The 70,262-nt window shown below is 49.5% G+C and overlaps 1 protein-coding gene, 2 long non-coding RNA genes and 1 pseudogene across 3 annotated transcripts; 1 reads left to right on the forward strand and 3 right to left on the reverse strand.

The window, feature by feature from the left end:
* Nucleotides 1-3,624: 3,624 nt before the first annotated feature.
* Nucleotides 3,625-11,038, reverse strand: LOC140636053 (large ribosomal subunit protein mL39 pseudogene; annotated as a pseudogene).
* Nucleotides 11,039-21,623: 10,585 nt separating this feature from the next.
* Nucleotides 21,624-23,604, reverse strand: LOC140635477 (uncharacterized). The gene is made up of 3 exons (XR_012032796.1): nucleotides 22,992-23,604; nucleotides 22,676-22,826; nucleotides 21,624-21,879 (listed from the first exon to the last, which is right to left on the reverse strand). It is a non-coding gene; the product is annotated as an uncharacterized lncRNA (long non-coding RNA).
* Nucleotides 23,605-24,336: 732 nt separating this feature from the next.
* Nucleotides 24,337-32,668, forward strand: H3-3A (H3.3 histone A). Its single transcript, XM_072830190.1, has 4 exons — nucleotides 24,337-24,490; nucleotides 25,920-26,070; nucleotides 27,536-27,689; nucleotides 32,001-32,668. Exons 2-4 carry the CDS (start codon nucleotides 25,943-25,945, stop codon nucleotides 32,127-32,129), a joined length of 411 nt encoding a protein of 136 aa, XP_072686291.1. The 5' UTR covers nucleotides 24,337-24,490; nucleotides 25,920-25,942; the 3' UTR covers nucleotides 32,130-32,668.
* A 32,783-nt stretch (nucleotides 32,669-65,451) lies between these two features.
* Nucleotides 65,452-70,247, reverse strand: LOC140634703 (uncharacterized). The gene is made up of 3 exons (XR_012032093.1): nucleotides 69,715-70,247; nucleotides 69,354-69,452; nucleotides 65,452-68,927 (listed from the first exon to the last, which is right to left on the reverse strand). It is a non-coding gene; the product is annotated as an uncharacterized lncRNA (long non-coding RNA).
* Between the last annotated feature and the right edge of the window lie 15 nt (nucleotides 70,248-70,262).

Genomic DNA, 70,262 nt, shown 5'->3' on the forward strand with positions numbered 1-70,262 from the left:
CAAGAATTTTTGTGCTCCCTGTGACAAACAGGCTCTAAGGGGGTCCCCATACTCCCCATGTCCCAGGACCTACCCCCTTATATCACCCACTTGCCCTAAGTATGGGTGGGACCTGTGACTGCTGTTAGAATCTAGAATGTGGCAGAGAGGATTAGGTTGTATTATCAAAGTTCCCATTCTTGCTGGCTTTTCCCCCCTTGCTGGCATTGCAGAAACAAGCTGCCATATATTGCAAGAGGGTCTGTGGACAGACCCAGACGGCAAGGAAGCAGGTGGCAAGCAGCTTGTTGGAGACGAGTGTGGCCTCTGCCCTATTGTCAGCAGAGAGCAGGGCTCCCAGTCCTAACAGCAGTAGGGAACCGAGTCCTGCCTACAGCTGAACCCGAAAACAGATCCACTGCCAGTCAAGCCTCCAGGCAGGGCCGAGCCCCATAGACCCACAAGTGCGAGTCCTTACCTTACCTACCCAGATCCTGACCCACAGGGTGTAAGATAATGAGCAAGTGTTCCTCTAAGGCTCAGAGTCTGTGGTCATCTGTTGCACATCATAGAAACCAAACGTGCTCCCTCATCCCCTGTGCCTCCCACCTGAGCCAGGCGTCTCAAACCCCTTGTCTTCTGGCCTTCACTCCACGTCCACTGAGGAGTCATTGTTCTCATTAAGATGAAGACGTTGGGCAGCCCGGGTGGCTCAGTGGTGTAGCGCCGCCTTTAGTCCAGGGCCTGATCCTGGAGTCCAGGGATCGAGTCCCATGTCAGGCTCCTTGTGTGGCGCCTGCTTCTCTCTCTGCCTGTGTCTCTGCCTCTCTCTCTCTCTCTCTCTCTGTCTGTCTCTCATGAATAAATAAGTAAAATCTTAAAAAAAAAAAGATGTTTTTTTGCTCTGGTCAGATTGCTCTGACCTCTGAAACTAATAATACACCACATGCTAATGAATTGAATTTACATAAAATAAAATGTAAAAAAAAATAAATGTATCGCACTTTTTTTGGTCTTATTACAAGAATGAGCCAAGTGCATTCTACAACATTTCTATAATAGAAGCCAAAAAAAGCTGATGAAATTCACTCAACTTTTTCTTAGGTAAGTTCAAACTTTGAACTTTCTTCCACGGGGTTTTCTCTGTTTGTGAGTCCTATAATTTATTCTTTTTCACCCCTGCTCTAGACGAACTTTCACCCAGAGATAAGTTTATAGTTGGAAAAGACTGCATTTAAATGGATTGTTTTTGAACTTTCCCAAAGAGGAGCACTCTCAAAATACCCATAGAATTGAAAAGAGACATTATTCCCCCAAGAGAAAAGCTCCCGAGGGACAGGAAAGCCAGCATTCAACCTTTGCTCTAAGGGAGTCTTGATCCACTCAGGAGGAAAGAAGTGCCAAGTGTTTGAGGCCGTTGATCCCGAACATCTTTTCAGTAAACAAAGGGCTTTGGAGCTTAGAATTTAGGTGCTGAATTTAGCAAAGGAGGACCAGCAGAGGTGGAGCTTTTGTGTCCTCCCTCACTGTCCTATTCTCTCCCCTTGCTCAGCCTGCCTCCCGCGCGCCCCCCCACCCCCCCAGCAGCAAGGAAGTGACTCTCCTGGGGGCTCCCGCAGGCTCCGGGGCTCTAAGTCCCCAGGTGGCAGCCCTAAGGCATTTCCTCTTCTGTCTCTTCCCCTCCAGCTGTGTCTCTTTCTGCTGCTCACAAAGCAGTTTCAATTCTACCAGGATGTGGCCTCTGTGAGGCCACCCGCCAGTGAGTGAAGCTCCTCACCCTCCTATTCCACCGGCATTCCTTTCTGGGGGTGACGAGGTGTTTCAAGTTCACTCACATTCCTTTAATGAACCTGCTTTAAGGGACTGCAGCCTGCTGCGCAGTGTGATGGGTGAGCAAGCGTGTCCCCAAGAAGCATCCCTGCCCGCCAGGACCTTAGCCCTGCCCGTGGAGCCCAGTGCGTGCACAGGGACATTTTGTGTCCTTGTGGCTCCTGGCGGTTTCTCTGCACACAGCGCTGCAGGCACCAAAGAGGGAGCTTGGAAGCTGGGGGGTTAGGGGGACACAAGGTGGGAGGTTAACTAACATGGACCTTGAGGAGATACCACTGCCCACCCACGAGGATGGTCATGATGGCAAAGACGGGCAGTAACAAATGTTGGGGAGGATGGGGAGAAATGAGAACCCTCATGCACTGCTGGCAGGACTGTAAAATCGTGCAGCCCATTGGAAAACGCTTGGCAGTTCCTCCCAACGTCCAAGTTACATATGATTCAGCAATCCCATCCCTAAGTGTATATACCTGAAAGAATTGAGAACATGGCTACAGGACAACTTACACATATACGAATGTTCCTTAGCAGCATTATTCGCAGTGGCCAAAAAATGGAAACAACCCAAAAAGGCACCAACTGAAGAATGGAAACACAAAATGTCAAGCATCTCCATACAGTGAAATATTATTTGGCCATAAAAAAGTAACACAGTCCTGGGGCGCCTGGTGGTTCAGCTGGTAAAGCATCTGTCTTCAGCTCAGGTCACGATTTCAGGGTCCTGGGATCGAGTTCTGCATCAGGCTCCCTGCTCACAGGGGAGTCTGCTTCTCCCTCTGCCTCTCCCCACCCCCTACTCGTGCACTCTCTTTCTCTCTCTCTGCATCTCTCTCTCTCAAATAAATAAATAAAATCTTTAAACAACAATCACAATTCAGTCCTGACACGTGATAATGCTGACGAACCTTGAAAAACATCATCCTAAGTAAAAGAAACCAGACACCAAAGACTACATATTTTATGATTCCATTTATGTGAAATATCTAGAACAGGCAAACAGAGAGTGAAAGTAAATCTGTGAGCGTGGGGGCATGGATGGGAGAATGCAGAGTGGCTACTGACAAGCACAGGGCTTCTTTTTGGGGTGATGAAAATGTTCTCTAGGATACTTGGTTGCCCCACTCTGTGAGTATACTAAAACCAGTGAGCTGTACACATTAAAAGGACAAATCCATGGGGATGTGAATTATAGCTCAATCAAACGTTTTTACAAAGAAAAAATGCAAATAAATCTTCCACCCATCTCCACCTTTGGTAACATCTAAGGAAACTGTAGCCTGTAATGTTTTTAAAACATTACACAGAAAACTTATTTTAGAGGTGCCTGGGCACCTCAGCTGGTTGAGAGCATCCAACTCTCAATTTCCACTCAGGTCACGATCTCAGGGTCGTGGGATCGAGCCCCATATGGGGCTTCACTCTCAGCACAGAGTCCACTTGAGATTCTCTCTCCCTCTCTCCCTGCCCCCACCCAAACCTTTTACTTTATTATTCATATTTAAAGCATAGGAAGTTATAGGTAGATGAACTTTCCTCTGAAGTGTGAACTCCAAATACCATCTTCAGAGATCTTCCCAATAACTTATCCCCCATAGCAAAATGTACACTCACCTGAACAGGGAAAGAGAGACACCCTGGGGTCTCTACAGCACTCAGCCGGTAGCTGGAAGATCTCAAACTCTGACCTTTCAAACCAGGACCATACCTGCTGTTGGAAGAAGGGGGCCCTCCTCACACCATGAGGTCACCAGGTCTCGCAGGCCGATTCTCCTCTCGGTGTTCTGAGGTGCTTTGCTTCTGTGAAATCTGCTATCTCTATAAGGCTCCTTTTGCATCTACTTCCAGAAGCAAAAGGCAGCTTTCAAATGGAAGATCTTTATGAGTTAATGCACAAGCATCTTTTGTGAAGGAGTGTACGTTCTCTTTTGTTGGTCTCTTATCCAAAACTACATCATAGCAAAGGCTCCAGGGAGGGCGGGAACTTCTGGAGCTCTAACCAGACTGGCCATGCACTCACCCTCGAACGCCTCTATGGCCACACAGCCTGTTCTCCACCAGAGAGTGCCCATAGGCTGCAGTCACTTCTCCTAGGTCTTGATCTCTGAAAGTGAGCAATTTCATCTCACAAGACTCCATCAAGGCCTTATACGTCCAGAAGAGCCCATCGGGATGGGCTTCCTATAGAGTCACTCACTTAAATTTGTGGCACACTGTCAGGAGCTGAAAGGTGTTCATTCATCACGTGGATAATACCAGCGTCAGTTTTCCCCCACGTGTTTGCATTCAGCCTTCTAACTTAAGGGAGTCAATGATGACTGCCTGTTTTCTTCATCAGAGAGACCCATCTGGGGCAGCCCGGTTGGCTCAGCAGTTAGCGCCGCCTTCAGCCCAGGGCCTGATCCTAAAGACCTGGGATCGAGTCCCGGGTTGAATTCCCTGCGTGGGGCCTGCTTCTCCCTCTGCCTGTGTCCCTGTCTCTGTCTCTCTCTCTCTCTCCTGAATAAATAAAAATTAAAAAAAAAAAAAGAGAGACCTGTCTGCAGGACAGCTTGGTTGGTGACAACTGGGAAGCTGGTGATGATATTGCCACGAATCTCCAGCCAGCCCCTCTAGCAGGTCAGGTCCACCAAACTGCAGCCCCTGGACCCCTTGACTGCAGCCTCCTTGGTGACCAGATTTTACCAGGTTTTTTTTTTAAGATTTTATTTATTTATTCATGAAAGACAGAAAGAGAGAGGTGGAGACATAGGTAGAGGTTGAGAAGCAGGCTCCCTGTGGGGAACCCAATGCAGGACTCCATCCCTGGTCCCTGGGATCACGACCTGAGCCAAAGGCAGATGCTCAACCTCTGAGCCACCCAGGCGCCCATATTTCACCAGTTTTACACTCACGTGTGTGTGTGTGTGTATGTTTAGTTCTTTGTGGTTGTATCACACATCACAGGTGTGACCACCACAGTGGAAAATACTTTCATCTCACACCTGGCTTGTGCTCCACCTTTATGGCCAGTTACCCCCTCCTCCCCTCCACTTGATCCCTGGCAACCTCTAATCTGTTTTCCATCTCTATAATTTTGTCACTTCAAGAATGCTGTATAAATGGAGTTACACACTGTGTAACCTTTGAGACTGACTTTCTGCACTCAGCAGAATTCTTCGGCGAGCCACCCAGGTGGCCGTGTTTATCAGCAGTTCCTTCTGTCTTAATGCTGAGCAGTATCCCGTGGCATGGATGGACCACAGTTTATTTAACCTGTCAGCTGTGTGGACATTGGGGTTGTATCCAGTTTGGGACAACCACGAATAAAGCCGTTATGAGCATTCATGTACAGGTTTTGCTGTGGGTGTAAGTTTTCATTTCTCTGGGATGGATGCCCAGGAGTTGACTATGGGGTCCCATGGTGAGCCCCTATGTCATTAGTGAGAGACCCAGCCATCATCTTTCCTATAGGGGCCGTCCCATTGCATAGGAGTGCTCCCCAACTCGCCAGCAACACCCCAGTAGTCCAGCTCCTCTGTATCCTCTCTGGCACGTACTGTTGTCACAAGTGTTTATTTTAGCCATTCTCATTATACACATATATTTTTAAAGTTAGACAAACATGCACCAAACTTTTGGCAGTGGTTATTTCTGGTGTGAGTGCGTGTGTGGAAAGTGACTAACATTATGGAGAGCTTTTACTTTCTATGTTATGTATTTTTGTAGTGTTCAAATTTTGCATTACTCAATGCGTGTTTGGAATCTAAAAGTCAACAAGGATTTTTTAAAGAGTTAACAGACAGTGAGGAAGTGAAGACAAGTATTATAAACCAGTCTGTGGAAACGTTTGCCCGTGAGAGGAGGGGAGGTGTGGGCAGGAGTGGGGAAATTAGCGTGGAGGGAACGTTCTCTGTGATGGAGCTGAGAAAAGAAACCAAGTTAGAGGGAGAAGCTGATAACTGGGGAGAGAGGGAATGTCTCTGTGAAGCCAAGACCCCTCCTCCTCTGCCCTACTCCGTGTCCTGGGAGACTCCACGCCCTCCGGTTTCCAGAATTCTCTGCACAGCTAAGAGGCAGGAGGAGAGAGAGGCAAGGATCTCTCAGGCGCCCCTCACAGTGCCCTGAGACCACAGTGTCCTCCCCTGCCCCCTGATGCCCAGGTGCCCGCACCCCTGCCATGGCCTTTCCATCACAGCTCCCTGGTTAAGCCCTAGCAGTGCTCAACAAGCCGGTTTTGAGCACACCCCTCCCCTCTGCCAGGACCCTGGCTGGTCCATCAAGGGGACAAGTCCCCAAAGCAGCAGCAGGGACCCAGAGCAAGAAAGGGCGGGGGGACGCCCAGTTCTCTGAACCCCAGGAAAGCCAGGGAGGGTGATGATCCAGTGGAGATGTCTGTGGGGAGGAGGAGTTCGTGCCTCCAGTTGCCTGGCTGGTCTTGGTGAACTAGGAGGCAGAGGACAAGACTGAGCTTCCTGAGGGCATCATCTTGTCCTCTTCTTAAGAAAAAAAAAAAGATTTTATTTATTTATTCATGAGAGAGAGGGAGAGACACAGGCAGAGGGAGAAGCAGGCTCCACACAGGGAGCCTGACACGAGCCTCGATCCTGGGTCTCCAGGATCACCCCTGGGCTGAAGGCAGCGCTGAACCGCTGAGCCACCAGAGCTGCCCTATATTGTCCTCTTCTGAGGAATAAAGCCCTCGCTCTGGCTCTTCGATTTGGGCTGCCCAGGCTCCCAGCTCCAGCCCCTCAGCGGTGGACAAGGTACCCTTCCACCTATGCAAGCTCATTATACTGTTAGATTGCCTGAAAAATCACTTCGCATTTTCCTTCTTGTGTTGCCCTGTCAACCTAAAAATGGAAATTTGGAGTGATTTTTGTTGAGGCTTTTCGTGCTCAATCAGAACTTCCTCTGGCCATGGAGGAACTGAACAAAGGATAAAGACGATGGCCCGAGCTTCCCCTTTCTGTCTGGTCCTCAACCCTACTGCAGGCTTTTCCCAAGTTTTCCCCCTTTCTTCCCATCTCTGTCTCAAGATTATTTCTTTTTTTTTTTTTTAAGATTTGATTTATTTATTTATTTATTTATTTATTTATTTATTTATTTATGAGAGACACAGAAAGAGAGAGGCAGAGACACGAGCAGAGGGAGAAGCAGGCTCCCTGTGGGCAGCCCGATGTGGGACTTGATCCTGGATCCCAGGATCACTCCCTGAGCCGAAGGCAGACGCTCAACCGCTGAGCCACCCAGGCATCCCTCAAGATTATTTCATTCTTCTGAATCCTCACCTGGTTCCTCTCATGTCCTGGAGGGAGAGAGAGACAAAGAGAGAGAGAAAGAGAGAGAGAGAGAGAGAGAATCTCAAGCAGACTCCACACTAAGGGCAGAGCCCCACTCAGGGCTCCATCTCATGACCTGAAGATCACAACCTGAGCCAAAACCAAAAGTCAGATGCTGAACCAACTTGCCACCCAGGCACTCCTGGGTCTCCTCCTCCGCTAAAATTTTATTTATTTTTAATTTTTATTTTTTTAAAGATTTTATTTATTTATTCATGAGAGACACACAGAGAGAGGCAGAGACACAGGCAGAGAGAAGCAGGCTCCCTGAGGGGATCCCGATGCAGGACTCGATCCCAGGACCCCAGAATCACGACCTGAGCCAAAGGCAAATGCTCAACCACTGAGCTACACAGGCACCCCTCCTCCCCTAACATTTTATTTTATTTTTTTAAGATTTTATTTATTTATCCATGAGAGAGAGAGAGAGAGAGAGAGAGAGAGAGGCAGAGACACAGGCAGAGGGAGATGCAGGCTCCATTCAGGGACCACAACGTGGGACTCTATTCCAGGTCTCCAGGATCAGGCCCTGGGCTGAAGGCGGCACTAAACCACTGAGCTACCCGGGCTGCCCCTCCCCTAACATTTTAATGAAAAAGTTAACCATACAGAAAAGTTGTAAGAACAGGATAACAACAGTTCTATACATTACACCCAGATTAATAATGCACCTTTCCTGGCACCTAGGGGCTCAGTTAGCTGAGCATCAGCCTTCGGCTCAGGTCATGATCTCAGGATCCTGGGATCGAGCCCCAGATGGGGCTCCCTGCTCCATGGGGAGTCTGCTTCTCCCTCTCCCTCTGCTGCTCACCCTGCTTGTGCTCTCTCTCAAAAATGAATAAATAGGAACACCTGGGTGGCTCAGCCTTTGAGCGTCTACCTTCAGCTCAGGGCGTGATCCCAGGGTCCTGGGATCGAGTCCTCTATCGAGCTTCTTACAGGGAGCCTGCTTCTCCTTCTGCCTATGTCTCTGCCTCTCTGTGTGTCTCTCATGAATAAATAAATAAAATCTAAAAAAAAAAAAAAAGAATAAATAAGATCTTAAAAAAAATAATGCATGTTTGCTATATCTGCATTCATCCCTCCTCCCCTCCCCCTCCCCCGACACAGGGATAAGAATAATCTTCCAACAGTTTTATTGCACATGGTGAAGTCAGCAGTAATTCCGTATCATCTACCACCTCGTCTGCATTGTTTTCCTGATCGTCTGCCCTAGCTCTTCAACCTTCTGTTCCTAGATATTCCCACTTTCAAGCTATGCTCTGATGCTCAGCCCAACTGCCCTCTTCTTCCCAGTGATAATTCTCTTGGCAGAAACCAAGAAACAAAAAAAATTAAAAATTAAAAATTAAAAAAAAGAAACCAAGAAACATTAAATGAACCCCAGGGAAAGACCAAAGGACTCTGGGACGAGATGCCCTATCCATTCTCTCTCTCTGTCTCTTCCTAGAAAATAAATAAATATTTAAAAATAATAATAATAAAAGAGGCACCTGGGTGGCTCAGTCAGTTAAGGTCTGACTCTTGGTTTTGGCTCAGGTCATGATCTCAGGGTCGTAAGATCGAGCCCTGCATGGGGCTCTGCACTCAGCACGGAGTCTACTTAAAGACTCTCTCTTCCTCTGCCCCTCCTACTCATTCTCTCTCTCTGTCTCTCCCTTTCCTCCTCTAAAATAAATAAATAGATAAATATTTTTAAGATGCCCTATCTATATTTTCCAACGTTGTGCCCTGGGAAAGGGAGTCAGTCTGCATTCAGCACCCTTTGCTGGCTCTGCAGACTCTCTGGTTTGCAAGCTTGCATCATCAAAGGTTCCCAAATGACTTGACTCTGGCCAGAGGAAGTTTCCGTGAAGCCAAGTCTCAAGGACTTACTGTGCCCATCTTCGCTGGCTCAGGAATGGCAGTTGGGTCTAGGTCAACGTGGGTTATTCTAGGGCAGGATCAGTCTGGGCCAGAGATGGAGGACAATGATGGTGCCTCAGTCCCAGGCCTCAGGCGGGTGTTGGATGGGCCTTGGCGGCCTGGAAGCCAAGAGACTGACTTCTCACTAATCTGTCCACCTTCTCCAGGAACTAACTGCAGATAAGAGAAAGTATCTCCTACATGATGGGTGTATTAATTTGCTGCCATAACCCAAGTACCACGACCTGGCTGGCTTAAACCATAGACATGTATGGTCTCACAGCTCTGGGAGCCAAAAGTCTGAAACTGAGGTGTAGGCAGTTTGGTTCCTTCTGAGGGCTGGAAGGGGAGCATCTATGGCAGGTGTCACTCCCAGGCTCCTAGACAGTGGTTTTCTCCCTATGCCTCCTCCGGTCAAGCTCCCTACATGCATGTCTGTCTCCAAAAGGCTCCCTGTGATGAAACCCAGTCCTACGGGTTTAGGGGTCCCCCTACTCCAGTACAACCTCCTCTTAACTAATGACATCTGCAGTGACCCCGTTTTCCAGGAGCGCAGCGGGGGTTAGGATTTCAACACAGGAGTTACGAAGGATTTGACTCTGGTCTCTGATCAGAGAAACCTGAGTGTGTGCAGGAAGGGAGACACTCAGGAAATTATTTCACTTTCTCCCACAATGACTCTGAAAGGAAAGGAATTCGAGCACTGTCGCCATTTTACAAGTAAGAAAGGTGAAATGTCTCAGCAAACATATGTCACACAATGTCATAGACTGGGCTGTTTTTGCAGAGGGCTGATCTCCACAATTTTTCCTAATTTCATTCTCAAAGGATAGTCTTTTTTTTTTTTTTAACTAAGACTCTGTGGGTCCCTTCATGTGGCCCCATGTACCAACTACAACCCCAATCTGTATTAATAACTCAAACTTCAATACTCAGAGAACTGGAATAGGGTGATGGAGTTACGGGTGGATTTGTCTTCATCTGGTCTCTGTCTTCCAAATATTTTGAAATGTGGGGATATTTTACAATTTAAAGTTTCTTTTTTTTTATTTTTTTTATTTATGATAGTCACAGAGAGAGGGAGAGGCAGAGACACAGGCAGAGAGAGAAGCAGGCTCCATGCACCGGGAGCCCGATGCGGGATTCGATCCCGGGTCTCCAGGATCGTGCCCCGGGCCAAAGGCAGGCGCCAAACCGCTGCGCCACCCAGGGATCCCTAAAGTTTCATTTTAAATTTCTTTTTTTTTAAGGATTTTATTTATTTATTCATGAGAGACACACACAGAGAGAGAGAGAGAGAAGCAGAGAAACAGGCAGAGGGAGAGGGAGAAGCAGGCTCCATGCAGGGAGTCCAATGTGGGACTCGATCCCTGGTCTCCAGGATCAGGCCCTAGGCTGAAGGCAGCCCTAAACCGCTGAGTCACCTGGGCTGCCCTCATTTTAAATTTCTTTGGTGTAAGTTAGAAAGGCTGAGTTCTGGAGATTGGCCTCTGGAAGGGCTAAGAGCTTCCTTGCCCCTAATGGCCTCAGGCAGCCTGCTTCTCCCTCTGCTTATGTCTCTGCCCTTTTCTCTGTGTCTCTCATGAATAAATAAATAAAATCTTTAAAAAAAAAAAAAGAAAGAAGAAAGAAAGAAAGAAAGAAAGAAAGAAAGAAAGAAAGAAAGAAAGAAGAAAGAAAGAAAGAAAGAAGAAAGAAAGAAAGAAAGAAAGAAAGAAAGAAAGAAAGAAAGAAAGAAAGAAAGAAAGGGAGGGAGGGAGGGAGGGAGGGAGGGAGGGAGGAAGGAAGGAAGGAAGGAAGGAAGGAAGGAAGGAAGGAAGGAAGGAAGGAAGGAAGAAAATGAAGGGAAAAAGGAAAGCCTAGAAGGAGAGCAACAGGATTACTGCCCAGAGGAGAACCTGGGAGCCTTCTCACCTCCTAGGCCAAGAATTCTTGCTCTGTACTCTCCAGAAATCCTTGCAAAGACAGAACGTAAAGGCTAGACCCCACCCTCACCTCACCCCCATGCCTGCTGGGCACACCCTTGGTGGGCGAAGCAGTGACCTGCCCCATCACAGGTCTCTGGCATGGAAAGAAACTGTCAGCAGTGTCTGGCCAGTCCTGAGAATTTTGCTTTCAGGTCCGACACCTGGGGATTTGCTCAGGCTGACTATTGTTATGCATCACATTTCAGGCATCATAGAAATTTGCTCAATAAACTCCTAGGGAACCTCCTAGGCAGGCAGCTGTGAAAACTCTGGATTGGCAGAAACACCCAAAGAGGACTGAACGCAAAATTGTCTAGTAGGTGACGTTCATCCTCAATGTGTCCTCCCTCTCCTTTCTGCATGTCCCTCCAAGTTTCCATCTTGCAGTACACCTGGTGGCTTCCCAAGGCCTCCCTGGAGCACACCCCTGAGCCCTTCTGTTGGCCCTTCCCTTCCTTCAATCTGAGTCCTGCTCCCCAGGAACAGGTGGCTCATCTCACAGGGTCCCCAGGTCCTCAACACACAGACTCCCCTTCCCCAGCAATTTCTGTGACTCCAGCTTAACCTATAAGCTGGAGGGTTGGACAGGGAAATGGATGTTTTTCTGTGCAATTTTAATTTCAGTATGCGATAAATTACTCCGATTTTAACTAATCCTTTAATAAATGAATGAAGGACTGGGTGAATCTTCAGGGCATCAACAATACCTTTTTAATAAAACTTAATTTGGAGTTTATGTAATAGCAAGGTGTCGGCGGGGATGAGTAATGCAAACCAGAACACAAGAATGAGAAAGAGCATCTGGTTTATTCTCCAGGCACCATCCTGGAGCGTGCTGCTAGATACCAGGCCTAGGAGGAAGGTTCTTCTCCCAAGACAGGCAAAGGGACAGAACGCAGTTATCTGAATTCCACCCAAAAGCTTCCAAATTGTGGCTAAGAGGTTGTAATGCTTTTGACAGTGTCCACGTCAGTCAGGACCGGTGGACTTGCCTTTGTATAGAACGACGACACTGTCGTCAGAGAAGTTTCCTGGGTGGGACAATAGCTCAAAAGACTCATTGTTTTAGCCGCAGGCAGGCATCGATTTTATTTGGTCCCCTGACAGCTTGCACTGCCCTGGGACTGTGGCACCATGGGTGGCCTAGAGTCACTGACAATATAGTATCTGGAGGACTTCCCTCTAGTAAAGCTATTCTCCAGATTCACTCTTGGCTGGCGGCCCTCATGGCCAGTGTGCATGTATGTATGTGTCCCACATCTGGGGAAGTAATTCCAGCTTCAAACCCTGTGTCCCATGGCCAAACCGTAAGTCAGGCCACATGTCCTGGTGTGTTCTGAAAATTCTCATCACAATATCATACGGTTCTAATTGTACTTGCAAGATTTTTTTTTTAATTAAGAATCTTTCCACTATGGGGGCACCTGGGTGGTTCAGTGGTTGAGCATCTGCCTTCAGCTCAAGTCATGATCCTGGGATCCTGGGATCGAGTCTCACATCAGGCTCCCTGCAGGAAGCCTGCTTCTCCCTCTGCCTTTGTCTCTGCCTCTCTGTGTCTCTCATGAATAAATAAATAAAATCTTTAGAAAAATAAAATAATATTTTCACTATGAAAATAATATAAATGTATTGTTAACTGTCTGCAAAACTAGGAAGAAAAACATCCCATCCATACTACTGCCATCCTCAAGTATAGGTACATACAAGTGTATAATTTTCCCAGCACATTACCAAAATAAGTACCCCATTTGATATCCTACTTTCTCCAACCAAATTACTTATTTTATTTATTTGTTTGTTTGTTTGTTTAGAGAGCACACCAGGTGGGAATGCAGAGGGAGGGAGAGAGAGAATCTTAAGCAGGTTTCATGCCCAGTACTGAGCCCGGTACAGGGCTCAATCCTACCATTCTGAGGTCATGACCTGAGCCATAATCAAGAGTCAGAGGCTCAACAGACTGAGCCACCCAGGTGCCCCTAAACATTTTCAAAGAAAGCATTTTAGGGGATCCCTGGGTGGCTCAGCGGTTTAGAGCCTGCCGTTGGCCCAGGGTGTGATCCTGGAGTCCTGGATCGAGTCCTGCATCGGGCTCCCTGCATGGAGCCTACTTCTCCCTCTGCCTGTGTCTCTGCCTCTCTCTCTCTCTCTCTCTCATGAATAAATAAATAAAATCTTTAATAAAAAAAAGAAAGAAAAAAAACAAAGAAAGCATTTTAGTGGAAGAATGATATTTCTTTTGAGAGTTTACTTAAAATATATTAATCACATTTCTATTTGTTTATAATTTTCACTGGTATTAATCCACAATAAATACCATTGTACACACATTTTCTATACTTTAAACTTGTCTTTAGTTCTATAAGCTGATTTATAAGCTCAGAGCATGAATATGCTTATGACTGTCGATGCGTATCACAAAGTGCTTTCCAAGAGTTGTCCTAACAAGCATGAGGCAACGTCTGCAGTGTCTGTCTGTTTCACGCCGTCCCGCACCAACAAACCAACAGGCGGAGATGAAGTTCCAAGAGGATCCTCATGGCACTTTCTCTGAACCCCATTTCAGAAGGGGAAGTACAGCTACAAAATGGACAATAAACAGATGACGTGCTGAAGAGAGTAAACTGACTAGGGGTGTCTTTTAAGCCAGGTAAGCAGGAAAAAAAAAAGGCACTTGAACAGTGCCCCAAACCACAACTCCCAGGGATGCATCTGAGGCCGGCTAGCAAACAAAGGGCGGCCAGCAAAGGAGCGGGCATGCAGCCATCGTGACCAGGGTAGCTTTTCCAGAAGAAGCTTTTGGCAGATTTGAGTCTGAGGCCAAACTCCAAACAGTTCCAGGCACGCTGCCTTGTAGGCAAGGTCTGCTTTCTCCGTGAATCCCTTGGAAAGCGCTTCTGGCCCGTATTAGTCTTCTCAACTGTGCACATAGGTGCATTTCATGGGGATGACTCTCATTTTCTAATATGACCATAAACACTGGCCAGACACAACCCAGTCAGCTGCTCGTTGACCAAGAGAAGGAGATAGTACTGCTCCCAGGGCACCTGCAGAGCCAGGTTCCTCACACGGGTTTTGTCCATTAATAAGCTCAAATCCAGAGTGCTGGCCCGACAGCCTCCCCTAGCAGCTCGAAAAACCAGGTTGCAGGAGCACAGGGTGACAGAGCTCAGGGCTCCTCAGCTTGGGCTCCCCAGGTTCAGCCCACCGCTACACCCCTCTGCGGGCTCTGGAAGAGAAGTTCCTCCACACCCCGAGGAAGGAAAAATCTTAGGTGTTTGCTGAGTTCCACGAAGAGGCTAACTGCTGACACATGGCAAATTGTTGATGCCCTCCTTACTGGAAGATTCTTGCATTTAGATGCTAATCTTGGAGAATTACTGTGGCTTTTTTTTTTTTAAGATTTTATTTATTTATTCATGAGAGACACAGAGAGAGAGAGAGAGGCAGAGACACAGGCAGAGGGAGAAGCAGGCTCCATGCAGAGAGCCCAAAATGGGACTCGATCCCAGGTCCCCAGGATCACGCCCTGGGCTGAAGGCGGCACTAAACCACTGAGTCACCCCAGCTGCCTACTGTGGCTTTTAATAGGAAGTATTAGAACTTACCTTCTGGATTTAGCAACTTACGGTGAGAGTCTTAGTATATTTATATGACGCCCTAGAAAATTTGACCAATTCTTTTTTTTTAAGATTTTATTTTTAAGGGGTGCCTGGGTGGCTCAGTCCATTAAGCATCTGCCTTTGACTCGAGTCATGATCCTAGGGTCCTGGGATCCAGCCCCATGTTGAGGGGGGTGGGGTTCCTGCTCAGTGGGGAGTCTGCTTCTCCCTCCTCCCCCCCACTCATGCTGTCTCTCTCTCTCTCAAATAAATAAATAAAATATTTTTTTAAAAGATTTTACTTTTAAGTAATCTCCACACCCTAAGACCAAGAGTCACATACATGCTCCACTGACTGAGCCAGTCAGGCTCCACAATATACTCAAACTCTTAAACAATTTGCTGAAGACCCAAATTCCTCTTGAATTAATTAAGGAGGAAAACTTGACTGTGTCTTTAAGTGTAAAAAAGACACGTTTCTGAGGTCTCTTCACAAGTCTCTTTGCCTTAATTTTTTCATGTTTTTTTATGAAGTATCTGGCACTGAGTAGATACTCAATTATACTTGCTGAATGAAAATAAATATTTTCTTTTTTATTTATTGGAGACATAATCGATAGGTAACATTATATTGGTTCCAGGTGTACAAGTACATCAGACAGAATGATCTCCACAATGAGTCTACTTTAATATCTGACACCACACATAAGTCATAAAACTTTTCTTTTGTGATGAGAACTTTTTTTTTCTTTTTTTTTTTTGTGATGAGAACTTTTTAAAAATTTTTATTTATTGGGCAGCCCCAGTGGCTCAGCGGTTTAGCGCTGCCTTAGGCCCAGGGCATCCTGAAGACCCGGGATCAAGTCCCACATCGGGCTCCCTGCATGGAGCCTGCTTCTCCCTCTGCCTGTGTCTCTGCCTCTCTCTCTGTCTCTCTCTGTCTCTCTCTGTCTCTCATGAATAAATAAATACAATCTTTTTAAAAATTGTATTTATTTATTCATGATAGACACAGGGGCAGGGGCAAAGAAAGAAGCAGTCCCCATGCTGGGAATTCTACCCAGGACTCCATCCCGGGTCTCCAGGATCAGGCCCTGGGCTGAAGGCAGCACTAAACCGCTGAGCCACCGGGCTGCCCCTGTGATGAGAACTTTTAAGACTTACTCTCTTGGCCACTTTCGAATGTACGGTGCCATATTATTAACTGTAATCACTGTGCTGTGCTTTACAGTTGTTTCCTTGATTTATTTGTTTTACAACTGGAAGTTTGTCCCTCTTGACCCCTTCTACCCACCCTACCCCAACCCCTGGCAAACACTGACCTGTTCTCTGTATCTATGAGCTTGGGCTGTTTTTGGTTTTTGTTTTTTTTGTTTTTTTTTTTTAATTTTTTTTTTAAATTTATGATAGGCACACAGTAAGAGAGAGAGGCAGAGACACAGGCAGAGGGAGAAGCAGGCTCCATGCACCGGGAGCCCGACGTGGGATTCGATCCCGGGTCTCCAGGACCGCGCCCCGGGCCAAAGGCAGGCGCCAAACCGCTGCGCCACCCAGGGATCCCTGTTTTTGGTTTTTGTTTCAGATTCCACATTAGAAGCAAGATCATACAGTGTCTGTCTTCCTCTGTCTGACTTCGTTCACCTCAAGCAATGTCCTTGACGGGCATCCACGATGTCATGGAGTCTTTGCCTTCTGTCTCAAGGTCTCTCAGACCCACAGCCCACCCAGCTGCCAATGGGAGGCTCCTGCAAGCCAGTCTGATGGGGTCTCCTCCCTCCTTACCCTTCCCTAGACCCGTGCCAGCCTGACGGGACAAGGCTGTCTGGGACCAAACCCTGGTTTCTCTCAGCCTCCAATCCTGAGATCTCCTGCTTTTACGAAAATACTGGCCTCCCTGCCTTCCTCTACGTGGAACAAACAGCCTTCTGCCTCTTCTTCACCTGATCTGTTACCACTCAACCCTCGAGGGTCATGTAAACTCCTATTTTTTTGTAGAAAACCCCAAAAGCAAAGTTTGCCTATGAGTATCATGTTTATGCGTGTTGACAGAGGAATATCATAAACTGGAAAGAAGTCAAAATATCTGAAAATGTGAACTCAATGTGTTAGAAAGTAGTTATTGTCATTGTTTCCTTCTTTACGGTAAGGAAATTAAAATAGTATCTAACCCGTCCAAATATCTACTATTTTTTAAAAGATTTTATTTATTTATGAGAGACACAGAGAGAGAGGCAGAGACATAGGCAGAGGGAGAAGCAGATTCCCCGCTGGGAGGCCAATGTGGGACTCGATCCTAAGACCCCCAGATCACGCCCTGAGCCGAAGGCAAACGCTCAACTGCTGAGCCACTCAGGTGCCCCCAAATACCTACTATTTTTTAGCCAGAATTATTTGGATCAATGTTTTTCAATTTTCTTTTCCCATTTGCTGGCACATATATTAACTTCTAAATTTTCCAAGCACTGGGCTAATTAGGAAGTAGAGGGGTCCTGTGCCCATAAATTAAAACGTGTGGGGACCATTAGTGCAAATAGACTTTTTTTTTTTTAAGATTTTACTTATTTACTTGAGAGAGATAGCAGGAGTAGGAGAGGTAGAGGGAGAAGCAGAGTCTCCACAGAGCAGGGAGCCTGGTGTAGGACCCCGAGATCATGACCTGAGCCAAAGGCAGATGCTTCACTGACTAAGTCCCCCAGTGCCCCAAGACTTTTAGTGACGTCTTAATGTTGGAGTTTGTTTCCTGCTAAGTTTAAGGGTCCAAGGAAAGGACCTTGCCTCTGCAAGACAAGAGATCCCCCAGCAGTGATTCCTGGTAGGTTGATATGAATAAGCTACTTTTGGTGTCCAAGATAACCTCAAAGAGCAAGGAAAAGCTGATCGCTCTTGGAGGGAATACAAAGAGATTATCCCAGGATGACTGAGTCCTATAGAAAGTCAGGGGGAGCCTTCTCCTGGAATAAGGGGCTTTTCCTGTTGGTCCTGAGTAGCAGTGGGATGTCTCTCTATCTCTGTCCCAGTGAGATGTTAACACTTGTATAGACCCAGAACAGAAAGATCTTCCTCCCTCCTGATCTTGCACTTACCGTCTTACCTGAGAGACTGAGGCACACATAGGGGCTTCTACTAACACGGCTATTGCTTCCTCAAACTTCTTACGTAAACCTTATGTAGAAGGACTGGGCCCATACTCTGCCCTGGGGGGGATCGACTAGCAGGGGCCTGAATAAAGCATAAGAAGCCCCTAAAGGTTACCTGGATCTTCATGCCTTGAAAGAGGTCACAGTTTGCATGTTAGAATAAATTGTAGAGACACCTGGGTGGCTCAGTGGTTGAGTATCTGCCTTTGACTCAGGTTGTGATACTCGAGTCCTGGGATCGAGTCCCACATCAGGCTCCCTGCAGGGAGCCTGCCTCTCCCTCTGCCTATGTCTCTACCTCTCTCTGTGTCTCTCATGAATAAATAAGATCTTTTTAAAAAATGAATGAATTGTAGACAGTCAGAAGGGGGCTCGGTTGGTTAAGCATTTGACTCTTGGTCTCAGCTCAGGTCTTGATCTCAGAGTCGTGAGTTCTAGTCCCATGTTAGGGCTTTAAAAAAAATTCTGAAGTTTTATTTAATGTGGGGCTTGAACTCACAACCCTGAGATCAAGAGTCGCATGCTCCTCCAACTGAGCCAGCCAGGCACACCTCTATTTTTAAAATTCTTAACATAATCACAAAAGTATAATCTATTTAAAAGAAGAAATTATTTAATATAATTAAGATACATTAACTTGTGGGGCACCTGAATGGCTCAGTGGTTGAGCATCTGCCTTTGGCTCAGATCATGATCCTGGGGTCCTGGGATAGAGTCCCGCATCAGGCTCACCACAGGGAGCCTGCTTCTGCCTCTGCCTTTGTCTCTGCCTCTCTCTGTGTGTCTCTCATGAATAAATAAATAAAATCTTCAAAAGGAAGCTCTGCATGGTACATATTCCTAGTTTACCAAAGGAGACTCACCTCCTCACCTTCCAGAGGAGAAGTCAGTACTGGTTGAGCCTTGCTTTTCTTGAACTTGGATAATTAATCCAGTTCTTGGTTCAGAGAGAATTCTTGTAAAAAAAGAATCTTTTTCTTTGGGGGCTTTTTTTTAAAAACAACATTTTCTTACCTGTTTATTCATACTAAAGAAGTGTCCAGATCATTCTACCAGAATGTTGGGCTTTCAAGGAAGCGGGTGGGGAGTGTCTCAAAGACAGTCTCATGTCTGAAAAGCTTCCCAGGCTGGCATTTCCCTGTGGTTCAAGGCGTGGCCCCTGGGCCTCCAGTCTCAGAAACTACTCTGACTTCTTGGCACTCCTCCCTCACCGCAGACCAACACTAACCAGTTCACCAAATGTATTTAGAACCAGGCCAGTGATTTCTTCCTTTACAGGGAATATGAAGGTCTCCTGCGTTCCAAGAAAGACATCACCAATCTACCCAGAGGGCCCAGGTGTGATCCCAAGATGACCTGGTGAGCATCCTAAGAGTAGATGCCATTAATCATTTTGTGAGCGTTCAAAATTAATAAAACATGAAGAGGGATGGTCCTGGTCAAATGGACATGTTTCATCCTTAAAACTTCACCATGAGGAAAATATTTGTCATCTTCCTTTTACTGATGAGAATACAAGGCAACATGTGTTAGAGCTCATTAACTGTGAGAGGTGCATTTTCTCAGATGGGACTCTTCTGCAAACCAAGCGGCATCTTGCAATTGATTCTAGTAACAATGTAAAACACAGTTACTTTTTTTTTTAAGATTTTATTTATTTGTTCATAAGAGACACAGAAAGAAACAGAGATACAGGCAGAGGGAGAAGCAGATTCCCCAGAGGAGCCCGATGTGGAACTTGATCCCAAGACCCCAGAATCACGACCTGAGCCAAAGGCAGAGACTCAAGAACTGAGCCACCCAGGTGCTTCAAACATGGTTACTTTTTGTATATTCCTCTACTTATTAAGTGTCCGCCCTAGGCTAGGTACTGTACAAGTTGATAAGAGACAAAACAGTGTACAAAGCATCCAAGCCCTTGCTCTCATTAAGTTTACAGTCTAGTCGTGGGGGGTGGGGGGGACCACAAATCAGGAAACAAATCAACAAAATGCCAGCTTATAAGAGTTGCCATGAAGGAAATAAACCTGGAAATGCGACAGAGTACCATATGGGCAGTAGGGACAAGGAGACAAGGATGTGGGGTGCCACTCTGAGAAGTGACATTGGCACTGAGGCCTCAGAACAGCCGCAGTGGTCTTTCTGATGGGCCATCAGGGAACCAGGAGGTAGGTCCCTTCAGCCCTAGGGACAAAGGCCCTAGTTGTGAGCAGCCTCATTTGGGTCTCCTTGAAGGGCAGCCTGAACAGCATGACCCCTGCTGCGTGGCCACCAAGGTGGCCCCACTCCCTGTTTTACATGATATGCACATGAGATGAGCACAGCCAAGGAGGTGCTCTAGCCCCTAGATCCCTGCTTTAGTTGGGGCAGGGAACAGTGCCCATCACAGGCAAGGACACCGAGGAATACCCACGCCAGGGGCCCAGGAGCACTGGTGAAGCCCAAAATGCAGCTGGCCAGGGTTGAGGCCAAGGAGGCTCAACAGATATCCTGGCACAGACCTGCATTTCCATCTTTCTACAGGGCACTTGTCTCCATTCTAGTGCACAGACCCCTTTGGTGGTGACCCAGGCAGCCCTGGGGCGACTGCTCAGCAGCACGTGGGCATTCTACAGATTTGAGCTACATAATCATTTTTAAATACGTGACCTTTCAAAAGTTTCATTGGACTCAAAATCAGTTCACAAGGAAGTACGAGATCACATTTGTCGAACAAAAGGGAAGATTTTTAAATATCGAACCTCAATGGGTATACTTTTTTGAATAGTCCAAGACAATCATTTTTGCATTCTTTACCACCTATTTGTGTGAACAGACTTTCTCAAGGATGAGACCATAAAGAATATGAAGAGATCTTCATTATAAAGTCCTGATCAGAAATAGACTACGGCCATCTCAAGCTTAAAACTTGACATAAAACATCCTGTGCATAGACACAAGCTCAGTGTTTTTAATTGAAACCTTTGAAAACATTTGGGAGTTTTACACTAGTTTAATATTTAATATCTTCCTTAAAATAGAATTTTTTATAGTGATTATAGAATATATACAAATGTATAATGAAATTGTTAATCAATGTCACCAAATCCCTGCTACTTCTCTTCACTGTCCCCTACAAATAGGATCACTTTCTAAGAGATGAGAGAGGTAGCCCCCTCTGAAAAGCTGCAGGACAGCATTCAGCATGAAACAGAAGCGCCATGACCCGCAGGAGGGAAGGGCTTGACAGCCCCAAGGTGGCTGGGCTGAAGCACCAGGCCACAGGGAGGGCGGGAATGATGGCAGGTCCTGCAAAGCACCAACTGTATCCAGAGCAATGGGAGCCACTGAGTGGACTTAAGCAAGGACGAGACTTAATCTGATTTACCGCCTATGAATCTCATCTCGTGTGCTGTGGCAGAGAGATGGAGTACAGAGTCGCAAAAGTGGAGAGAGGCCACATAGGACAGTACCGTGAGGCCCAGAGAGAAGGGAAGAGTAAGGTCATCCCGAGGAGCTTTCCAGAAGGAGGAATAACAGGACCATGGTGGGAAGAAAGGGAGGTTGGAGGAGCATGCCAGTGCCTTCTGGTGTGAGCAGCAGGACAAATCATGATGTCCTTCACTGGGCAAGACTGGACAGAACCAGTTTTGGGGAGAGGACTGGGATCCAAAGCCCCAGGATGGATTTTTCAACAAAATGCAAATAACAAAGGACGCCTGGGTGGCTCAGCAGTTGAGCGTCTGCCTTTGGCTCAGGGCATTATCCCAGGATCCTGGGATCAGGTCCCACATCGGGCTTCCTGCATGCAGGCTGCTTCTCCCTCTGCCTGTGTCTCTGCCTCTCTGTGTCTCTCATGAATAAATAAAATCTTTTTTAAAAAATGCAAATAACAACTCTACAAAGAGATTTAATAGGCTTATCAACCATTTATTTGGCTCCTACCCATACATACTGAAATATCTATACATGAAATGATGTAAAAAGTCTGGGATTAGCTTCAAAATAATTCAAGTGGGAGAGGCAGGGAAGTTAGTAGATGAATCGCAAGATTGGTCATGAATAGCTCATTTTTGAAGGTAGGTGATGGGTGCATTAGAATTAGACTATTCTTTCTACTTTTTGTTGTACTTTTGACAATTTCCACGGTGCTGGCTGTGATCACCTAGTGAGGAAGTAGAACAAATTAGAACAGCCCCCAAATTGGGGGGTGGAGTGGGGCAGCAATGTTAGACCAGTGGAAAGAAACAAGTAAGCCCACTGCTGTCCTAAACTTCACATTCTTTGGGGAAGAGACGGACAACAAATAAACAAATATGATCATTTAAATCAATGTGCTGAAGAAACAGGGTAATATGACAGTGTGCGTGGGGGTGGCACCAGAGTAGCCAGAAACAGCAGCTCCATGACAGCATCTGACTGCCTCAGGAGCCAAGCAGATATTAATAGTGGTGCTTTTAAAATCCTTTCCATTCTACTTTTTTTTTTTTTTTTACTTTTACTTATAAACAAATCTAAATTAGTGGCTATAAGCATTCTATTCTAGGGAAAGTGTTTTAACTTAAAAGCTTTTCCTCCCCTGCCCCTCCCCCATCCCTGTTTTTTTTTTACTCCAAATTTCGAGGCCATTATTATTAGTGCAAGAGTTTTACAAGTAGCGCCAACTCTGGGCTGACCCTGGCGCCCCTTTAGCATCCGGTTTCTGCCCTGGCATTTCTCCTGCCGGGTCATTAGGACCTGAAAGCCCTCTTCTCTGGGCCATAGCTTCCTACCAGTCTTCTGGCCCCAGGGGACCTCCTTCCTCTCCCTTGTCCAGGTGCTACTTCCCTGAGCAAGGCAATGCTCCCGGAGGTCCTACGCCCCAGGAGGGCAGGATGGTCGCCTGTGTCCTTGACTATTCTACTCCCAGCACCCGGACCTGTGCCTGGCACACAGTTGTCACTCAAGAAATATTCACTCACTGGGGATCCCTGGGTGGCGCAGCCGTTTAGCGCCTGCCTTTGGCCCAGGGCGCGATCCTGGAGACCCGGGATCGAATCCCACGTCAGGCTCCCGGTGCATGGAGCCTGCTTCTCCCTCTGCCTGCGTCTCTGCCTCTCTCTCTGTGTGTGCCTATCATAAAAAAAAAAAAAAAAAAAAAAAATCACTCACTGAGATTTCCCGAGTTCACTAGGTAAATAAGCAGACGCCCAGCCAGGGCGCAGCGTCCCACCACTAGAATGAGCTCGTGGTCTATCTTCAAGGGATACATATTCCTTCCATTTTACAGCCGCACACCTGAGTTGCTTCAGATATTCCGAGGCCAGAACTCTCTCGCCGGCCGTAGGCTTTCCCTTCCTTAGAAATCTCTTTCAAAGCCAAAAAAATAGAAACTATGGAAAAATCTAGCACGCCGAGGGAGCATTTCTACCCAGGTCACTTTACATTTCTTGAAGATACAACGAATGTAATTGAGGTAGGACAGCTTTCCCGGATAAGTCCGACAACAAACATTTTGGTTTCCTGAAAACAAAACAAAAGCAAAAACCAACAAAGCATGACAAGCCAAGTCCCGTGGGCGCGGATGACACAAGTCCGGGCGGGCAGCTCGGCCGGCCCCGAGCCTACGGGGCTCTCCCCTCCGGGGGCGGCTGCAGGCGGCCCGGGCCCAGGGAGTCAGGGCGGACGCCGGAGGCGCGGAGCCCCGCGGCGGCTCCCGGGCCGGCCCCGGACTCAAGTGACCTTGGGCGACTCTTCCCCCGTCCGACCGCTCGGGACGCCGTCCGCGGCTGAGATGCCGGCGCCGGGAGCGCCCCGCAGCGCCCCCGCCGTCCCCCGGAGCCGCGCACCGCGGCGGGACCATCCCGGGGCCGGGCACCCACCCTGCCGGCGCCCCGAGGACGGGAACCGGCCAGTCCCCAGGCGCCGCCCCGGCCGCGGGTGAGGCAGGCGGGCGGGCGCCGCGGCCCCGGAGGTCCCGGCGCTGGGCTGGCGCGGCGGCGGCGGCGGCGGCGGCGGCGCATTGTTGTCGGGCGCGCCGAGCACAGCCATCTTGCGTCAGGCGTCCGGCCCCGGCCCCGCGCCGCCACCTGCGGGGAAAGTTGCGCGCGGGCGGGCCCCCTCCCCCGGGGCCGCCCCCGGCCGGCCGCGGCCTCGGGCCCGCACCCCCCAACCCCCGCCGCCGCCGCCGCCGCCGCCGCCGCCGCCCGGGCCGCCCCCGCTCCCCACCCCATCCCTCCCCCGCCGCCGCCCGCAGGCCAGGCGTTCACCGGCCGCGCCCGGGCCGCCGCCCCTCCCCCACCGCCCTGGGCGCCCCGACCCCGGGCTCCGGGCGGGATGACGTGGGCGCGGGGGGGCTGGGGGGGGCAGCGGGCCGGACGCTGGAGCCCGGCCGGGGGTGCGCGGGCGGGCTGGCAGGCGGGCGGGCGGGCGGCCGTCGCGGCGGGAGCCGTCGGCCCTCCGGCACGTCTTTTGTGTTTGTACACACTCGGCGCGAGGCGGCCGGGGGGGAGGGAGCGGGCGGCGCGCGGGGGAGGGGCGAGCGCGCGCCAGCGAACGGGCGGGCGGGGGGAGGGGCGGGGGCGGGGCGCGAGCGGGGGCCGGGGGCGGGGCCGAGCCTTCCCTCCATTGTTTGTGATTGGCTGGCGCGCGGCGCGGGGGCGGGGCGGCGTGTGTTGGGGGATAGCCTCGGTGTCAGCCATCTTTCAATTGTGTTCGCAGCCGCCGCCGCGCCGCCGTCGCTCGCCAACGCCAGCGCCGCCTCTAGCTCGCCGAGCTCCAGCCGAAGGAGAAGGGGGGTAAGTTTCCCCGTCCGCCCGCCTCCCCGGGACCGAGCGCCGCTCGCCGCCCGCCGCGGGTCGGGCCCTGGCGCGGCGGGGGCGGCCCCGCGGCCCCCCCGGGCTCGGCCCGCAAACTTTTTGGCCCAGAAATGGAGGTGAGGAGCGAGTTTCCGTGGCCCCGAGGCGGCGGCGGCGGCGGCGGCTCTCCCCGGCTCTCGCCGCCTAAGCCCCACAGCAGCCTCCGCCGCGGCGCCGAGCCGCTCTCCCTCCGCCCCGCGCCCCCGGCGCCTCTTTCTTCGGCGAAATGCCGCCCGCTGCCCCTTCCCGGGACCCCAGACCCTCACCACGATCCGCGCGGGCCCCTTAACTGCCGCCCCCGGGCCCCGGGCCGCGGTTTTCGGGCGGGAAAGGGCTGGAAATCGCCGCCGCTTCCCACCCCGGGGTAACTCGCTTCTCGCTGCCTCCCCACAGTTGTTGCTGAGCTTCACCATCTTGTCTCTCTTCTCTGGTCACCGACCATATTTTCTCCCCCGTTTCTCTCTTCCCCGTTTCACGGACGGGGGAACGTTTTTCGCAGAGGGACATTTTTCTCTCCTTTTTTGGAGAAGCGGAAACTTGATGCATTTGAAATGCAAAAAAAAACTTTTGCATTTTGGAGGGCGGCACGTGGCAGGGGATCGGGGCATTTTGGAGCGTTTTGGTGTGCGGTGCGTGCGGGAGGAACGGGCTCGGCGGCGCGATTGTTTCCATCTGGCCGGGCTGGGGAGCCGCGCGGGCGGCGGGCCGGGGCCGGGCCCCAAAGTTTCGGCGGGCCGGGCCGGCGGGGTCGGCGAGCCCTCGGGGGAGGTCGCGGCGGAGCCCCCGCGGGCTGGAGCGGGGCCGGGCCGGGCGGGCGGCCCGCGGCGCCCCGGGAGCCGTACCGACGGAAAGCGGGGCTGTTTGCGGATATTTACAGCGGTCTGTGCGCTGCCGGGCGCGCCGGGGGGCGGCCGCGGGGGGGGGGGGAGCTGGAAAACCCCCTCCCCCCGAAATTTGACTCGACCTTTCTGTGGTTTGTGGCTTCGTTGTTTTGACTTGTCCGTGGATTGGGTGCTTACAGACATTTCTAATTTCTGATTTAATTGAAGACATTGAAGCAGAAGCAGTTTGGGGTCTTTTTTGTTTTGCCGTTTGTCGCTCAGGTTTGGCATTTTGAGAGATGATTGGCCTTAATGCTAACAATCTTCTGGTACTACAGTTTGTTTCAAGAAGTCCTATTTGGGTGGTAGACGTAATCTGCACCCTTTCGAATTACATAACGTTACGGACATTGTTGGGTTTTGTTTGGGTTTGCCGGGGGCGGGGGGTGGTACTGGTAATTTCCAGATTGGGGGGGGGGGTCGCTTGTGACAGGAAACTTGGGTGTTTGGTAGTCGGAGACATGATTTTCGTTTTTTAATGCTGGTAGGTAAGTAAGGAGGTCTCTGTACCATGGCTCGTACAAAGCAGACTGCCCGCAAATCGACCGGTGGTAAAGCACCGAGGAAGCAACTGGCTACAAAAGCCGCTCGCAAGAGTGCGCCCTCTACTGGAGGGGTGAAGAAACCTCATCGTTACAGGTATTTAAAAAAAAAAAAAGGAAATAGTGGGACAAAGTCTGTCCGCGGAAGCAGTATTTATATAATATAACACAAGAGTGTATAATCAGACTTCTGGCTTGAGGGAAACTAATGTCTTTCCCCCTTTGAGTATTTGTTAATACTTGGAAGAAAAAAGTGTGTGTGTGTGTGTGTGTGTGTGTATGAATTTAGTGTTGGGTTTTAGGAACGTTTTATTTTGAAACTGCCGAAAGGAGACCTATTGAATCACTAATAACGTTCGTGGATAGAGTAACATTTTATTTCGTTTGTTATGTTAGTGGTATATATTTTTTAAATCGTAAAGTGTTTTAAATAAACATTTCTGAGAACACTCACTTTTGGTGAAACGAGAGGTTTTAATATTAATTTTATTTTCCCAGTAACCAAGATGGGGGACGTCTTATTTGAGTAAAGTTCTCATCCCTCGTTTACTTGAATTGGTTTATTTCCTTGTTATTAGCACAGTATGGGTTTTGAACTACACTAAACAGTGTTGTTAAGAGCATCTGCCATTAGAGGGCAGAAGTTGTCCATACTTAATCTCTTTGAATGACTTTATAGTTACTCTCAAAAGCTCATTCGATGGAAGAAAATAAGTCAGATTTGAGGTACATTTTTTTTGCCAGCAGTTACTTAGTAAAAACAAAACCACTCAGTCTTCCACGTGGAAGATACGCTGCACAATCATGAGTACTCAGGTGGGATTATTCCCGAGTGATGAGCAGTAGTCTAATAAATGCACTCTGGGGAATCCAACTTAAATAAATAGACCACAATAGTATTTTTATTTTTAAGATTTATTTATTTATTTATTTGTGATAGAGAGAGAGAGAGACAGAGAGAGAGAGGCAGAGACACAGGCAGAGGGAGAAGCAGGCTCCATGCAGGGAGCCCAACACGGGACTCCATCCCAGGACTCCAGGATCGCGCCCTGGGCCAAAGGCAGGCTCCAAACCGCTGAGCCACCCAGGGATCCCCTACAATAGTATTTTTAAACGAGGCTCATTGGATGGTGTTGGTAGGTCTTTCAGAAGAATTGAGGGTGCGGGTGGGAGTGAGTGTGATGCCAAATTGAGAAGAGTCTGAATTGAGACTTTATTGTTAATGGCGCAACACCCTCCCAAATAATGATAACAGAAGTTACTGCCACGTCTGTTATAGATGAAAATGAATGGGACTTGAATGAATTCCCTGCCAAGACTCTACTTTAATACCATACTTTTTGGTTTAAAGGTACTGTTACTCTTGATACGCTTGAATATTCACATCATATTATAAATTGATAAGTGAAACTTTTATAGAAGCTAAAGAAAACATGGAGGGTCTGTTTTTTGGATATTAACTGCATTTCTTTAAAGCTAACCACTTATCCTTTTACGTTTTTTATATGTTTTGGTAACCATTACTTTAACGTAGGTTTTTTGTTGTGTTGTTTTGTTTGAAGGCCTGGTACTGTGGCACTCCGTGAAATTAGACGTTATCAGAAGTCCACTGAACTTCTGATCCGCAAACTTCCTTTCCAGCGTCTGGTGCGAGAAATTGCTCAGGACTTCAAAACAGATCTGCGCTTCCAGAGTGCAGCTATTGGTGCTTTGCAGGTAAAATGGTGGGTGGGAAAGGCTCTGCTGGGTACCAAGAACAATTCTAAATCTTTATGTTGCTGATATAATTTAATTATCAGAGGCCTGTAAGGTAATACCTGTACTTCACTGTTGAGGTATCAGAAAGATTACATTGTTCAAGGTCATATATACAGAACTGTCATTTGATCCCATTTGGGTCCCAGAGTCCTAATAATGAACCCGTTTGATGCCAAAGCCAAGTGCGCGTTCTTATATGCCTTTTTTTTTTTTTTTAAGTTTTAAACGTTGCTTTGAGAACAGTGCTTAAAGGGGGAAAGAACCCTCTTGTTCATCGTGCTGCAGGATGGTACAAAGACAGTGAGACTAAAGGTCTGTATTGGTAATCAGCTCTAAACAGTGACCACTGGAAAAGGAATGTAGGATGAATGTCTTACTGGCTCCGAGGGAGCAGGTGCAAGGAGAGAGAGCAGTGTCTGGGATGGGCATAGGCTGTATTAAAGAATTGTGTATGAGGTCAGAGGAAGCACAGGGGTAGTTAGGATTGGATTGGCGATAGGAAGAAGAAAAGGTTTGCTGAAAGATTAAATGGTATGTGTTAAGGGACAGGGATTTCAAGACTTGTAGTTAGGTAAAGAGGATTATGGATTTCCACTTAAATGGGAAACTATTGAGTTTAATCTTAGCACCTGTGCATCAGAACTCTGAGAAATAGTTTTAGAGGTAATTATGTATCTGAAATATTTGTGTTTTGAGCCAAGATTAAAAATGCCCATAAGGAAGATATTTGATTGGCTGAAAGGATATATTTAACGTCCGTTAGTAAAGTGTAACCTATTTTATGTAGTGCTTGGCATTCTTTAGATCAGTGAACGCTCAAGGTATGGGAAGGCTGCCACGTCCATCAGAGCAGTGGGTTGAAAGTGATTACAAATGCAGATTGCTAGGCACAGCGGACCTGCACTGGAATCTCTGGTGGGGAGAGGGTCCACAGTCTACATATACACTCCATTGGAGGATTCTCAAGGCTGCTGTTGCTGTGCTGAGCTGTTGCTCTCTCTGTGAGGAAGATTGGATAGGTGGATTCTCCACTGAAGTGTAATTGGTTGAGCTGTTTCTATGGTTAGTCTGAGCCTCTTTTGATTGGTGCATTCCAGGAGTAGGCATCCATTAAATTCTCAATGAATGGAAATTAATGAAATTTCAAACTACTAAAAATTTTCCAGTACTGTTACTTAACTATTTTCTGTTTTAATATCCTGAAGTCTCATAGATTACTACAATTACAAATCACATTTCTCCCACTGTATTTTTAACTGTGGAGACATCACTGAGCTTGACAAGCATTTGGTACAGAGCTGCTAGTTTTGTTTTCTAGTTAGCCTGACTCTCCTTCAAGAACATGCTATACTTGGAAGTCCCACATGTTTCAGTTTACCTGTCAGTGATGGGGCCTTATAAATTGAAGTGACTAAACAATCTGGGTAGAGAGTTCACGATGTAAATTTACACCGTCACTGTGATTATGGGGTGTGTTTTACATTAGTGAGTGTGATAGTGTGGGTTTTAAGTAAAATGTTTGCCTCTGCTCCTCAAGGTACTCTGGCAGTTCCAAAGTTCTTTATTGGAAAGAGGAACCTTGGTTTGCAGCTTTTTACGTGTTTGCTCTTTAAGACCTCATCTCAGGTCTCTTTAAGATGTGGCGATGGAGAATTTGTTAATGGAAATAAGGTAATAGAGAGCCATTAAATAAAACTCCAGAAGTCAGTGAATTTTTGGCTTTAGAATTACACAGTTTACAAGTTTCAGAAGGGGGCGAAGTACAGGAATGGGGGAGAGAAATTAGTCTGTATGATAATCAGAAGTTGACAAACTTAAAATTCAGCCTTTGCCTTTAACATCTGAGAGTTTGGACTAAGGTGTCCTTGTGTGAAAAACTCAGACCTTGATGTTTTGAAATGGTGGAAGAACCAGACCTTGAATATACTCAAAATGTCATAAATTAGTATTTACTTCCAATTGGGAGATGTTTTTTAACCGTTATCTTAAAATTATGGTGTTTTTTGGGGGGCTATAAGTTTACGTGGCGTTCTCTAATTCCCATTACAGCCTTAGTGTTTAGGAGACTTTAGGACCTGTGTGACAGAATTAGAAATATGGGTCACGATCCAATCCCTTGTGAGTACTAAATACTCCCCTAGAACTGACCAGGCACAAGCCAAAACCACCAGTAGCCAGGTTCTAGGATGGTAGTGAGAGCTGCAGGCTGCTACATGCCACATCAGACCAGGACCAGGGTGCCTATAGATCATGGTCCTAAAAGGTCTCAGGATCATGGGGCCTGTGGTTGGCTTGTCCATAAATAAAGCAGCTCATAGTGCTCCATTTTGCAAAAGCATTCCAGATGTGCACAGTCGTGAGATGATGCTGGGTGAAACAAGACTAAACCCGTATCTTTCCTGAGGAACATCAGTCGTAGGATCTGATGTGTGTTGTGAACCTGTAAGAGTAGGCTGCAGTATGCTATATTTAAGAATGAGTCCCTGGATAAGGTGTTCTGCTTTTAATAAACATTCTTTGGAATGTTTGCATGGAAATGCTGCAAACTTAAGAGTTAGATTTAAGGGGGGAAAAAACTATCTCTTGAATATCTACCCAGAGCAAGGCATTCTGGGTACAAAATGAGATTGTTGAATCTCTACCCCTCACCCTGCTCCCATACTCTCTTAAAAATATATATATATGTTATATATATATATATATATATATATTACTATATATAAGACTCTATTAAGTAATTGGCATTAAAAGGTGGCAGGTGTAGAGGCCAGTGAGTACCAAGGAGTTAAACCATTTGAAATAATTGTTGCTGTGTTAATGCTATGAAAAGCAAATCTCGGGGTTTTTTTGTAAAAAGCAAATCTGCCTGTTCCTATCTACATGTCTTATATCATTAGCATACCTGGCTTAAACTGTTCAAGTATTTGATATGTGTTGTTTTTAGTTTTATCATTGCCTAAGGATTCCAAAATGGAAAAGTTTTATTAGGATAAAAATAGCAAGTATAAAAATCTGCTTTTTTCTAAGTATCTTCAACAGAGAAGTAACTTCGCTGTAGAGGAGGAGACAGGGCCAGATAACCTCTCATTTCATGCTCTTTGTCCACTAGAACAGTTGGGCTGAGGACTGGGCTAGGAACCCAGTTTTCTTCATTCCAGAATGAGTAAGCAGATGTTACAGCTTCTAGTAAAGGGTGCTTCAGCTTTTCACATCTGTAAGAGAGACTAACAATTTGAGTTGAGTTCATTATAAGTAGAAGCCCCTCTTTTTCCTCTTCACCTGCCAGATGTCCGTGGACAGACCCTACAGCTGGTGGTTTTGTGAATGCTGGTAGGAGATAAGAGGATGCCTTCAAAGAATCTTGAAATGTAATGGAAAAAACTAAAGGGACCAATATTAATACTAGAAGGTAAAAGGTTATTAGAGATTGGGATACAGAGGAAGGCACCCTTTGAAGGGGGCATGTCTAAGCCAAATAGGTCCAATCTGTAAGGAATAAAACGCTGATCTGATCTAGTATATTCTGGGACCCGTAGTCCTCATGTGATCAAACAAGTGTAAAAGGAAAAGTAGATGGGGCCATGTCATGGGAGCCTGTGGATTATTGGCAAGGCAGAGAGGTTCAAGCAGGTACAGGAGTGTGAATGGGATTCAGAATAAGGAGGTCACTGGTGAGGGAGTGTTATTTTGGATTGGATACATGATTCGATTTATCATTGAAAGGATGAGAATGTTAGAGTTGAGATGGGATTTCTTGGATTCAGTTGTAGGTCGTTAAGACATTTCAGTTTATGAGAAATTGCATATTAAACATTAGGAAAAAAATTACTTTCTTAATAATGAAGTAATTTGACTTTTGTGTAATTGGATAAAGATTTCCAAACTGGAGCTTTCCACTGTTGTAAACTGCCTTTCAACGTTGTCCCACTGGTGTTTGAGTAGAAGCATTTGGTAAAATAGTCAACATCACCTGAAGTAGGTTTTCAGAGGGTTCAGAAACTTCATCTTTTTTAAAATTTTATTTATTTATTTGCGAGAGACACAGAGAGGCAGAGACATTGGCAGAGGGAGAAGCAGGCTCCTCACAGGGAGCCCCCAGTGTGGGACTTGATCCCTGGACCCGGGATCACGCTCCAAGCTAAAAGCAGACACTCAGCCACTGAGCCACCCCGGTGACCCAAAACCTCCTCATCATTTTATAACTGATTCAGAGGCATCTATACTGTTGGTAATTAACACCATTAATATCTTTTTCTCTGTTCTTTGCAGGAGGCAAGTGAGGCCTATCTGGTGGGCCTCTTTGAAGACACCAACCTGTGTGCTATCCATGCCAAACGTGTCACAATTATGCCAAAAGACATCCAGCTAGCACGCCGCATACGTGGAGAACGTGCTTAAGAATCCACTATGATGGAAAACATTTCATTCTTTAAAAAAAAAAAAAAAAAAAAATTTTTTTTTTCTCTTCTTCCTGTTATTGGTAGTTCTCTGAACGTTAGATATTTTTTTTTTCCATGGGGTCAAAAGGTACCTAAGTATACGATTGCAAGTGGAAAAATAGGGGACAGAAATCAGGTATTGGCAGTTTTTCCATTTTCATTTGTGTGTGAATTTTTAATATAAATGCGGGGACATAAAGCATTAATGCAAGTCAAAATGTTTCAGTGAACACGTTTCAGCAGTTCAACTTTATAACAATTATAAATAAACCTGTTAAATTTTTCTGGACAATGCCAGCATTTGGATTTTTTTAAAACAAGTAAATTTCTTATTGATGGCAACTAAATGGTGTTTGTAGCATTTTTATCATACAGTAGATTCCATCCATTCACTATACTTTTCTAACTGAGTTGTCCTACATGCAAGTACATGTTTTTAATGTTGTCTGTCTTCTGTGCTGTTCCTGTAAGTTTGCTATTAAAATACATTAAACTATACCTGCTTTTGGTCTTTATTATCCACCTTAGCTGTGAAGTTAAGTCACTTGAAATTTTCATATTAAAAATAATTTGAGTGTCATCAAGTGTTTTGTCACTTTATATCTGAGACAGGGCTGCTGAGATGGGGAAAGGAGAAGTAGTAAAATTTGTGGAGTAAATCTCAACTCTTTGGATATGTTGTATTCTAAACCAATATTTCACAAACCCAGCTGGCTAACAGAATCACCTGGAAATAGTTGAATCTTCATAAGTAGCAAAAGTACATTTTTATAAACATTACTATGCTATTAAACTTTGAATGTTTAATAGTAACTTTTTTTTTTTTTTTTTTAAGATTTTATTTATTCATGACAGAGGCAGAGAAAGGCAGAGGGAAAAGCAAGCCTGCAGGGAGCCCAACATGGGTCTCCAGGATCACGCCCCGGGCTGAGGGTGGCGCTAAACCGCTGGGCCACCAGGGCTGCCCTTAATGGTAATTTAAATGCAAATGTAACAGTCTTGAGCTCAAAAGTGCATTGGAGATCTGGCTCTTTTCAAGATGGTGTGTATTAACCCTGAAGTTATTAATCAAGCACCAATGGTTGATTCTTAGCACTGTTTTATTCAGCATTGGAATGATGAGTGGGAGATGTACTGACGTTCCTTGTAACATTTGAGTGTGTGAAGCTGCTGAGCACTCCTAGTCTATAGGTAGGATGCTGGACTTCCATTCTTCCTGCTCTCAAGCTCGTTTTTAACAATTTCATTTTTATATTGATCCATCAAAAATCACTTAATGAGAGAAATACAAAGTTAGCTTTAGAGCCTGATTTTAATGTCTTGACATGGGATCATAGTTTTTAGTGCAATCCTTCGCAGAAGCTTTAGGCAGGCACTGGTATTACTTGGTATTGAACAGAGTAACAGTATGATACAAGCTGCAAAAAGTCGGATTATTATTTTTTAAGTTCTACCCTCACCGTGGAGCTCAAGCCCAAGAGTCAGACCAGGAGTCCTGTGCTCCATTGATCCAGCCAGACTGCCCCCAAGAAGCCAGTTTTTAATGAATTTTCCCCAGTTTGGTTTTTGCAGTGCAGAGGGGCAGATGCTAGGGCCTGTTCATGAAGAATTACTGGGGAAAGTGGGCATCTCCAATAGGGCAGGAGAAATTTGCTAGTATGTTTACAAATAGGAAATGCCATCCTTTGAATTAACTCACTTAGAATCTACTAAATTTTGCTCTTCGTGAACTAAAAAAGCATGTTTCTATTTTTGTCAAAGTCCCCATGAAGTGGTTATGGTAATCAGTTCTGTTGCACAAGTTAGGGGCACTTTGCACACTGTTGAGGTGCTGATACATAGTTGTACATGACAAGATGAGGCAGGTATTTTCTTCCTCAAAATAGATGAAGTTGGCGCTCTCCGTACGCAAATGTCTGGCCACCATGATGAGCTTGTCTCAATACTCTAGGACTCTTGGATGGAAGTGATACGGACCCCTAGGCTGATGATTCCCTTCCCCGCTATGCTTTGGAATTGGTATTTGACAACCCTACCCATTGGATTTGGGCCCAAAGTGGTGTGTGGGAGCTGTGGCCTAATTCCACGATCAACGTCAACAAGGTTCATTCACCCACTTCTGAATACTAAAGGAACTGAGGCAAACAGCCACTGGTCTAAAGCTCACAGGAGAAAAACCATACAACGTTATAGGGTAAGATAAGAATAACTACGTACATAGGTCTTGGGAAATCAGGAATACTTTAGAACTTTCAGGGAGGAATTTGGAAACCTTGTTCTCAAGCAAACGGAGTCAGTCTCACTGGGCCCAGGTGAGTGAGTGTTGGAAAATGCTGTTCCCTCCTCATCTTGACAGCTGAGGATCTGAGAGGAAATAAATTCAAATGTGCAAATTTGAACCTACCAAGGATCTGCTAGATGCTGAGGATATAAAAGATAAGCTCCGACTCAAGCTTCGCAACCCCATAAGGTGGGTGCCCTTATAGACCCGATTTTACCCATGAAGAAACTTGTCTGTGGCCACATGGTTAACGGAGGACGTGGGATTTGTTTCCCAGTGGACTAAATCTAGGACTCTGTTCTATTCCCATGCTCTGATGGAAGAGTCACTGATGTTGCTGGGAGTGCTAGAAGGTAAGGAAAGTCTCGATAGTGGAAACATCAGAAAAAAGAAAATTGGGAATGGGGTAGGGGAGCAGACTATAGAAATCATAAGTTCCTCTGCATTTTTCATCACCTGTTCATTCTCGAGCAACCTCCTTTCCATTCCCCCCCACCTCCATTATTTCCTGTTGACTCTTAATCCGAATAACTATCTCTAAAACTTTGTACTTAACACCTCTGCCATCCTGGTCTAAGCAGGTTGGGTGGTAGGATACTACCTTCTGCCTGGACCCAAGCAACACCTCACAGCAGCCCGCCTTCACCTGCTCTGACTCCCTCTGGCCCCTTCACACAGCTCCTGGGGAATCACTTCTAAAACATTCCAGGTCATTCTCCCACTTAAAAAAATATCCAAAGGCACCCAACATCTAGCCTCATCGGCTCATGTGGGCCTACGTGGGCCTGGGCTTGCCAGGCTTTTCTCTCCATCTGCCCAAATGCCTGAAATCAGAATCTGAAATGACATTGTTTGCTTTTTTATCGACCACCTCCACTCAGATGCGCTACAAGAACAGGGTCTGCCATGCTCTCCCCTGTTGCCCCAGAGGTGGTACCTGGCGCACCTGAGTAAGAGTGCCCCACGGTTAAGAGTTCTGGCTCTGGGGGATCCCTGGGTGGCGCAGCGGTTTGGCGCCTGCCTTTGGCCCAGGGCGTGATCCTGGAGACCCGGGATCGAATCCCACGTCGGGCTCCCGGTGCATGGAGCCTGCTTCTCCCTCTGCCTGTGTCTCTGCCTCTCTCTCTCTCTCTGTGTGACTATCATAAATAAATTAAAAAAAAAAAAAAAAAAAAAAGAGTTCTGGCTCTGGAGGGGATGCCTGGCTGGCTCAGTCAGAAAAACATGCAAGTCTTGATCTCAGGGTTGTGAGTTCGAGAGCCCCATGTTGGAGGTAGAGATTACTAAAAAATAAACTTAAAAAAATTTTTTTTTAAATAGGGATCCCTGGGTGGTTCAGCGGTTTAGTGGCTGCCTTCAGCCCAGGGCGTGATGCTGGAGACCTGGGATCGAGTCCCACCTCAGGCTCCCTGCATGGAGCCTGATTCTCCCTCTGCCTGTGTCTCTGCCTCTCTGTCTCTCTCTCTCTCTCTCTTTCTTTCTCTGTGTGTGTCTCTGATGAATAAAAAAATAAGATCTTTAAAAAAAAATTTTTTTTTTAAATTTCAGGCACTGCAGCTAAACTGCAACTCTCCTAGCTGTGTGACTTTGGAAAACTCATCTGATTACCCGTGCTTCATTCCTTAGTTCAGTAAAGATTCAGAGAGCACCTTCCATGTGCAAATACAGAAGTGAACAAAACAACCTTCCCTGTCCTCATGGAGCTACAATCCAGTGAGGGAAGTAGACAATAAAGTAAAATACACAAGTTATCAGTGCTAAAGAGGAAAACAATTTGTGGATAAGAAGTGTGGTGTTCCGGGCAGCCCGGGTGGCCCAGCGGGTTTAGGGCCGCCTTCAGCCCAGGGCCTGATCCTGGAGACCTGGGATCGAGTTCCACATTGGGCTCCCTGCAAGGAGCCTGCTTCTCCCTCCGCCTGTGTCTCTGCCTCTGTGTGTGTGAGTGTGTGTGTGTGTGTGTCTCATGAATAAATAAATAAAATCTTTAAAAAAAAAAAAAAAAGAGTGGTGTTCCAAGGCAGGTGGGTGTTGGGAGTTTGGCCAGGGAAGGCATCAGGGATCTTCTGAAAAGAAAAATATCTGAAGGAAAGGGAAAGGAGAGCAAGCCACACAGAGGTGGGGAAAGAGTATTCCAGGGCCTGGCCAGGGTCCCTTGAGCAAGCCTGGTGTGTACGGGGCGGGCGTGCAGGGAGCAGGCGTGGCTGCAGCAGAGCCAAGGGGCGGAGATCCTCAGAGCAATCAGATGTGTGCCAGGAGCCAGATCTGGGTGCTAGCAGGAGCTTAGCTATCCTCGTGCTGAGACTGGGAAGCTCATCAGGTTTCAGTGGAGATTTCAGGGAAATTGTTAGATGGGAGCCTGCGGTCTAGGAAGGAGTTCTGGGCTAGAGATCGGAATTCAGAAGTCACCAGCAAAGCTATGGTCTTAAAGCCAAGAAGCTGGATGAGCTCACCAAGGGAGGAGATGGAGATGTAGCAAAAGAGATCCAAGGACTGACACTCAACATATACTTGAAGGAGTCTGAGGAAGAGAGTCAGGTATATATGGAGTTTGGAAGCCAAAAGAAGAAAGTGCTCCAAGGAAGGGAGTCAATGGCCACTGTCAAATACTATTGAATCGAGCCGTATGAGAGGTGCCCACTGGAACTGGCAACGTTGCGGTCTCTGTGGTCTTGATAAAAACAGTTTTGGTGGGCACCTGGTTGGCTCAGCAGTTGAGCATCTGCCTTCGATTCAGGGCGTCATCCCAGAGTCCCAGGATCGAGTCCCACATGAAGCTCCCCTCAGGGAGCCTGCTTCTCCCTCTTCCTGTGTCTCTGCTTCTCTCTCTGTGTCTCTCATGAATAAATAAATAAAATCTTAAAAAAAAAAAAAAACACCTCAGTTTTGGTGAAACAAGGGACACAAGATCCAACTGGAGTGGATTCAAGAGACCTGGGGCTTTAATCAAAACGAGGGGATCCGGGCAGCCCCGTTGGCACAGTGGTTTAGCACCACCTTCAGCCCAGGGTGTGATCCTGGAGCCCCGGGATCGAGTCCCATGTCAGGCTTCCTGTATGGAGCCTGCTTCTCCTTCTGCCTGTGTCTCTGCCTCTCTCTCTCTCTCTCTCTCTCTCTCTCTCTCTCTCTGTGTCTCTCATGAATAAATGGGTAAATCTTTACAAAAATAAAAATGATCACACTTCTGGGCACCTGGCTGGCTTAGTCAATAGAGCATGTGATTCCTGATCTCCAGGTGGTGAGTTCGAGTCCTATGTTGGGTGTAGAGCTTACTTTAAAAAATAAAATAAAAAGAGAATTGGAAGAATGAGAAACAGCAACAATAGGTAATTCCAGAAGTCTTGTTTACAGTGGAGAAAAATGGAAAGTAGCTGAGGAGGAAAGTCAGAATGGCGGGGAGGGCAGGGAGGGTGTTCCCCCCCTAAGGTGGGAGAAATAGAATGATTATTTGCCATGGTGTGTTTTCAATGTCTATGTTGTTGGAGTTCTGAGGATTCTACGAATCAAAGCATGTCAAGTGCTTGGAACTGTTCCTGAAACATAGTAAATGCTCAATAAATAGTCACTGCTAGTTTGATTATAAAATTGTTATTACTAACAATATTTGTCTTGGGCACATGGGTAGCTCAGTGGTTGAGCATCCATCTTTGGCTCAGGGCGTGATCCCGGGGTCCAGGATCGAGTCCGGCATCGGGCTCCCTGCATGGAGCCTGCTTCTCCCTCTGCCTATGTCTCTGCCTCTCTCTCTGTGTCTCTCATGAATAAATAAGTAAAATTTTAAAAACAAACAATATTCATCTTGCCAAAGAGTTTCAACTACAAAATTATTGGTTTTAATGAGATCTCAATAAGACAGCAGGCTATAAAATATATAAAAATCAATAGAATTTCTATACATTACCAATAACTGGTTAATATTTATAATTAAACTAAAAAAAATATTTATAATTAAACTGATTGTTGGTTATAAGATCAGCATATAAAAATGCAATATAAAAAATAAATAAATAAAAATGTAATATAAACAATTATATCCACAATGTCCACTAATCTATAACACATCAAAAAATAAACATAGGAAATGTGTGAGAATTACTTTTTTTTTTTTTTTTTTTATGATAGTCACACAGAGAGAGAGAGAGGCAGAGACACAGGCAGAGGGAGAAGCAGGCTCCATGCACCGGGAGCCCGACGTGGGATTCGATCCCGGGTCTCCAGGATCGTGCCCTGGGCCAAAGGCAGGCGCCAAACCGCTGCGCCACCCAGGGATCCCGAGAATTACTTTTTAAAAAAATATTTTTGAAAGCCCTAGAAAAGATGTGAATAAATCAAGAAAGATGTATGTTCCTTGATGGAACTACTCAACACTGTAAAGATCTGGGATCCCTGGGTGGCGCAGCGGTTTGGCGCCTGCCTTTGGCCCAGGGCGCGATCCTGGAGATCCGGGATCGAATCCCACATCGGGCTCCTGGTGCATGGAGCCTGCTTCTCCCTCTGCCTGTGTCTCTGCCTCTCTCTCTCTCTCTCTCTCTGTGACTATCATAAATAAATAAAAATTAAAAAAAAAACTTAAAAAAAAATAAAAAAAAACCACTGTAAAGATCTTAGTTTTTCCCATATTGAATAAGATCACCTCAACACAAATTCTAACAAGATTTTTTTTAAGATTTATTTATTTATTCATGATAGACATAGAGAGAGGCAGAGACAAGGAGGAAGAAGCAGGCTCCATGCCAGGAGCCCCATGCAGGACTCGATCCTGGGACCGAGGATCGCGCCCTGGGCCAAAGGCAGGCGCTAAACCACTGAGCCACCTAGGGATCCTCCTCTAACAAGATTTTTAATGGAACTTGACACATTAATTCTGAAGTCCATCTGGGAGGGAAAATATGCAAGTAAATTAAGACATTTTAGAAAAAGGAGAAAAGACTTCCTTTAAGCACCTGTCATGTTAAAGGCACCTGGGTAGCTAGGTCAGTTAAGTCTCTCTTTTGGTTTTGGCTCAGGTCATGATCTTAGGATGAGATTGAGCCCCTCCATTGGCTCCCTGCTCAATGGGTAGTTGGCCTCCCCACCTCTTCTCTCCCTTGTCCTCTGCCCCTCACCTCACTTGTGCACCTGCTCCCTATCTCTCTCTCTTTCTCTCAAACAAATAAAATATTTTTTTTAAAAAGAAACAGAACCAAGATTATATGAGAATCCAACATACAATGTAGTGTTCAAAACTTGGATAAGAGGGGGGGCGCCCTAGCTGGCTCAGTCCTCAGAGCATGGGACTCTTTTTTTTTTTTTTTTTTAAGATTTTATTTATTTATTCATGAGAGATACAGAAAGTGAGGCAGAGACACAGGCAGAGGGGGAAGGAGTCTCCCTGCAGGAAGCTGGATGTGCGACTCAATCCCAGGACCCCAGGATCACTACCTGAGCTGAAGGCAGAGGCTCAACCACTGAACCACCCAGGTGCCTCTGGAGCATGGGACTCTTGATCTCAGGGTTGTGAGTTGGAGCCTCACCTTGTGTGCAGAGAGTACTTAAAATAAAACCATTAAAAAAAAAACTTTGAATAAAAGTGAACTTCAGTTTTTTTAAAGAGTAAGATAATTGTAGTATTCACAAAGGAGCATGTGTTCCTACATGTTTTAATACTCTTCCCCAAATCTCCATTTCGTTCCCTAGAAATGTAAAGGTATGAATTTCTAGGGCAAACTTATGTATTGCAGTAGTATTTCTTTTTTTAAAATTTTATTTATTTATGAGAGATACAGAGAGAGAAGCAGAGACCATGCAGGGAACCCACTGTGGGACTCAATCCCGGGTCTCCAGGGTCATGCCCTGGGCCAAAGGCAGGCGAGGCGCTAAACCGCTGAGCCACCCAGGGATCCCCTATAGTGCTGTTTCTATAAGGGAGAAATCTGAGCAACCTAAAGCCTATCCTTGGAGGAATGGCTAAATAAAATTTTATGTAGTGATACTAAGAAATACTATGTAGCCATTAAAAAGAATGAGGCAGAGAAACCAATGCTTGCGGATGTGAGAAAATGTCCAAGCTACACAGTTAAATCGAAAAAGCGATCTGCGGGATAGTGGAGCGTATTTCTTCTCTAGAGTTTAACAAAAACAGTAAGCAAACAACCAAAACCTTTGCAAGTAAACGCGCGGATATGGACACTTGGAGCGTATGCGGAGACTACGTGCCGGAAAAGGTCTGGAAACTCCGGCGGAGCCGCACAGCAGCCCGGGGAGGGGCCACGCCGCCGGCCAGGCCCCGGGCTCCGCGAGCCCCGTCCGCAGCCGCCGTAAGGCTGTACCGGTGCCGGGGGCCGCGCACCTGCTCCCTCGGGGGTTCTGCAGGACCTGCGAGCCGGCTGCCACCGCGTCCGCAGAGCGCAGAGCGTCCCCGCCCCCCCGCCCCCAGCCCCTGTCGTGGGCCCGTCCTGGGTCCGCGGTTCCGCCTCGCGAGAGTCGTTTTGTGTGTCCCTCCTGGTTGCACCCTTGCGCTGTCACCGACGTGTGCAACCGAGGCACCTGCGGGCTAAGTTACGGAGGGCGTCAGCTCCGCTCTCCCGTAACCCCCGGCAGGACGCGGAACCTCCACGGGCCTCAGTTTACCCGTCTGAAACTGGAGACCGCTTGTGCCACCGGGGGAGACTTTATGTGGCTTAGGACTGAGCTTTTTTTTTTTTTTTTAAGTCTCTATATTTTTTAGTTTCTATATTTGACTCCTCTCTGCCCCCAGTCCCGGGGCTGGAACTCGCCAAGCGATCCCAGGGGCGAGCATTTGAAGGCGTCTAACGGACCCTGCACGCGAACCCCGGGGCTGCAGAGAGCCCCTCCCCACAGGAGCATTTCGGAATCATCGTAGGGATGCGGCTGGCGAGGTGCAGGAGGACGTCGGACGCTCAGCGAACGGCCGACGCTGGGGCGCCCGGGGTCCCCCGGAGTCGCGCTCGCTGCAGCCCGGGACGCCGCTCGTCCAAGCCCCTCGAGCCCAGCCCGTCGCCCCCGCCCCCCGCGCTCCGCCCGCTCCAGCGGCCGCCCCCAGGCCGTGCCCCCTGGGTGGCCCCGCTTCGCCCACCCGGACCACGCCCGCCAAGTTCCGCTGTGTCCTCAGGCCACACCCAGACCACGCCCCCGGGAAGCTCGCCGCGCCCTCCCTGGCCGCGCCCCTCCCAGATCGCGACTCCAAGGTCACGCCCCTCAGGAACTCTCCCTCCAGGACCACGCCCCCCACGCTCCCACCGGGCCCCCGCCCCGCGCCCTGCCGCGCGCCCCGCCAGCCCCCACCCCACCCCCCGCTACCCTGGGCGCTCCCGCCGCCCGTGCCTGGGCCGCAGCCTCCCGGGGAGGACGCGGGCTCGCTGTCCCCGCAGCGGCTCCGGCCCCGGGGTTTGGGACCCCCCGCCCGGGCGCGTGGCCTCCTGGAGGCCCGCGAGCTGCAGCGGCCGGTAGGGTGCGCCCATCCTGGCGGGCTGTACGCGGCCCCCGGGCAAACAGTGCTGGGCCGGAGGTGCCTCCCGGGAGGTGGAGGGAGACCTAGCGTTGGTGAGCCGAGAAGCCCCCGCGTGCGCCGCCGGGACCTGGCTCCGACTAAGCGGGGCGCAAAGCTGGGGCGACACTCCGGGGAGCCCCTGCACCCCGGCCTTCCCCCTCCTGCCCCCTGCCACACTCCGGCTTCGGGCTCGGCCTCTGCTAGGAACTGCGAGGCAGGGTGACCAGGCGGTCCCCGGGTCCCCAAGGTCTCCAGATCCCCAAGGCCCCCCCACCCCCGGTCCCCAAGATCCTCAGATCCCCAAGGTTTCCATATCATCCCCAGTGTTCCTGGTCAAAAGGAGGCATGTCATTTCTTTTTTTTTTTTTTAAATATCTTATGTATTTATTCATGAGAAACACAGAGAGAGAGAGAGGCAGAGACACAGGCGGAGGGAGAGGCAGGCTCCATGCAGGGAGCCCAATGTGGGACTGGATCCAGGGTCTCCAGGGTCATGCCCGGGCCAAAAGCAGGCGCTAAACCGCTGAGCCACTCAGGAATCCCCAGGCATATCATTTCTGACTCGGGAGGGGAGGGCCTGGGGCTGAGCACTAGGCCAGGTTGTCCTTCTGATGACCTCCAGGATGAGCAGGATTTACAGGGGTCAGGACCAGATCTTCCTCAGGAACCAGCATGGGAGCGTGACACAGAGATCAGCTAGGAGGTCACCACAAGGCCTGCAGAGCTGCCCTGGGACAGAGGGAATCCCAAGTCCTGGGGAAGCCGAGTCTTGGGGACAACAAAGGTGGTGCGGTATACAGATGGCCTTCAGCATGCAGGGAGGGTGCCCCCAAGGGCACCCTACAGACCTTGGTCAGCTTTTCTCCTGGTCTGGTTGGTGGGGGTAGGGGGGGGAAATCCCAGCACAAGTACCACCTTTAGGGCGGTCTTGTCCAGAGGTTTGGAAGAACCATTTAGTAAATCAGACACTTTCCCCCACCTCACAGAATCAAGTCCTCACAGTGAGTCTGAGAGAAGGCAGGTTAAAGCACTCTCAGCAAACCAGGATATTTTTCCAAGGAAAGGGCACATCCAGAGAGAGGATATCACCTTGACTTTTGAGGATTTCAGCTAGGTGCTGCCCGGGATCTCCCCAGAGCCTCTCAGAATCTGCCAGTCACCCCCCTCTTGGGAGTTAAGGAACATACTTAGCCCAAGATTTCCAGGGCCCGACAATGTTGAGGACAGTTGACAAACACTTCTCTCTTTATATATATAGATTTTATTTATTCATTCATGAGAGAGACAGAGACACAAGCAGAGGGACAAGTAGGCTCCCTGCAGGAGAACGATTCAGGACTCAATCCCAGGACCCAAGGATCAGGACCTGAGCCGAAGGCAGACACTCAACCACTGAGCCACCCAGATGTCCCAACAAACACTTTAAAGAAGGCTGTTTGGCTTCCTACTCGGGGTGAATGGATGTTTTGGAGTACCTTTTCTACTGTGTGCCGAGTACCATGCTAAGTTTTCATGCTCTGAGAAATAAGCTGCCCTGAGAAATAAGCATTGTTCCCCCTGCTTCAAAGACCCAGAAGCTCCTGGCGATGAAGTGACAGGTAGTACTCACAGAGCCATGAAGGGACAGAGTCAGAATTGGAAGGCAGGTCTTCAATTTTGGTAGATGAATGAATATAGATAATTAGGAAATGTGGGAAATCTTCGTTAGGTCTGGTACGTTGTGTTTGCCTGGCAGGGATGATTTGGGCCCCACCTGGACGTCTCTGTCCAGGGCCTGGTCCACAGCTCTTGCTTCCCAGCTGCCCTAGCAGGCTCCTCTGGGAGTGTGGGGCAGGAGGCCACAGGGACTGCTCCTCCTCTGGGCCTCCTCTGGGCCTCCTGCAAGCTTTCACTTTCTGGGCACGCTCCGTCTAAAGTTTTCAGCCCAGCACCAGCAGCTAAATCCGGTTGGCAGTCTCTTGCTTCCTCCTCACACAGCAACACCCCCAGAGACACTAGGCCTGGTTGGACGGTGCCCCTGTCCGAAGCCTGGGCCTGGACACACAGGGCCTTCTTGCCAGGTGGGCGAGGTGCAGCACTCACTGAGTGGCACACTCCCAGAGGTCCACATTCTCAGAATTCCTACATCCTAGGAGGCTGGCTGTTTCCAGTGGTTTCTGCCTTTGTGACGCCTGATGGTTTTCTTCTTAGTCGTTCAGTTACTAGTTAACATGTTTTTTTTACATACTTAACAATCCTTTATAATCAATGTTCTCTGTTGCAATAGCTGCCGTGGTTTCTGTCTCTTGACTGGCCCTTCCCTGGCACAGACGTCGGGGATCAGGAGTGGGGTGTCGGGTGTGAAAACTGCCACTGCCACCCCTCCTTCCCAGCCCCCTGTTTTGTGGCCAGGGGAGAGATGGCGCCACATGGTGGCCTCTAATTCAAAGCCTTTGCTGGACCCAGTAAAACGGAACCCCATCCCTTCAGAGTGGTGACTCCCCACAGGCCCTATAACTGGGTCGCTCCACCTATCAATAGGTCAGCTGCTTCTGAGTGATAAGGCATGTGGTTAGACCAGTTAGTTCCATGGGCATCAGCGCTTTGCTGCTGTGCTTTTGATGTGAAGTGACTTCCTTGATCAGAAGCAGAGTCGCGTGGAATGTTAGGACAGTGAGTAAGGCAAGCCCACGCTTGGTGGTGCTGGTAGAAACCTTCCCCGGGCGGGAAGGCAGGTTATGTGTATAGTGCACAGGGGACAAATCTCTCTACCCCTTCCGCAATGCGAAGGGTCCAGTGTAATCGCCCTGCTGCGAGGTGGCTGGCTGGGCCCCCGCCAGGCCCGTGGCGGGGCTCAGTGCTGGCCTCCGCTGCTGGCACGTGGACAGCAGGTGCCCATCTGGTAAGGGGAGGCCCTCGCAGACCTTCACCCTCTGCCACCGTGGCCTCTTGTCTTCCTGGGCCCAGTGAGCAAGCCCTGGCTGGAATGGCTGGGGAAAGAGGCCGATTGACATCCAGAGAACATATTTCACTCGCCTGCCTGTCAAGAGCCTGTTTTTCGAGGGCAGCCACAGGTACCCTCGCATTCCTTGCCCATTTGGAGAGAGCCTCCCTGCCCTGACCACCTGTCACCCATCTGCCAATCAGCCTCCTTCCTTGTCCTCGCCAGATGTGGTGTGGAGACACACTCTGGCCGCCTCTCGGTGCAGACAGACACGGGTGCCTGAAAGGCCTGGCCTCCAGGGAGAATCTCCTGGACCACAGTCCTTCCGGGCTTCGGGCTGGGGCTCCAGGTGTCCACTTTCGGCCAGAGCCAGTGTATCGTGCAGAGCCATCTGTAAATGGTACCTGAACTCTTTCCCCACCAGTCAGCTGACAGTCAGATCACAAGAATTTCCTATGAGGTCCTGGGATCAGGGGAAAAGAGGCAACGAAGTCAGTCTCTGTTGAAGGCTTGTGAGCCGCCTGTTCACCCAACTTACTTGCGGCCTCTGAACCCGCTGGGGCCCAATCTCTCCATCTGATCCCTGTGATGGAGGTGTGCGGTGCATGCCCGATCCCAGGGCCCGTTGAGCAGGTGAGCACGTGTGCGTGCATGGCCACCCCATGACCCTGGTGGGGTGATCAAGTTCTGCCCAGGACCCATAGCAAGCCAGAAGAACAGTCTTCTGCAAAAAGGCTGGGATTTGTTCTCAAGCCTGAGAGGTCTACGGGGTGATTCTCCTACTGGTGCTTCCTGGAGACGTCATCCAGCAACTGTGCTTGCCACAGACATGCGGACTGTCAGGTCCACGGCTATCGGGCAGCCCGCTCAGGAGAGCCGCTGGCCCTGCCGCCGGCACCTGCCACAGACACCTCTCTTCCTTTCCCTGGCTCTCACTCAAAACTACTGCTTAATAGATTTAAATTGACTCACGGGTGCCTGGGTGGCTTAGTGGGTTAAGAGTCTGCCTTCGGCTCAGGTCATGATTTTGGGGTCCTGGGATCTAGCCCCCATCAGCTCCCTGCTCATCAGAGAGTCTGCTTCTCCATTTGCCCCTCCCCCTGCTCATGCTCTCTCTCTCTCAAATAAATAGTCTCACTATTCCTTCTTTTTTTTTTTTTTTTAAGATTTTATTTATCCATTCGTGAGACACACAGAGAGAAAGAGAGGCATAGACACAGGCAGGGGAGAAGCAGGCTCCATGTAGGGAGCCTGACATGGGACTCGATCCCAGGTCTCCAGGATCAGGCCCCAGGCTGAAGGCGGCACTAAACCACTGAGACATCGGGCTGCCCCAGTGTCACTATTCTTTACCTAAATAAAAGCAACCTCACCCTTAGCAATGGTGTCTGTGATGGACTGAGTCTGTTTTTTCTTTTTTTTTTAAGGGTTTTATTTATTTATTCATAAGAGACACAGCGAGAGGCAGAGACATAAGCAGAGGGAGAAGCAGGCTCCCTGCGGGGAGCCCAATGCTGGACTTGATCCCAGGACCCTGGGATCACGCCCTGAACCAAAGGCAGACACCCAACCACCGAGCCACCCAGGCATCCCTATTTATTTATTTATTTTCATATGAGGTCTACATCCAATGTGGGGCTCAAACTCACAACCCCAAGATCAAGAGTGCACTTTCCTCCGACTGAGCTGTCCTGGCGACCCAATAGGCTTTATTTTTTTAGAGCAGTTTTAGGTTCCCAGCAAAATTAAGCAGAATGTACAGCGAGTTCCCCTACACCCCTGCCCCTACATATTCTCTGATGTACAGACATCCCAACCGGGTGGGACATTTCATGATTTCCCAGCCAGGGTTATGCTTGGTGCTATACATTCTGGGCATCCACCCTCATTCTGTCACCCCAAATATTGTCGCAGCCCTAACACTCCTCATTACTCCCTCCTTCATCCTCCCTCCCCAGCCTTGGTCACCACTGCTCTTTCACTGTCTCCACACCTTTGCCTCTTCCAGAAAGTCAACAGAGTGGAATCATAATGTATATAACCTTTTCAGATTGGCCTCTTTCACTTAGTAATGTGCATTTCGGGTTCCTCTGTATCTTTTCATGACTTGATGGCTTCTTTCCTGTCAGTTCTGAATATTAGCCCATTGTCTGGGTGGACCACGGTTTATTTACCCACTCACCCGCTGAAGGACGTCTTGGGTAGTTATGGGGAAAGCTGCTATAAACATCCATGTGCAGGTTTTCGTGTGGACCTAAGTTCTCAGCTTCCTTGGGGAAAAGAAACACCAAAGAGTGTGATTGCTCATATGATAAGAGAATGTTTGATTTTGTAAGAAACTGTCAAACTGTCTTGCAAAGTGGCTGCACCATATTGCATCCTCACCAGCAATAAATAAGAGTTCTTATTGATCCACATTGTTGTCAACATTTGGTGTTGCTGACATTTTGGATTTTGGCCATTCTAGTAGGTGAGCAGTGGTGTCTTGTAATTTGCAATTCCTACCAATTCGTGACATGAGCATATTTTCATATGCTTAGTTGCCATCTGTGTCTCTTCTTTGGGGAGGTGTCTGTCCAAGTCTTTTGCCTATTTATCAATCTGCTGATTTATTTTCTTATTGTGGAGCTTTCGGAGTTCTTTGTATATTTTGGGTAACAGTCCTTTATCAGATGTGTCTTTTGCAAACGTTTTCTCCCAAACTGTGGCTTCTCTCCTCACTCACTTGATAATGTCTGTCACAGAGCAGAAGTGGGTTGGGTTTTTGTTTTTTTTTTTTAAGATCTATTTTCTTTATTTTAGAGTGGGGAGGGACAGAGAGCAAGGGAGAGAGAATCCCAAGCAGACTCTGCCCTGAGCACAGAGCCTGGCTCGGTGCCCCACAGAAGTTTTTAATTATTTCTTTTGTGGATCATGCCTTTGATGCCATATCTATTTTTTTAAGATTTTTTAAGTTTATTTATCCACAACACACACACACACACACACACGCACACACAGAGGCAGAGACACAGGCAGAGGGAGAAGCAGGCTCCATGCAGGGAGCCCGACGTGGGACTCTATCCTGGGTCTCCAGGATCACACCCTGGGCTGAAGGCAGCACTAAACCGCTGAGCCACCCGAGCTGCCCTTTGATGCTGTATCTAAAACTCATCACCACATCTCAAGTCTGCTAGATATTCTTCTAGAGTATCTTCTAGGAGTTTTATAGTTTGACCCTTTACATTTAGGTCTACGATCCAGTTAGAGTTAATTTTGGTAAGGGATGTAAAGTCTGTGTCTAGATCCTCCTCTTTGCATGTGGATGTCCAATTGTTCAGCACCATTTGTTGAAAAGTATAATTTCATTTTAGTTCTTGAATTTACACACAGTCACCCCTCTTTATCCCATGGGGCATGTGGTCCAAGACCCCTTGGATGCCTAAAATCATGGCCAGTATGGAGCCCAGTGTAGACTGTTTTCTTCTCCTATACATCACAGACCTATGATAAAGTTTAATTTATAAATTAAGCACAAAAAAAACAAAAATATATATAAATTAAGCACAGTGATTAACAACAATAACTAATAATGAAATAGAATGATTATTACAATACAATGTAATAAAAGTCATGTGACTGTGGTCTCTCTCTCTCTCTCTCTCTTTCAAAATATCTCATTGTCCTGTGCTCCCCCTTCATGTGATGATGTGAGTTGATAAAAGGCTCACATGAAGAGGTAACGCACGTGGGTAACACATCACTAGGCTGCTGTTGACCTTTTTTTTTTTTAAGATTTTTTTATTCATGTGAGTCACAGAGAGAGACGCAGACACAGGCAGAGAGAAGCAGGTTGCCTGCGGGGAGCCCAGTGCGGCACTCGATCCCAGGACCCTGGGATCACAACCTGAGCCAAAGGCAGATGCTCAACCACTGAGCCACCCAGGCGCCCCTGTGTTGACCTTCTGAGGCTGAGTCAGGTGAAGGACCATCTGATCCTGACGGCGGTCAACCACAGTCACCGAAGCCACGGAAAGTGAAATTGTGGATAAGGAGAGATGTTGTACAATAAAATTGACCTTCTCACTCCCAAAAGCTTTATCACGTGTGCAGATTCGTGAAACCATCACTGTGATGAGGAACAGTGTCACCGCCCCCAGGTCCCTCCTGCTGTCCCGTCTCTGCAGTCACGCCTTCCCCACGATGCCAGATACTTGGCCTCACACGGCCCATGGCCGCTCTGCTCCTCAGCACGATGCCTCTGAGACCTGTCTGTGCCGATGCCCGTGTCGTCGCCTGTGTCGTCGTTCATCACATTTGCTGACCTGTGCTCCGTGCCTGGTTCAAACACTCTGTGTTGCCAGTTTTCCAGGACTCGTGGAAGGTTACCATAGGCATTGGTGCAGAGGTTCTGCATGAATATAAATGCTCATTTCTCTAAGATAAATAAATGGGAGTGGGTCCCTGTATTTTTGAAGATCAATTTCTTTCTTTTCTCCTTTTTTAAGATTTTATTTATAAAAAATTTTTTTTAAGATTTTATTTATTTATTCATGAGAGACACAGAAAGAGAAGCAGAGACAAAGGCAGAGGGAGAAGCAGGCTCCTTGCAGGGAGTCCAATGTGGGACTCAACCCCAGGACTCCAGGACCACGCCCTAGGCCGAAGGTGATGCTAAACCGATGAGCCACCCAGGCGTCCCAAAGAGCATGTGACTCTTGATCTCTGGGTCATGAGTTCAAGCCCGTGTGGGTTAGAGATTATAAGAAAGAAAGAGGGAAGGAAGGAAGGAAGGAAGGAAGGAAGGAAGGAAGGAAGGAAGGAAGGAAGATAGAGAAAAAGAGAGAAAGAGAGAGAGAGAGAGAAAGAAGAAAGAAAGAAAGAAAGAAAGAAAGAAAGAAAGAAAGAAAGAAAGAAGAAAGAAAAGAAAGAAAGAGAAAGAAAGAAAGAAAGAAAGAAAGAAAGAAAGAAAGAAAGAAAGAAAGAAAGAAAAAGAAAAGAAAGAAAGAAAGGGGGCAGCCCCGGTGGCGCTGCGGTTTAGCACCGCCTGCAGCCCAGGGCGTGATCCTGGAGACCCTGGATCGAGTCCCACGTTGGGCTCCCTGCATGGAGCCTGCTTCTCCCTCTGCCAGTGTCTCTGCCTCTCTCTCTCTGTCTCTATGAATAAATAAAATAAAATAAAAATTTTTAAAAAAAGAAGAAAGAAGAAAAAGAAAGAAAAAGAAAAAGAAAGAAGAAGAAGAAGAAGAAAAAGAAAGAAGAAGAAAGAAAGAAAGAAAGAAAGAAAGAAAGAAAGAAAGAAAGAAAGAAAGAAAGAGAAAGAAAGAAAGAATTTGCGGTTCTTGAGTGAAGTGGGGCACCATGTCTAGGACCTCCCCCCACCCTAGTGTCACAAGCAGCCTCTGAAATACTGTCCCTTTCCTGGGCACTAACCAAGTAGCTTCCTTGGACCCGGGGTGGTTTTGAAATATACCCACAAATTCTTTGCTTCTCCTCCCATCAAAAAGCAGAGACTGACTTCCCCTCGCCTTGAGCACGGGCCGTCCTCCGTACCTCGCTTGGCTGAACAGATGTGCAGGAGGACAGAGGCTGTGTGACTCCGAGGTGACCTCAGAACAGGTGATTGCTTCCGCGCGGCCCAAGCCCCAGGCTGGGAGAAATCCCAGCAGCCACACGGAAAGACTGCTTGTGGGTGTCTGGCCACCAGTCCAGCTGAGGCCCCAGTGAGCAACCATGTGTGATGGAGCCATCATTGGTGATTCCAGCCACCAGCCTTTGCCTCCAGGCCCAAGCTGATGCCACAGAGGAGGGATCAGCCATCCCCACCCAGTGCTGCCCAAATAGCAGATTTGTGAGCAAAATAAGCTGTGCCATTGCTGAACACTAAGTTTTGGGGTGCTGATGTCACAGGAATGGATAACTGGAGCAGAACCCCCCTTCTGTCCCCAGACTCTCCTCCGGGCCTACAGCTGTCACCCCTCCCCACCCCCTGGGCACCTGGCATGACCTCCTCAATGACACCAGCTCTGACACAACTAAAGCCAGAGAGGAGAAGGCAGTAACTTCCTGGTTATACCCGCACTACCTTTGCCCTCCTCTATAGTAAAGCAGTTCAGGTTAGCACATGTCGGTGCAACTAGAGACCACATCTGCCAGCGTTCCCAACAGCTGGATGCATTTATTTGGTTTAATTCCAGACGATGCACAGTAAGCAGAAGTAATGTGTGCTGTGCCCCCACTCTGGACTTGTGCTATTCTGAATGCTCCCCTTTCCGTGGGCTGGAATGCAGATGGGGTGACCATGCAAAAGGAGTTAGGGGATGGAGGGACACAGCATCCAGGAAACCCGGGTCCCTGACTGATGTGTGGAGCACAGCAGCTGACCTGTCTTGAGCCACATCATCCTCCCTGGCATTGGTACAAGACACAGAAACTTCCACCTTGTTTGAATGACTATATGGGGGTCTCTTTGTTGCACCAGCTTAGCCTCTATCCAAACTACTGGAAGTGAGAGTCTCAAGCCCTGGACTTTACCTTCCTGAGCCAAGGGTGCAGGAGAGCCCAGCTACTTCCCTAAAATGCGACAATAAAAACACAGGCAGGAAAAATCTAGTCTGTACTCAGGATATCATCCTGCTACTTAGAGCAGGACACTCACACCCACCAGTGCTGGCAAGGGGACGATGGGAAACTGGAAGAGGAGAACGTGCCTTCAGATGGAGCTACGTGGATGAGGAAAGGGGTCTGGGCAGTTCAGATAAAGGAACGACAGCCATAGGGTAGATGCAGGAAAGTGCCAGGATCCTTTAGGGGGACGCGAAGAGATGGTACACAGTTCAAAGGGATAGCTTAACATAAGCCAATACTTTGGGGCTTAAATTCAACACGGCAAATCCTAAAAGATTCTTTCTTGTCTCTATTAGAGGACTGTCTGCAAACAAATCTTTACTTGATGAGAAGCTTACACATAATTACACCTAGTATATTACATGCATATTTCATTGCTTTATTAAATCCTTCAAACAACAGGGTTCTTGGAGTTGTAATTAACCTCTTTAGAACATTACCTCACAACAGAAGGAATGAACCACAGGCTTCAGATATTCTTCCTAAACACCCTGAGTCTGTAAGGTCTGCAGTGACCTGCGTGGCGCCATGCAGTAGTGGCCTAAGGGAATGGTGGCGGAGGTGCCCGGCTCACTGGCTCCTGCCCTCCTGCTCCTGGTAACAAACTTCCCGGCCAGAAGCAAAAGGCATGTCCGCCCAGCTCGGACTGTAGCAGTACCCCATTCCTCAGGCCTCAGTGATTAGACCAGAGGCGAACACATGAGTCAAGCAGCCAATCAGAATTCTTTCCTGGGAGCCACACAGAGGCCTGTGGAGAGGTTTTGGTGACTCAGTGGCAGGACTCTAAAGCCAAGATGGCCTCGTGGAGGAAAAGAGCCTGTTGGCAGAGACCAGCAGAGATGAGAGATGGGCAAAGACCTAACGGTGCTGAGTCCCCCTTTCAAGGGCCCACCAGTTCTTCCTCCAACCCAGTGGCCTGTTCCTCAGATCCTTCACCACTGTCGTGCCACTAAACTCCCCTCTGAGTTGGATTTGTCACTTGCCACCAAGAATCTTGACTAAGTAAGCATAAGCCTTTTTTTTTTTTTAAGATTTTATTTATTTATTCATGAGAGACACAGAAAGAGAGGCAGAGACATAGGCAGAGGGAGAAGCAGGTTCCATGCAAGAAGCCCGATGTGGGACTTGATCCTGGGAATCTGGGATCAGCCCTGAGCAGACGCTCAACTGCTGATCCACCTCAGTGTCCCACAAGTAAGTGTGAACCTTAATGGCGTATCTCAACACATTTAAGATGCCCTTGATTGTAAAATATTCTAATGTTTTTTGTGCCACTAAGAAAGGGGGAAATGCTGTCAAGGAGCTGTGACAAGCCAGTGATGATAAGATACATCCTGGTTTCAGAAATAGAAAATATGAAAGGAACGTACTTTCTAGAACTGATAAAATGTGGTAGCTGTGAGGCCTTGGACATGGGTCTCATGATCTTTGGTGTCCCCATCCACAGGACTGTGAGGGCTTGAACTAACGAATTGGAAGTTTCTACACACAGATGTTCTTAGCAGTGTTATTCAAGAGTCACAGCTGGTGGATGGAGAGGCAGCATATGGCATGGCCATACTAGACAGCAAAACCAAGCAATGGCGTGCTGACATGGTGCTGGGCTGTGGAGGAGCCCTGATGGCATTTTGGATGGGGAAAGAAGCCAGGCACGAGAGACAGCACGTGGCATCACCGCTTTATGTGAACTGTCCAGAAAAGACAAATCTATAAAGACAGAAAATGGATGAGCGGCTGCCCGGGGCCAGGAGAGAGCAGGTGTCAGGGACTTTATTGGGGGAACAGACGTGGTCTACAGCCGGTCTATGGCAATGGCCGCGCAACTGGGAGAATTGACTAAAGAGTCTATGACTCGTACATTCAAAATGAGTGGATTAGACAATGTGTAAAATATGACTTGACAGAGTTGTTAAAAATATAGATGTCAGGGGGGAAATCCCTGGGTGGCTCAGTGGTTTAGCACCTGCCTTTGGCCCAAGGTGTGATCCTGGAGTCCCTGGATCGAGTCCCATGTCGGGCTCCCTGCATGGAGCCTGCTTCTCCCTCTGCCTGTGTCTCTGCCCCTCTCTCTCTCTGTGTCTCTCATTAATAAATAAATAAAATCTTAAAAAATAATGAATAAATAAATAAATAAAATCTTTAAAAATACATATATAGATGTCAAATGTGCAGAATAGACTTCATGGGTAGTTGGGAGCCAGGTTCCCGGGCAGGTTCCACCCATTCCTGGGCAGGGGGAATAGGAAATGTGCTCTTCTTTATGTGCTGCTACTGGAGCTCCCCAGGAGGTACCAGAGGAAGCGCTGCTTCTAGAAACTACTCTGGTCAGAGACAGAGATAGCAGAGAAGGCCCTGTCTATGGAGAACAGACTGGAGAACCTCAACCCTCCCACCTCTCCACCCAGCGCCACCACCACACACAAACCAAGAGGTTAGTGACTTCCAGGGTCTCAGGTCTGTCCTGGAGTCAGTAAAGTTCACAGAAATACAAGGAAAAAAGGCAGATCGCACGTTCTGGAAAACTTGTTGCGTCCCCAAGGCTCTTCAATTCAGCTGAACCGTACATTTGTCCACGTCCCTCCTCAACCTCAGGGTGGGAGGGTTTTGGGCATGAGCCTCAAGACCTGGCTAGCCCTCAGTTTAGTGACCGTCAGCATGTCAGGATGCTCCAACACTGCCAAAAACATGTGACCACAACCCCAGAAAGACGCTTCTTTAAAAAAAAAAAAAAAGATTTTATTTTTTTATTCATGAGAGACACACAGAGAAAGGCAGAGACATAGGCAGAGGGAGAAGCAGTCTGCCCGCAAGGAGCCCAATGAGGGACTTGATCCTGGATCCTGGGATCAGGACCTGAGCCGAAGACAGATGCTCAACTTCTGAGCCACTCAGGCGTCCCCAGAAAGACACTTCTAAGAAGGCCCTCCTGCACGAGGCCGGGACTCAGCTCCAGGAGAGGGCTGGGCCCTGCCTTGCCATGGGGCGAGGCCCTGGATACCCATCCCTACCCCTGCCAGGCCTGCCAGACAAAAATGTGGGTTTCAGGGTCCAGGAGCCTGGTGTTCGGAGTCTAGATCGCTGTGCATCGGCCCTGTGACCTGGGGCATTTACTTCGGGAACCGCGGTGCTCTGCTGTAGACATAAAGAGTGGGCCTTGCCTCTGCAGAGACTGCTGTGGACGACGGGAATGTCATGGGTGGCCACGCTGCAGTGGCCAGTTCCTCCCCCACGCTGCTCTTCCCTGGTGACTGCTGGGGCTGCCATTGGATTTACCTGGCTGCTTTGTGCTTACCTGGGCTCCATTTTCATCCCAGAAATTATACTGTCAGCAAGTGATCAGGCCCAAGGGAAGGCCTGCCCCCATGATTTCTTGTGACACTCTTACTACCTTTGAGGTGCTGGTAGACACAATTGGGGCTGGCAGCAGAAACCATGCGTGTGGATTGGTTTGGGGCTGTGCCCACCGGGTCCTTCACAGCTTGCAGGCGTGAAGGACTTCCGTTGCCTTACGGAGGTAGAGAGCCCTCCAGCTTTGAGAAAGACCCAGCCAAATCTCCCCCAGGGCTCTGCCTTCAGGTGTCTTCCCTGCTCTACCCACCCCAGCCCACCTGAGCCCAGCACGTCTGGCCTGGTGTCCCCCATGCACCTGACCCAGGCAGCCACACACTACCTCCATCTGCTCTTATCCCTCACCCACCCTCTCACTGCCATTCAACTTTTGCTCCTTTTAAGGCTGCCTCACGCCTGGGACCACCCTATCCTCAGGCCCCAGGCCCCAGGGCACACCTGGTTCTGAGGGGAGGGGGGTTGTAAGTGGAAGTCGCTCTGTGGGGCTTCTGGGAAAGTTCTCTAAAGGGGGCTGACTCAACAGGGAGCTGAGCCCCTTTGGTCCTTCCCATCTTCCTCCTTCCAGGAACTGAGAGGCAAGGGTTGGAATGCCAGCAGCCACCTTGTGTCACCTTGAGAGTGAGTGGAAACTGTCATTGAACAGTGAAGCCGCCCTCCACTCCTGGGATCTCTGCCTCCCGACTTTGTGTGTAAGAGACAGACACTCACAACTCCATTCAAATTGACTCTGTTTCACACAAGATCCATCTTCCTGAAAACCTGCTTGGCAAATAAAATTTTCACTCATTGACTTCCACACAGAGGATTCTCAGTCCTAAACAAGTTTCCTTAAAATATCCTGTGCAAATCATATTCTTACAATTCTAGTCACGGTTCCCCATTGACTTACTGTATGGATCTTGGAGATGCCTGTGATAGGCAGTATTCAGCGGGCAGAGACATCTAACCAGGGTTGTTTTGAGATTTTCAAATTTGTCACTCCTCACTCGGTTGGGTAATGACTAGTAAACAACACTTGAAAGTCCCAAAGAGCCACTTGAAAGAGAAGAATCTTTTTTGTAAGATCAGTGTAATTCCTACCCCTGATGTGTTTTGTGACCTTGCATTTCTTAGAGCAGTGCCTGGCTGAGGACATCTGCCCTGGAGGGTGCCTGGGGACTTTCATTCCAATGGCAAGAGATGGCATCCTCCCTAGTACATTCATGGCCTGACATGGTGTTAATAAGCAGTTAGCAAGGGTCTGAGGTCGCGTCCATTTAGGAAGAGTGCTCACACAGATGTCACTGATCCAGGCCTCCCCTGCTTCCCCCTACCCTTAGGACTCCTGGGTGAGCGAGCCCAGGCGACCTCGGCTGCACGGCCGGACACACTGGGAGGTGCTAGGTTAGGGCACCGCTTCTTCCAAAGACCCAGCTTCATTTCATTACAGACCAGGGGGCACTGTGCTGGGCTCTGGGGAGGCTCTGCTGGAATCCCCCAGGACCTGGTTTTAGAAGGAGCCCCGGGGCAAGGAAGGCGTAAGGCACAGTGCCAGGGCCGGGTACCGGCTAGAACGGCGAGTCCGGCCAGAGCAGGGCTAATTAGAAGGCAGAGGGCTTAGCTGCCAGAAGGACTGGTACCCCCAGCCCCGCCCCGCCCACTCCCAGGTGGATGGGAGGAGGATGGGCAGGGCCAGAGAGGAAGTGACCTCGGCAGGTGGGAAGGGGCGGGGCCTGCGCTGCCCAGGAGCGGGAGGGGAGGGGCAGGAGGGAGGGCCCTGCGGGGACGGGCAGCGAAGGAGAGATGCTTCTTCCTTCCTGCTGCTTCCAAGTCTTGTAATAAAAAGAGAGGTTGGGGGTGGTGGAGTTAAGTGTGGGACTCTTGATCTCTGGGTCATAAGTTCGAGCCTCTTCTTGGGTGTAGAGATTACCTAAAATAAAATCTTAAGAGAATGGGGCACCTGGGTGGCTCAGTCAGTGAAGCGTCTGCCTTTGGCTCAGGTCATGATCTCAGGGTCCTGGGATGGAGCCCGGGAGCCCTGCCTTGGGCTTCGTGCTCAGCAGGGAGCCTGCTTCTCCCTCTGCCCCTCCCCCAGCTTGTGCTCACCTGCTCACTCTCTGTCAAATACATAAATGAAAAATTTTTTAAGATTTTATTTATTTATTCATGAGAGACACACACACAGAGAGAGAGAGAAACAGAGAGAGAGAGAGAGAGGCAGAGACACAACAGGCAGAGGAAGAAGCAGGCTCCATGCAGGGAGCCTGACATGGGACTCCATTCCGGGTCTCCAGGATCAGGCCCTGGGCTGAAGGCAGCGCTAAACCGCTGAGCCACCCTGGCTGCCCAATAAATGAAATCTTAAAAAAAAAGAAAAAAGAAATCTTAAGTGGTACCTGGGTGATTCAGTGGTTGAGCGTCTGCCTTTGGCTCAGGTTGCAATCCAGGGGCCTCACATCCGGCTCCCCGCAGGGAGCCTCCCCCTCCACTTGTGTCTCTGCCTCTCTCTGTCTCTCCTAAATAAATAAATAAATAAATAAATAAATAGGAAAAAAGAGAGTGGGCAGGCAGGATTGGGAGGTGGGCACCTCTACCTAGAGGCAAATTTAGTGATTTCAGGGCAGCAACTGGAACTGAGCATCCTCTGAGCTCGAGTTTCCACTGCCACCTCACCCTAGTATCATTTTTTAAAAGTATAAAAGAAACAGATGAAATTAATTTTTAATAATATATTTATTAACCGTAGATAGCCCAAATAGTATCATTTAAACATATATTCAATGTAAAAAGTATTTTTTTAAGATTTTACTTATTTATTCATAGACAGAGAGAGAGAGAGAGGCAGAGATACAGTCAGAGGGAGAAGCAGGCTCCATGCAGGGAGCCCGATGTGGGACTCATCCAGGGTCTCCAGGATCACACCCCAGGCTGCAGGCGGCGCCAAACGGCTGCGCCACCGGGGCTGCCCTCAATGTAAAAAGTCCTAATGAGATATTTTACATTTTTGTACTAAATCTTCAAAATCCAGTGTGTATTTTTTTTAAGCAGTTCTTTTTTTTTAAGATTTTATTTATTTATTCATGATAGACACACAGAGAGAGAGGCAGAGACACAGGCAGAGGGAGAAGCAGGCATCATACAAAGAGCCTGACGTGGGACTCAATCCAGGGTCACCAGGATCACGCCCTGGGCTGCAGGCAGCACTAAACTGCTGCGCCACCGGGGCTGCCCAAATCCAATGTGTATTTAACACCTACACCATCTCTCAGTGTGGACACTAAATTTTCAATGGAAATTTTTTTTTTTTGTAACTTTATACCCAAGGCGGGGCTGGAACCCAGAGATCAGGAGTGTCACATGGTCTTCCAACTGAGGCAGCCAGGTGTTTATTTGAAATTCTTGATCTGTATTTTAGATTTTACAAGCACCTGGGGGGCTCAATGGGTTAAGTGTCTGCCTTTGGCTCAGGTCATGATCCCAGGATCCTGGGATTGAGCCCCACATCGGGTCTCTGCTCAATGGAGAATCTGCTTCTCTCTCTGCCTCTCTCCCTGCTTGGACTTTCTATCTCTATGCTAAAAATATAAATAAAATCTTTCTTAAAACATTAACAGTTGCACAATTTCCACTAATTTCAAGTGCTCAGTAGCCACACGGGCTGGTGGTGACTGCATGGGATAGCACTGAGCTAGGTAACCTCAGAAATTGTGCCTGTAAAGGGCAGCATGGCCTCGCGGGTGACTTCCTGGTGTTTATCTCCAGCCACACATCTCTGCACTGCGGACCTGCCAGTCTGGTGTCTACTCAAGTCTGCACTTGGATGTCTAATGGGTGCCTCAACCTGGCCTGCTCAAAACTGGGCTCCCCTCACCCCATGCCCCACCGCCCACCCCCAACTAGCAAGGCCAGTATTGACCCTCTTGGTTAAAGGCAACAACTCTCTTCCTGTTACTCCTGCCCAAGCCTTGGTACTCTCCTTGACTCCTTCCTCCCTCTCCTCCCTCCTCTCTGGCCGGGCAATAAATCCTGTCAGTCCTTCCTTCAGAACCTTTCCAGGATCCCAGCGGTTCTCACTGCGGGGCACCCTCCCCGGCCAGGCCGCAGCAGCTCTGCTGGGATCGGGATGCGCTCCGAGGATCTCCTTTGGTCTGGCAGTTCCTGGCCCTGCTCCTGCAGCCTGTTCCCCGGAGTGCTGCGGGGAAAACAAGTCCCACCAGTCCCTCCCGGGCTCAGAACCCTGCAGGGCTCCCGTCTCCTCCAGGAGAGGAGCCGGAGTCCTTACAGTGGCGTCCCCTCCTGCCTCTCCGCCCCCAGCTTCTCAGGCGCCTCCTCCGGGGCGTCCGGCCTCCCGGGCCCTCGGGCAGGGGGAGCACAGGAGGGCCGCCAGCCGCCTGCAGGACCGGCTCCCTCGGCCCATCGCAGGAGAGAGACGGCCGCTTCTGCGCGCTCCCTTCATCTCCTTCCCATAACCACCCGGCACGTCACGTATTGTGCTGATGCTACTCTAACCCTGCCCTGAAGTGCAGCTCCGGCGGACGGGGGGCGGGGTGTGTCCGCTGCTCCGTCCCCAGCGCCCAGATGGGTGCCCGAACCCCAAAGGCCTTCCATACACATTTACACGCGCGAACGAATGACTTCCAGGCAGGGAGAAAAGTTGGAGCAAATCCGGGGCAGCCGTTCCCTCCCGAGGCCTGGAGCTGCGGGGGGCGGCGGGTGCAGACCTGCACCGGCTGCGGGGGGCGGGGGGGCTGCCGCGGGGCCCAGGGAACCCGGCCGACCAGGGGGTCGGGGAACTCGGAAAGAGCAGAGCGCGTCTTTAAACGCAAAGTGGGGGCTCGTTTCGGGGGATCCCAAAGGACGCACGGCCCCGGGGGCCGGGCTTTGTCCCCGGAGGAGCCGCGCACCCGGCCGCGCGCGCCGCACGCCCCGGCCCGGCTGGACCCCCGCCCACGGAGGCCCGGGCAGCCGGGGGGGGGGGGGGCGGGGGGCGGCGAGGCCAGGGGGCGGCCCAGGTCGCGTAGGCGCCTACATCCGCTCGGTCTTCCATCCCGCCTGGGCCTCGGGGGGCGCCCTGGCCGAGCCGCGCCTTTCGGAGCGCGGGGCCGGAGAGCCGGGCGCGGGGAGGGGGAGGGCCCCGGGGGGCGGGGAGGGGGCCCCCGCGGTGCTCACAAAGAAGCGCGTCTTCCCGGGGCGCGCGGGAGCCCCGCCAGGCTTCCCAGCTCCCGGCCGCCTGACCCCGGAGTGGCCCGGGATTTATTTATCTTGGCGGAGGAAGGCGGGGCCTCTGTCTGGGAGACGAAAATCTTTCCAGGAAGTTTGTACCTATTAATACTTGAGTTCCTGGCAGCTGCTGGCAGCGCGGGGGGCGGGGGGCCAGCCTGCCCGGTCCGTGGGAGACAGGGCCGCGGACGCGCGTGGGGCGCGGGCTCTCGGGGGCGGCGCGCCCGAGGGGGGAGGGGACCGGGGCCGCGACGGCGGCGGAGGGGGCGGGCAGGGCCCCTGGGCCACGGCCGTGGGCGCCGAGCGGGCGGGGCGCAGGAGCGGCGGCCCCGGGAGCCCCGGCTGGGAAGGACGGCCCGCGTTCCCGGGGCGCTGGCGGCCGTGAGGCCCGGAGCCCAGACGAGGTCCGGAGCTCGTCGTCACCTCGGTGCGGCCCCCGACCCGAGCGCGCTGCGCAGCCTCCTGGCAAGCTTCTCGTTAGCGCCAATCTGCAGAAGGTAAAATGGGAGCTCAGAGAAGTTTATAAGCTGCTCGGGTCACAGCGCTGCTCCCCAGGCCAGGTACCAGATTGCTGAGCAGGTACCAGATTTAGGACTTGCAAGACAGAGCCCCTTGGAAGCAAGTGCAACAGTGCTCCTCCTACAGCGTCAGCCGACAGACTCGCCCCCCGAAGGGGACAGAGGAACAAGTGCCCAGGCGGCCCACCCGCGCCACCCCGGGGCTTTGCGGTGTTGGGACTCCCGTTCGGCCGCCGCAGAGGCGCCTGCTCAGGGTTTCAGCCAATCACACATCTGGAACACTGCTCATTTTGCCAAATTTATTTTTAATACCAGTCAGGTGCACAGGCAGGTAAGATTTGTAGCGGTTGTCACAGCCACCTCTGGAGTGTGGGCGCCCCGCAGCTGTCCTCGGGGTGACACGGGAAGTCCTCACGCATAGTGGCATCACACGGTCTCTTCCCTGGCATTCCTGGTATTCCGAAGGCGGTGGTGGACACCAGGGCACCCTTCCCACTCAGGGGTATCAGCCTCACTTGCTCAGGGACTCTGTCCCACTCTGCATGGAGGTAGGTCACTAGTGAGGCGCCAAACGTGCAGGCACTTGGACAAAGGGAAGTTTGTCTCATGAACCTTTTCACTACGGTGGCCAGGGTCCCCTCCTCGACACCCCTCTGGTCCCCGCCTCAGCCACCCGGTTGCTCCCAGGTGGCCAGCGGACAGGAGACAAGGATGTGACAGACCAGAGGCTTCAAGATAGGACTTGCTGACCAGAAAGTCTTCCCGGACCCGCCCTCCTAAGAAGACTCCTCAGAGGGGAGTCCCCGGAGGAGCGTTGGCGCAGAGAACTGGCTGCCTGGGGAGCTGCGTCCCTGGGGCACCAGGCTTGGTGATCAGTGGAGGAATCTCAGCAGGGGAGGCGTTTTGGAAGCTTAAGTTCTCAAGCGTGCCTGCCCCCCCACCCCACCCCCGCCCCGCCCCAGAGCTCTCTTTCCCTAGCCTGAGCCATATCCCCAAAACCCTGCTTCTGTTTGCATTCATGCTGCCAACAGTTCTGTCCGGGGGGTCCGTGAAACAAATGCCCTCTCCCCAGCTTGGGTGGGCCAGGCCTGCCAGCTGCCTCCACTTTGGGCTGCAGAAAGCCTGCCAGGCTGCCCTGTGCAGGGGCCTGGAAGCATGACTGGTAGCATCAGCTATTTTAATGCAGAGTTAGGCACACAATCCTTGCTAAAAATAAATACAAAGGAAAACCCTAAAGTAGCTAAGCCTATTTCAATACCTTTTCTTTTTCTTGTTCCTGGTTCTTTTGTCTTCCCCTTGCAAGTTGGGAGCTGCATTTCACACAGGGCCCACCCTGAGTGTTGTCAGGGTTCCCACCCATGTCCTGTGCACACACAGCCCAAACTTGATTAGAGTTGGAGGAAATAGAGGGAAAAGAAGAGAGAAGATCCAACAGCCATTTTTTTTGAGTGCCATTTATATTAAATGGAATGGTGGCGTCACTTCTGAGACATGATAACTAAAAGGAGCTAGGGGTGATGGGCCCTATTCCCACCAACCCCCTTCCAGCTCTGCACAGCCCTCCATGAGGGAATGAATGTTTGCAAAGCACATTCTTAAGAAATGGCTCGCAGAATGCCCTCCCCTGAGGGGCAGAACAATCCAAGTGCCTTTGGGCTCCTGGGGCATTACTGCTTACGTTTTCAGAAAGGAAATACAGGGGAGGAAATTTTTTTCCTCTCCTCCTAGGTTCCTTGGCTGGTCTGGTAATCAGATTGACATAAGATAGATTAACAGGAGAAAAACTAATTTAATTATGTATGTTCAGGGGTCAGTGGAGGCTTCCCCGTGTTCCAGGGTGAGGGAAGGGGATGAGAGCTGCACTCCAGAAGGGTGGTGGGTGATTCATGGGGCAAGAAGAGCAGGTGTTTGGTAATTAGGTGGTTGCCCTCATACAGTTAGGTCTTTCAGATAAAAAGTTATCTCTGTTAACAGCTCTCTTTCTGGGCCAGGCCCCCTATCTAAAAATTTTTAGATAGTTAAGGGGGAGGTAAAAGTTTTTCTTGAGTCTGCTGGGTTTTAACTGCCTTCAGCTCAAAATAATAGACAAACCAAGGTGGCATATTTTGAGGTCCAGTATTTTGCTCCCCATCAGAAGCAAAGGGGGCAGACACCTTTGGGGTTTCCACCATTCAATTAAACAAGGAGGCCGGGGCACCTGGGTGGCTCAGGTCGTGATCCCAGGGTCCTGGGATTGAGCCCCACATCTAGCTTCCCATGAGGAGTCTGCTTCTCCCTCTGCCTGTGTCTCTGCCTCCCTGTGTCTCTCATGGCTAAATAAATAAAATCTTAAAAAAAAAAAAAAAACTTTAAAAAATTAAACAAGGAGGCCACTACACTGATGTGGCTCTAATGCCAGGAGGGGGGGCTATGTAAGCAAACCAAAATCCAAGTCTGTAAATGCCTCAAGGTCACGAAATCAAAGGGAGAACAACAATCACAAAGCCAAGTAGGCTTAAGCTATAGCCAAGTAAATGATTGCCTTTCTTTGATCTGTACTTTCTCTATATAAGTCCTGCCCTTGGCTCCTGGCGGAGCACTCCTAACCGCTTCCTGTTGGGCATGTTCCAGTCCAAACAATTTTTGTTTAAATAAATTCTTAAAATGCCTCCTTTTTTTTTTTTTTTTTTGAACCCAACCTGGACTGGAATCAGTCTTTTCTATATTTCTAGGGACTGAGCCACATCCATTCCATATGGGGTCAAGGAGGTAGTGCCTACCTGGTATGTCATTAGAAGTTTTTAATGCCCTCCCCCGCCCCCTTCCCCCAGGTTGATAGGATCAGGGGTGGGCCCTTGCTGCCATCAGGGCCTCTTCCCTAGAAATTGGCACAGGGAAGGGAAGGAAGGAGAGTGACAAAGTCCAACATCTGGCTGCCCTTTCAATGGGTTTCTGTTCACTCCCTTTTTTCTAGAATATGGGTCAATAGGCAAGTATGCCTATTTCTTTGCATAATTTTTTTTCAAAGATTTTTATTTTTTATTTTTTTATATATATATTTTTTTAATTTTTTATTTATTTATGATAGTCACAGAGAGAGAGAGAGAGAGAGAGAGGCAGAGACACAGGCAGAGGGAGAAGCAGGCTCCATGCACCGGGAGCCCGATGTGGGATTCGATCCCGGGTCTCCAGGATTGTGCCCTGGGCCAAAGGCAGGTGCCAAACCTCTGTGCCACCCAGGGATCCCCTCAAAGATTTTTATTTTTAAAGTAATGTCTACACTCAATTTGGGGCTCCAACTCACAACCTCAAGATCAAGAGTTCCATGCTCTACTGACTGAGCCAGCCAGGCACCCCTGGATTTTTTTTTGCACATCTCCTAATATTTTTTTATAGACAAATGGACATCTTATTTTATTTTATTTTAAGATTTTATTTATTTATTCATAGAGACACGGGGGGGGGGGGCAGAGGCACAGGCAGAGGGAGAAGCAGGCTCCATGCTGGGAGCCTGACGTGGGACTTGATCCAGGGTCCCCAGGCTGCAGGCAACGCTAAACCGCTGTGCCACTGGGGCTGCCCATCTTATTTTATTTTATTACTTTGTTTGGTGTTTTTTTTTTTTAATGGGCATCTGATTTTTCTAAAGATCTTATTTATTTATTTGAGAAACAGAGAGAGCACCTGTGCAAAGGGGGAGGGAGAGGGACAAGCATAAGGCCCTGAGATCATGACCTGAGCTGAAACCAAGAGTGAAAATGCTTAAGTGATTGAGCCCCCCAGGCGCCCCACAAATGGACGTTCTAGCTAACATGTCATCCCAGGTCTGGTCTGGATTCTGGCCTGTCCCGGTGCCATGGTTGCAGTTGGGTTTTGCGAGTTCATTGGCTTGCTTAGAGGAATCCTGTGGAGTGTATCCCCACAGTGTGGAGGTGCTACTATCTGCTCATTTTGTCTTCTTGTTTTGACTTTTTTTTTTTTTTTTTTAAGATTTTATTTCTTTATTCATGAGAGACACAGAGTGAGAGAGGCAGAGACACAGGTAGAGGGAGAAGCAGGGAGCCTGACGTGGGACTTGATTCTGGGTCTCCAGGATCACAACCTAGGCCGAAGGCGGCGCTAAACCGCTGAGCCACCCAGGCTGCCCTTGTTTTGACTTTTAAGACTTTTCTAGAGGCTGTCCCTGTGAGTCTGCAATTAGTCAAAGGTTGTCGCCAAACGTTTTGCGCCAGGAAGGCTCTTACCTTCTGCTGTGAGAACTGTGTGTACATCAGGGGAATGCATTCAAAGTTTAGGCAGTTTGATGCGTTGGACCCAGGTTTGCTTCCTACCAGGCTTTTCGTATCTTGTCTGCATGCGTGCAAGGCATGCCACTCAACTGGGTGTGTGTGGAGAGCTGCGGCCCTCTCTGAGCTCTCCTGAGTGTGGCACGGCCTTGCACATGCACACAACCATCCAGGCCACTCAGGATGTGATGAGGACTACCCTCGTGAGGCAGTCTCTTCTTCCTCTCTTCTCCAGGGGCCAGAGTGCAAGGTCATTAGTGACCAGCGGTAGGATTCTTATTGCCATGGCCAAGAAGGATGCCTGTGGGTTAGAGCCTCACACACAGCCTGGCAGCCTGAGCTTCACAGCTAAGGTACTAAGGCCATGCTGGGGTCATCCTGCTCTCACAGGAAAAATATTTATGCTCTTGAACCAGCTCAACACAGCCTTGTCACTTCTTGTCACTAAGGGAGGGCAGAGGCCCTGGGGAAAGAAACCACAAAGACACAGTTCTCAGCCACAAAAAGCTCTGGCTCTGGGTGGGAAGGGAGCCAGGTAAACAGTTCTAGGACAATACCCCAGGTGCCCTAAGGAAGCTAGGTGCCCCATAGGTACATTTTCTAAGATTTGTGCTGTTTATTTTTTTTTAATTTTTATTTATTTATGATAGTCACAGAGAGAGAGAGAGAGAGAGGCAGAGACACAGGCAGAGGGAGAAGCAGGCTCCATGCACCGGGAGCCCAATGTGGGATTCGATCCCGGGTCTCCAGGATCGCGCCCTGGGCCAAAGGCAGGCGCTAAACCGCTGCGCCACCCAGGGATCCCGATCTGTGCTGTTTAAAAGATGATCTGAGACATAATGAAATGTCTGGAGTTTATTTGAGAGAAACTGACTTGGTTTGGGGGCACCCCATCTAGCAGACACACAGAAGCTCCAGGGAGCCGCGCAAAATCCAACTTTTATAGGAAGCAAGAGCAAGAAAGGTATTCGGGCAAAACAGCAGGTCGGGTGTGGCAAGGTCACTTTCCTTTAGGGAGTGACAGGGTCTGCTAGGCAGACGACCTCGTTAGTGCTGATCACGACGAGATCCCAGCAGACTGGTTTAAGATTCCATTTCTGCGACAGTGGACCTGGCATTGAGGTAAGTCCTGGTTTGGTGCCTGGATGCTGAGCACGAGGGGCTCCAGTCTGGGCCTCCTGCCTTGTTTCTGTCCTTTACAAGAGTATGTTACTCTGTTGTGATTCATTTAGTTTTTGCTTTTGTTCACATCACTTTTTCTAAGTATTTGACTTACTTATGTACTTGTGGGGTGTCTGACACATGCAAGGGCTGGGCAGACCAGGGACTGGTGTTACCTGATTAATGTTCAGCCACTGTGCAGTAGGGGCCTTCTGCCTCGTGTTGGGTCTTCTAATCCTTTCCAAAACTCCATGAAGGACACCCTTATCTCCGTTTTACAGAGGGGAGACAGGCTCAGGAAACACAAGGAGCTGCCCAAGGACAGTCAGCTTTTAGGGGTCTTTCTGGTTATCTATTGCTGGATAGTTAAATCATCCTGACTCAATGGCTTAAAAATAATACACTTCGGTTATGCCTCGCATTTTCTGTGGGTCAGGGGTTCAGGAGTGGCTTTGTTCTGGCTTTGGGTCTCTTGCGAAGTGGTTTGTAGTCAGGATGTGAACCTGGGCTGCAGTCGTCTGAAAGCTTGACTGGGGCCAAGGCTCGCTTCCCAGCCTGCTCACGCACGTGGCTGTTGGTGGGTGCCTCAGCCCCTCTACAAGGGCCTCTCCAAAGGTGGCTCTCGAGGCCTCACAACATGCCAGCTGGCATCTCCCACAGTAGTGCCATCGAGTGGGAGCCCCATGGAGACCGCAACACCCTTTACGACCCATCTCAGAAGTCATGTGTCAGGCCCACCACATCCTCCTGTTTATAAGTGAGTCACCAGGCACAGTCCCGCTTACACACCAGGGGAGGGGATTGTGCTCTGTCTTTTGAAGGGAAGCATGCCAAAGAATTGAGGGTATATTGTGAAGCCATTACAGGGCTGGGGCACCCGGGTGGCACAGTCGCCTAAATGTCTGACTCTTGTTTTTGGCTCAGGTCATGATCCCAGGGTCCTGAGATTCAGTCCCACATTGGGCTCCCCAGAGGGAGCCTGCTTCTCCCTCTGCCTATGTCTCTGCCTCTCTCTGTGTCAATCATGAATAAATAAATAAAATCCTTAAAAAATAAATAAATAAAGGGCTGACCCAGAGTTTTACCTTTAGTTTGCAGGACCCCAAGGCCCATGTTTTCATTTGGCCCCCTGGAGGTTTGTGGAGATAATTCTCAGGATGTGAGGTACTGGGGTGGGTCACAAGGTCTTCGCCCTCAGGATGCCCCCATCTGGACTTGTCATAAGGATAAGACTCCAGGAGGCAATATGGGCTCTGGCTTGATGCGTGTGAGTGGCCTTTAGAGCCAAGGTCAGAGGACAGCAGGGCCAGAGTGGGTCTGAGGGCCTGGGGCCAACCCATCAAGCTCCAGGGGGCTGGGCCTTCTTCCTGAGTTGAGGTGAAGGGAGGGAGAAGGCATTCTGAACTAGAGCACCAGTGAGAATGAACTGGGAAAGAGGGAGCTGGTATGGCAGCCAGGGGAAGTTGAGAGGCCCCTGAAGTGAGGGGAGAGCCATGACCAGATCCAAGGGACTAGGGAGCAGTGGCCTCATGTCACTGCCTGCTTGCGGCTGGGGGTGTCTCATATGGGAACGGTGTGACCCTCAGCTGCCTGGGCCCCCACAGCAGGCTCAGACTTTCTTGTTGGGCCCCAACCAGGATAATGTAGCAACTGTCCCTTTCCTCTCATGGCTCTGGCTGACCCACTGGGGACAGGTGCTAGGCCTCACAGGCTGCTTTTCTCCCTGTCATCATAAAAGCTCCTCCCCTTTGGGGCTTGCAGGGCTCCTGGGCCTCATATTCCTGCAGTGTCTCCAAGCCCCACTCACCTCTGCTCACACTGGTCAGGGACCTGGATTATTGGGAAACCTTTCTACGCTGGGCCTCTGACTCCCACCACCATGTAGCTCCTGGGATGAGCCCTGTCCCTGAGAGGGGGGTCCTCTCTTGCCAGCTGTGGGGGGGTGGTGGTGACAAATGCCAGATGTACTATGGACGACACAGGGTGGGGGAGTAGGTCAGAAGTTGGGGGATGTTCCCCCGTCAGATGATCTGTTCTGGGTGGGGGAATGGTGCTCCCTGATGGGCAGTGTCAGCCGGAAGTTTCATTAGAGAAGACCCTGACACTGACAGGTGAAGAAGAGTAATGATGATGAATGTGGGGGAGCTGAACCATACATCCTGACGATCCAGGCCTCAAGAGAGGCTGCAGTGGGAAGCCCATCAGGCTCCTTGCTGCCCAGAGGTCTCTGGTTATCAAGGTAACTAGGACTGTTGTTGGGAGAAGGGCAGTGCTCTGGGGCATCGGTGCACCTTTGACTTTGGGCTGCTGCCCAGGGCGTGCAGGAATGGAGAGAGGAGGAAAGAGGAAGGGGAGGTTCCCGAGATCAGGCACCTGGGCTGCTTTGGTGAGAGGAGGGGGTGTGAAAGGGACTTTTCCTGGGATTGAGGGTGTTTTTATAGGAGGAGAGGAAAGGAAAGGAAGAGAAGAAGGATAACAAGTTCTCCTGGCTGATGGCTGGCTGCAGGGGGATACAAGGGGCCCTGTGGTAACTTCCAGAGCAGGCCCTGGAGGGAGCAAGTGAGGTCCCTGGGGAGAGGGAGGAGGGAGGAGGGAGGTCCCTCAGTGGCAGGGCCAGGGAGGGAGGGGGCTGCAGAAGTGCTCCCTCTCCTTCTGGGACATCTGTCCCTGTCCTATGCTTCCCACGGGGTCCTTGAGACCAACATGCCATCTCCACCCAAGTGAGTCCAGAGAAATGTCCAGTAAGTTGAGGAATGCGGTGTATGTGGGGGGGTAGGGGACAGCAGAGAGGAGTCGGGAATGGGCAGGGGTCCGCCCATCCCCAGGCCAGAGTCCCACTGAAGCACCCACTCCAGGCAGGGTTGGAGGCCCTCGCCAGCACACGAAAGCTGCCTGGCCAGTGAGGCTGCTCCCATGATGGTCTCCAGGTCTCTTCCAGCTGAGGCTTGCAGAGCAACCAAAGAATCTGTCCTAGAAAGTGGGGGTGTAGGATGTAGAGGCCTGCCGGTCCTCTGCAGCTGTTCAAGGCATAGTGGTGAGCTCCCAGCCAGCTCCCCACAATCCCACACCTGCCCTGGGCCTTGAAGGGGTTCAGAGCAAGTCTCCCCAAAATGTGCCACTTTGGCATGTGGACTATTTGGGGTGAAGGCAATCAGGACCCAGCAGACTCAGGAGAAAGTTCTGCCTCTCCCATAACTACCTAGAAGGATGTAAATTGTGGGTTCTTCCCAGAATCAGAATTATTACCAGAGATAAATTTTATCTGTGTGACCCATGTGTATGGCAGGGCAGACATCTCATTACCAAACATTGCCCCATGAATGGTGGTCCTCCACGTGGAGGCCCCGGGCCCCTCTCCATCCCTCAGCTCTAGATGGCACATGAGCCTGATTTTACCTTTTCTTTGAACCTCTCTGTATGTGGGGTTCCAGCAGGCACGGAATTAGATGGGATTGGTTTCTGTTCATCTGTCTCATGTCAGTGTGATTCTTAGACCTGCAGAAGAAACTCGGCAAGGTGGATAAACAATTTTCCTCCCCAACAGCCCTATATCTATTTTTACCAGGGAAGCTTGTCTCCTGGGTGGGCCGGATTTCTCTTTACCCAGTGTACTTAGAGGAGGGTCTGCTCGTGACGCCCCAGGCTTGTACTGATGGTCATGCAGGCAGCCCCGGGGTCGGTCCTCCTGGGCGGGAGGGGACCTGGCTCCCACCCTCCAATGCCTCGATTTGAAAATAAGGAACAAGGCAGTGTGTACCACTCTGGTGTATGCGTTCTCTGGGGAGGTCCACACACGGGGCTCCCAGGGATCCGGGCAGGAGACGGTGGCTCAGGGAGGGCCAGCGCCTACCCTGAGGTCACACGGCGACCCAGCGGGGTTCTCCCACGGGTGCCCTGGGGGCTCGGGCCGGGGCCGGGGACCTGCGCTCCGCCCTTCCCCGCCGGCAGCCCCGTGGGGGACCTCCGGGCACCGCCTCCCGGGCTCCTCCGACGAGGGCGACGGCGTCAGGGCGCCCTCCGGTGGCCGCCGCGCGCGGAGCTTGCAGCCGGGGCGGGGGGGGGTGACTGCGGCCGGGGACCCCCGCGCAGGGGTGTCCGGGCCTCGCGGGCGCGTTTCCTTGCCAAAGGCATGTCTGCGCTGAAACCGACTTTGTGTAAAATCGATGAAATCGATATCGCCTCGTGGCTCCGTGAAGCGCCCCCGCGCCCCAGGCTGTGCGGAGTAGCGAGCGCGGGACCCGCGGCACCGGAAACGCCGGCTATTGTGTCTGCGCGGGTCGGCGGCGGGCCCAGGGGGAGGCGGGG

Source organism: Canis lupus, chromosome 6, assembly GCF_048164855.1.
Source record: "Canis lupus baileyi chromosome 6, mCanLup2.hap1, whole genome shotgun sequence".
Taxonomy (NCBI): domain Eukaryota; kingdom Metazoa; phylum Chordata; class Mammalia; order Carnivora; family Canidae; genus Canis; species Canis lupus.

Bases quoted from the DNA above. Each gene is read 5' to 3' on its own strand.
- H3-3A (XM_072830190.1), top strand. From the start codon at position 25,943: ATGGCTCGTACAAAGCAGACTGCCCGCAAATCGACCGGTGGTAAAGCA. The intron at 26,071-27,535 runs GTATTTAAAAAA...TTTTGTTTGAAG, and splicing joins AAGAAACCTCATCGTTACAG to GCCTGGTACTGTGGCACTCC. The intron at 27,690-32,000 runs GTAAAATGGTGG...TGTTCTTTGCAG, and splicing joins CAGCTATTGGTGCTTTGCAG to GAGGCAAGTGAGGCCTATCT.